The sequence below is a fragment of the Nelumbo lutea genome, chromosome 3 (genome assembly GCF_056320005.1).
Source record: "Nelumbo lutea isolate HS-2025 chromosome 3, American lotus-T2T, whole genome shotgun sequence".
Lineage (NCBI taxonomy): Eukaryota > Viridiplantae > Streptophyta > Magnoliopsida > Proteales > Nelumbonaceae > Nelumbo > Nelumbo lutea.
Genome location: NC_142686.1, coordinates 63,795,089 through 63,867,177, shown reverse-complemented (window position 1 = coordinate 63,867,177; position 72,089 = coordinate 63,795,089). Strand labels below are relative to the sequence as shown.

Genomic DNA, 72,089 nt, shown 5'->3' with positions numbered 1-72,089 from the left:
TATATACTTCGTTTAATGAATGTATCAACTGAAAACAGAGATTTTATTAAATCGTATTAATGGTTGTCGCACTTGGGGTGTAAATCAAATCTTTGAATACAAGTCAAACTCTTTGGATATCAAAACAAAATAAACACTTTTAACTCCTCGATGTTGAAAAGTTCACCAACCGACTGTTCATCTACAACACAAAATCATATCAAAATGGGTAGTTGCAGGATCATGCCATTAAAGAGAAGAATGTAGGGTTGCAAAACAATCTAGCTAGTAAGGCAGTGATTGTGTGGGTGGATAATTAAGGACATGTTTGGATCAATTCTCATTTGAAATTCTAAAATGGACAGGTAAAAATAGGCGAAAAAATATTGCTATGAACCACACACTTTTTCCTGAAAATGAATTTCTGTTACTGACAAGAGTCTTATGTTGCTCATTTTTTATTCTTCAGAAAAAAACCGCAGTCTGGTCTCTGTTCATGTTTATAGTCCGCCGGTAAACATAAATGGTGGTAGTTTCTTCAAGGGCATAATTATTTTTTATGTTATATAATCTATGACAAGAATTTTATAATCAAACGCTCTAATACTATTCATTCTTATATAGAATAACGAGCAAGAATTGAAAAAAAAAAAAAAAAAAAAAAAAAAAAAAGAATGAGGCATACAAATTGGTGAAAAAGAGAATATATTTTTCCAACCGAAAGGTTTTGGGTTGATCAAGACAAATTGGTCTTTCCTGAAACGTCAACATTAATCGGTCATTATATCGATAAACCCATAAAAAGTTTTAAAAGTGGTTCTTATAATTTGTTTACAATGTAAATGCTTGCATCAACCTCTTGATTACAGTATTGATGAGAAATTAGTTGTGGCAATTGCAGGAGGGAACAGCAGTGGCACGAGAAGCCATTCGAGTCATTCTCTATCAGAGCAGCCTAGAGCACAAGTTACAGTTGTGGGCAAACAACAAGGACAATCTGAACAAAGAATTTCCTCTCCTCCTGTGGGGTTAATCCAAGCTGTGGACCAACCAACCCATCATATTACGAAGGTGGTTTCCTCAAATGCAGCCCCACCCAGCCCCAAGAAACCTGAGGAAGAACCCATCTCAGGAAAAGAGCCCCTTCCCACTAACAAACCCATTTCAACTTCTGCTAACCCACCTCCTCCTCATCCATTGAAGGAAGCAAGGGTCGATGTCAAGAGGCCCCCCAAGCTTCCCCAGCCTCCTCAAGCCTCACCCATGCCGCACATGCCCTGTGTGTCCACGACAGGGAATGGCCCAAATGGAAAAACCATTACTGGGTTCTTGTACAGATACACAAAAACTGAAGTTAGTATCATCTGTGTATGTCATGGAACTTCATTTTCACCAGTCGAGTTTGTGAAGCATGCAGGGGGAATGGATGTCTCCCACCCCTTGAGGCACATAATTGTGGTTCCCCCTTCTGTCTAGTAATCAGATAGCTGAAGTATTACGGTTTGGTTTTTCTCTTTTTCAGCTTCTTGATCTTGTACCATTTTATTGGGGACTGGTTGTTAGAGAAAGGGAAGAGAGAGCTTGTCTTACTTTGGTGTTGTCACTAAACTTGGAGTCAATGAGTGCTTTGTATAGTAAAAATGTTAAATGATCTCATCCATGCAAATGCTGGAGGAGTTATTTTTTTCCTCTGTTTACACTAACAATTTGTAACCTTGGATCAGATGTTCTTGGGAATTACATGCAAATCTGTCGTCTTATACTCTTTGGTTCTGGGGTCAGGAAAGAACTAATAATTTAGAAGGATACTGAGTTTCTACTCATAGCTGGAGATGGAAGAAAAATAAAATCGAGTGGAGACAGTGTACAGGCTTGGCACAGAGCCCATTGCCACGGAGCACGGAGCACAGACCAGTGTACAGGCTTGGCACCCATAATTTGACATATATCTTATGCTTCCAGAATTTAAATTGTAGACTCAACCTTAAATGGGTGCCGACCGGAAATATGGTTGTACAGAAAGCCTTCACAATCTGTAGAGTTGAGCTTCTTTCTGTCCATTTAAATGCAGTTAATTGGAATTGCCATACAATATTATTGAGCTGTAGGAGTGATGGGCGGCCTTGCAGGTTGATTTTCACTTAAGGCGAGTATAGTACGAATACATACAAAATAATACAAAATACAAGGTTTTACGCTGTACATATTTGTATTTGTTTACTCATAAACAAGAGGGGAATCCCTAATCGGGGATTAATAGGAATCCCTGTTGGGATGTTGGGGATGGGGTTGAGGTCCCTGATTCCGAAATTTTTATAATTTAAAATATTATTTATAATTTAAATTTTTTATTTATTTTAAGTAAATTTGTTTTTCAAAAAAATACTATTATCCAAAATAATTTTAGGGATTCAGGTCTCCACGAGGAACCCATTCACATTGGGGATCGGGGATGAAGGATAAATTTTATCCTCGTTGGGGATTAGTGACAGGGATGGGATGGGTTAATTTCAGAATTGGGGGTGGGGACGGGGAATATGATCCCCGCCGCGAACCCACTCCATTTACATTCCTATCACCAACTTTATATTTGGGATTTTTAGTTTTCCATAATTCCTGAACTTTGCAAAAGGCAAATTTTGGCCTTAATGCTCAGTGTGGAAAGAGTATAAATGCAAATATATACAGTATAAATACATATAAAATACATTGTTTTATACTTCACATATTTTTATATTTGGGATTTTACTTTATTCTGTTTCATGTCTTAATTTTGCTTCATTTACATTGCCAGGTTTTGCATCAATGCAAATTTATCTGCATTGCAACCAAACATATCCTAAGGAATTTAAAGGGTTATTTTCAACCTTATATTTTGGAGAAAAGGCCAACCGTAGACGATGTTGACAAATCCATTAGACAACCTTGTCTGACATTTTGGAAAAGGCCACTTTTGACCTTGAAAATGAGCCTACTTAATAAAGTTAATTAAGTAAATTACTTCAAGGTCTAATTAAATGACCCTAAAGTATTTAAATTATTTAATTAAGTTAATAATTAAATTAAATAAATTATACTAATTAAGATAATTAAGTAAGTTTAGCAATTAAATTAGTTAGTTAAATTGATTAAGGAGGCAAAGTTAATTAGATTAATAAAAATAAAAAATAAAAAATATAATATAATATAATTAAAATAAAAAATAAAATAAAAATATAATTAGAATGGATCAACCCATGACATTTTAAAAGTAAAAAGTATAATATAATTAAAATAAAAAATAATTCAAAAACTGTTTACTAGATCGAACAATTTAGTAGTTTAATCATCCAGGACAACAATTTGTTAACCAAGTCAATGTTTTTTCAAAAAAAAAAAAAAATTGGGCCAAGTATAAAATGGAATTGGACAACTGACTAGTTCTTGGTATAAAATAAAACTAGACAATTGATCAATTCTTAGGTCGAATAGTTTGAAAGATCAAATTTTTTAACTTGGTGAACAAACTATTGACCCAAATGATTGAACCGCTAAACTATTCGATCCAATAAATGATTTTTGGGTGATTTTTTATTTTTCAAAACGTCATACAGTGATCCATTTGCACCAAATAATCAAGCCGCTAAACGTCATGGTTTTAGGGTCATTTTTTATTTTATTACATTTGTTTAATTAATTTTGTTTCCTTAATTAATTTAATTTATTCATTTAATTGATTAATTTACTTAATTATCTTAAGTAGTATAATTTATTTAATTTAATTAAATAAATTGAATACTTTAGTGTCAATTAATTAATTAATTGAGTAAATTAAAACTTAATTATACTTTATGGTCATTTAATTAGATCCTGAAGTAATTTACTTTATTAACTTTATTAAATTGACCCATTTTAAAGCTTTAGGTGTCAAAAGTGGTCTTTTTCAAACTGTAGCAGTGCCACATAACATTGTCTAACGAATCTCTCAAAGCTATTTTAAACATTGTTTGTTTTTTCCTACAGTTGGCCTTTTCTCAAAGTTTGGGGTTGAAAATGGCTCTTTAAATTATTTAGGATCGAAATTGGCCTTTTAACAAAGTTCAAGGGTTGTCAAAGCCAAAAATATATGTTATTTTTTCAATAAGTACTAAGCCCAATGGTAAAGTTAGTTTCATTTACCCGGGTAAAATTTATCCATCTCTCGGGTGGATAAATAACTTTGTCACCTAAAGGAAAAATTTATAAAACATAATAGAACAAATTTGTCCATTTTAACATTGGCTTTTTATGAGTAAAAAAATCGTATTATTTAACTAGGAATCAAAAGAACATGGGTAATTGAATTTACCTGGGTAAGTATTACCTTGTAAACATTTACCTGGGTAAGTGACCAATTTATAAACGAACAAGGCCCAAAATCGTTTTAATCCAAATAGCAACTCCATATATTAAAAGGCATGGATTAAACCAAACTCGAATGAGAGAGGCACGGCGTTAGGGACACATCTCTCATTTCAATAGATGTGAGCCCCACCTACCCTTAGGTGGCGACTCAATATCCATTATCCATATTTTTTCGTCTTCCCTACGAGTCGGATAGCCACAAATGGCGACTCAGCTAAGGATTTTCTAAGAGGACCAAACTCAAAAATCGAGTTCCAAGGATATTTAATTAATTTTGGGCCTACACACATGTTCACACACATCACTCATATTGCATTGCATTTTGTTCTTTCGATTCGACTATAGGCGGTCCCAGGTATGATTATTTAGGAATAACAGTCCTAGAAAGAGGAGGACCCTTCTCTCTTACCTCCGATATATCCAACCACCTTTTGAATAAGGTTGGTGGCTCTGGATAAACGAGGTGAGGCCTCAACAACGTACCCAAGACTTGTCTTGAGGTATATGGGCAGCCCAGCCTCACCAGGATTCCCCTACACCCATTAGGATCCTATAGAAACAAACCCAAGCCCTTGCATGTAGAGCCCTAGAAACTACCCTTAGGAGTCCCAACTAGGCATTTTAGTGCATTGATACTTATTTGCATTTATCTTTTACTTGCACTTAGTTCTTGTTGTCTTGCATCTCTCTTTTTGTTGCATTTGTATTATTGTTTTTCTCATTGCTTAAGCAAGCGGGTAGGAGCAATTGCGGGCCCACTTAGGTACAATTCTTCCTTTTCTTTCAAACAAAAGCCTGCACAACCAAAACCCATGGTTACAACCCAAGGTCAACCTAACCCAAGTATGGACTTCTCCCAATACATAAGGGTTATTGAACAAATGTGGCAGAACCAAATGGATAAATTCCAAACTCAAATAGATCTCTGTTCAAGAGTCAAGTCAGACAACTCCGACCCAGTGACCAAGCCCAAACCAACCAGGGGCAAAGCATTCAGGCCCAACCATCATGGGCCACATCTATACCATTCCAACCCAACCAGGTGCAATATGGCCAAGCCCAAACTTGATGGTCCCCATTCTTGTCAATTTAGCCAAACCAAGGTCAAATCACTCAAGCCCAACCATTATGGGCCACATCTATGCTAGTCCAGTATGGACTTCTCCCAATATAATGCAGTCATGCTCACCATCATGGACCTCAATTCAACCAAACCAGGGCCAATACATCCAAGACCAAACTTCATAGGTCACATCTACACTAGTCCAGCCCAACCAAGGGCAATACAGTCAAGCCCAACCATCATGGGCCACATCTATGCCAATCCATCACAACCAAGGAATAGTCCAGCCTAGCCAATGGCAATATAGTTAAGCCCAACCTTCACAGGTCCCACCTATGCCAATTCAGCCCATTCAAGGCCCTCCAAGGCAAGCCCAATCATCTTGGGCCACAATCCCAATACAAACCATCCAAGGGTATGCTTACCTGACCCAACCCTCACCAATGCCAGTCTAGTCAAGCCAAGCCCAATTCAATAAAGCCCAAGTCTCAATGCAAGGGGCAACAATGGCCCATCCAATCCAGACCCAAACACCCTAGTCCTCTTTTCCAATACATCCATCAGCCCAAAATTCCATGCAAGGGGCAACATTCTTTCTTGTGACCCCAATTGCCCCAGGGTTGGACCAACGGTTAACCACATAGAGCAAAGGCTAAGCAAGTTGCAAGGCAAAAACCTAGACTTAGCAGACCTTGACTTGACTACTGGATATAGGCTACCTCCAGGATTTAACTGGCCTAACATAGATAAATATGATGGGACAAGATGCCCAAGGGCCCATATCAGAATGTATTAGCAAATACTAAGGCCCACGGGCTTAACTAATGAGCTTCTAGCCCAATCATTCTTAAGGAGCCTAACTAGACCTACCATAACTTGGTTAATGAACAACGACCCTAGCCTAGTGAAGTCTTGGCCAAGTCTAGTTGACGCATTTGTAAATCACTACTCGTATAACATAGACATTCTATTGTCAAGGCATAAACTATAATTGGTCAAGCAAGGACCACAAGAATCATTCATAGACTTCATAACTAGGTGAAGGGCCTAGGCATCCCAAGTCCTTAAAAGGCCTAGTGAGGAGGACCAAATTTCAATGCCTTAAAGAGCTTGGACAAAAAATATGCTAGCAGGTTGACTCTGACTTATTATCCTAGTTTTCAAGCCCTAGTTTGTGCAAATTGCCAAGTGGAAGATTCTCTGATAGCCAATAATGCATTAACTATTGGGGTATCACCAGCAACCAACATCTCATCTGACAATGAGCACATCATAGATGTTGAATCATTAGAAATCAAGATAGACCAACTAGGGAATGAGCTTCAAACTCAAGCAGCAATCTATAGTGCATCAACACCAAAGAGTCAACCTCAACAAGCAATCTATGAGGATAAGTCAACCCAGGCCGTAGAAGACGAGCATCAAGTCAATCCTCAAGGCCCAAAAAAAGAGCAACATGCCCTACCAAGTCATCAGGTCAGCACCTTGCAATAAAAGAGTCAACCATTTGATCCCAGCAAGTACATTAGGCATATCCAATCTATGAAGGTGTTAACAACAACCAAGGAAGATGAGGATTTTGATCCAACAAAACTCAAGTCGATTAAGAGGTCAGGAGAAGAACCCCCCAAAATGGTAACACACATTATCACTGTGATGCAGCAGAAAACTGAAGAAGATCAACCGTTCGATCCAACTCAATTCATCAAGCCCATAAAGCTGATAGATATCAGCGAACCAGTTCAAAAAGAAGAACATAATATGCAAACCAACCAACTAGACTTAGAATAAGATTCTATTACCTTAATTCAAGTGATTCCCACAAACCAGAAGCAAGAAAATATTAGTACAAGTCTTGACCAAGGGGATAGTTCTACCCTAGATTCTCAACATGCCACATTTGAATTTGCCATAGGAGATTGGCATGGTATGAAGCAAGACATAGAAATTTGGAATACTACAAGGCAACTAGAGCAAGACTCAAATTGGGTCGATCAGGACCTCATCATTGAATCAGAAGGTTGGCATGGTGCATGGCAAGAAAAGCTAGAGCCGAAGCAAGCCAACCTAGAAACCATCTCAAACACAGACATAGAAGATTGGCATGACACAGGGCAAGTAAATTAAGAGCCTCAACAGAACAATCTGGAGCCTAGCCTCATCATAGAAATAAAAGAATGGAAAGGAAAAACACAAGGCAATAGAAGCCAAAATTGGATTGACCAAGACCCCACCATTGGCAAAGTATCAGAAGGTAGGAAACATCAAGAGCAGGTCAACCATGACCCTAATCATCCTAACTTGGGGGTTACTGACGACTTAAGTCTAGAAATGCAACATGGGACCCATCAGGATGTAGAACAGGCTAGTCATGATTTATATTGGTCTAATCTTAAGCCCATCTATGGCCTAGAAGTAGAAAAAATGACCATGAATCTCCTACAGAAAATTAAGCAAATCAAGCTTCTTCTAGGATGGACCGAATCAAATCTTGTCAACAAGACGGACATCGAGGTATAACTCTTGGATCATCCACAATGTATGCCTCTTGACCCACCATGGGTAATTCCTAAGTCCATCATTGATCAAGACCCAAGTCTAAGGCCACAAAACTCTTTACAACTACCTAAGCAAGGATATTGGCTTCCTGACCCATCTCTGGGTAATTTTTCACTAGGCATTGATGCACTATGGGATAGTCATAAGCCCACATTCGACTTTGGCATGAGCCAAGGGCCTCATAATTTTTCACAATCACTCAATTCACTCGATCCACCATGGGATAGTCATGAGCCCACATTTGACTTTGGCCCTAGTCTAGGGCCTCACAATTTATCACAACAATTTGACTCATTGGATCCATTGTGGGTTTGACTTAAGCCTACATTTGTCCTTGGCTCAATTAAAGGACCTCACAAATTTTTCAGAATTGCTTGACCCACCATGGGCTAATCTTCAGCCCATCTCAGGCATACGCCCAAATCTAGGGCCATACAACTTCTAGCTACATCAGAATTTTAAATAAAACTCCCTTTGTTCAAGCATGAAGCGGTTTGACCAAGGACCTGTTACTGACTTAGGCCCATGTTTGGTGCCTTCACACGTTTTGTAGGATGAAAACACTACCAATCAAATAAAACATCATGATCCAACTAGATTAGTGTCACCCAATACATTAACATTCTCAATCAAACAAAATACAAAGTCATGCATGATCCCCTTTTTCTAGTGGTTGCTTCTTAGCTTTATTTTTTAAAAAGGGGATAGCTTTTCTTAGCATTGTTTTTTAAAAAGAAAACAAAAAAAAAATCAAATATTTTCTTAAAAACCCAAAAAAAAAGTTTCATAATACAAAAAAATAAAAAAAAAATCAAAATAAAAAAAAAACTCAAAAACCAAAATATCAAAAACTTCAAAAATCCAAAAAAGAGTTTTCATTTATCTATTTCCAAAAAAGAAATTGAGATTTCATTGTCTCTAGAAGCAAGGTTTGAGAAAAGGAATTCATTGGCACTGAAGCACATTGAGAAGGATTTGACCTATTGACATGCAAAGCTAAATTGCATACTCAAGATCAAATGGATCCAAGAAATGTTGAAGTATATGACTCTCTACCACGGAAAGTTGGCCAAGTGTTGGAATCATGATAAGAACAAAAGTGCATCATCATCGATCACCATTAGCACACTCATCATCTGATCAACACTTGGTATTAACGTCAATCATCAGTCTGGACCACAACATGGCAAGTCACTAGCATGAGAAGGCACCATGATCCGCGTCATGCCAAGGCATTTGATCAGAATGACATATCAACATCGTGAGATCCTCAACGTGATAAGTCAGCTTATCAACACTCAGTGTAACTCCTCAACATGACATCTTAATAGAGCCATATCCAATAAGTGCTAAGCTTGTCATCAATTCAAGTATGAATGGACTTCCTAAGCTTAAAGTGCTTAGAAAAATGAAAAAAAAAAGAAAAAAAAAAGAAAAGGAAAAAAGAGCAAAAAAAAAAAGAAAAAATGGAAGATGTCCTATTCAACTCTTCCCAACTCTTTTGAGACTAGGGGAAAAGTAGATGATTAAGGTTCACCAAAAGAGAGACCACCTTTGGCCAATTGTCACCCCCACTGAGCCACCTTTGTTCACACATTCGCCATTTTGCAACCTATTATTGGACCTTAGCCCTTCCTTAATGAACCATAAAATTTGACCTCTAAATCCTTTGCTCAAGTGAATAGTTCATCTTCTCAGTCTCTTTAAGCAACAAAAAAAAAAAAAGAAAAAAAAGAAAGAAAAAAAAAATCAAGTGAGACAAGGATTCTTTGAATTAACCACCTGTGTCTTAGGCAAGGGGCAATGAAAACCTCGAGGGATCCACAAAAGATGAGATCATCTTTGGCCCACCACTTACCCTAAGCCACCCATGATCACATTTTAATCCCTTGAAAGCCACTTTGGACCTAGCCTTTCCTTTCGAAAACCTCAACCCTTTTTTAAAAAAATAAAAAATAAAAACCCTAAAAATATTCAAAAATATTTTTCTTCTTACCCTTTTAACTTCCCTAGGGTCCTTTTGGAGAATACTCACCCACCTCCATCCAAACTAGGGGCAACATGGTCATGAGAACAAAAGTTTAGTTTTGACAAAAATTCTATGAAGAAAGCAAAAAAAATCAAAGAAAGAGAAGAAAAATCCCATGACAAGTTAAGTAAAAAATGCAATCTATCATGTCTGCAACTATCTAGTTATTCAAATGAGGTGATACATGGTGTGTCCAGAAGCACGTCGTTAAACACTTCAGAACACCAATTTAAACATTTATAATTTTATTCCGATTCTCAAACAACTACTAACGTAGTAAATGGGTGAGAACGGGTCGTATCCACAGGGAAGCGAGGGAAAAATTAATATTTTCTTAGATCCGGACAAGATAACACAAAGGGGAGTTGCATAAATATAAAATTAATTAATTAAAAAATGAAATTCATTAAAATCAAATTCAAACAGTACAGAGAATAACAAATGCATAAAAATAAATAAATAACAGAAATAAATAAATAAAAGAAACAAAATAAAAATGTCTGAAAATCCGATCAGAGGTAGTAGTTTCCGGATCATTCCTTTCACCCTCGAACTTCTCGAGCTAGGCCTTCCGTCTTACCTAGCCGAATTTCAGATCTACAGAAAAGAAATAAAACACAAACTAAATCTAATAAAAATAAATTTGCAAGAAGGAAAAAATTAACTGAAAATTAAAGAATAGAAAGTAATTCTAAAACTGAATAAAAAATGGTTGGAATTCAAATCCAAAGGTGGTAGTAGTGGTGTTGGAGAACTGCAAGCAGGAACCCCTCCTCTTGCCTGGGCGTCCTCCTCTTCTTCTACCCTTGAACATCTCAAGATCAGCATTCCTTCTTACCTGGGTGAATTGATCAACCCCTTCTACAGGGCCCCTAGGACCCTTTTTATAGAGAATGGTGGACACAACTAGGAATATGGAGAAAGATGGGGGCAACCGCTAGGTTTTAACAAAGTTAGGGACTCCCTAGGGTTTCTAATAGATGGTTAGGATGGTTTTGAGGTAATCCTATGGCTGAAAATAAAATGAGAGGGGGCCCAATACTATGTAGGGTTGATATTTTGGCGCCCAGAAATGGAGGGTGTAGATTAGAACATCTCGAGTTGAAGGGTTAAGATTAAAAGAATAGGTGGCACCCTACATTGAATGGTTGGGGTATAAGATGGAGGGAGTGGCTGAGATTTGGAGGTAAGGGGCTAAATGATGAGGATTAGTAGTTAGGTGGTGCCCTAGGGTTTAAAAACTACAAAAAGAATGTCGTAGAATGGATGGTGGAGATTAGAAGAAGTGAATTGTGGAGATTGCACAGCTAGGGGCGGCTAGGGTTTGCTAAGGAGGAAAAGAATGGGTTAAAAAGGCTCCCTAAGGTTTGCTAAGGAGAGGGGGCATGGTAATACAGTAGGATGGGCGCCAACTGGGTTTAGTAGATAGGAGGTGCCCTCTTGTTCTCAGTTCTTTACAAAAACACCCCTCTCTCAGCTGGTCTTCACACCTACTTCCCAAAAAACTGCACTTTAGCCTAAGTTTTCTACATAATTTGCAGAGAAACCCTCAGATGTCACATAATTGATTTTAACTGAGAAAACGTTACACTTTGACAATTCTAAGGCCAAAAATACCCCTAAATTGATGCCCTTAAGGAATCAAAATGTAGGGTTATCAATACAATGCACTCATAACCTCTCAATAGGCTCCTAGGTGCCACTTTCAGTTTGAGCCTTTTATCCCTTCCTTTCTTCACCCAAGCCCTGAGCCACATTTCGTCATAAGGAAAAGTCGTCATCGATCCCCTGGGCAATAAAAGCCTCAAGTCAAAGGAAATAATTGGTACTATTCTAAGAAATTCCCTTTCTAAAAAAAATAATAATAATATTGCCCTACAATTGTCAACAAGAAGGTGACCCTTGAACATTTACACCACATTGTCCTGTTCACAAACCTATAAACCATCAAAGGAACCTTATGCCCTCTATCCCTCCTTTTCCAAACCTAAATGCAAAACCACATTTTATCCCAAACAAAGTCCTATCTAAATCTTAAGAAGCTGCCAAGCACCTATTATTAGAATTGATTTCTTCAAGAACTACGCTAGCTTGATCCCACAATTGGTACATAGGCAGTCTAGACCCTTGTTCTAGATGCAGCCATTCCAAAGGAATGACATCTCCCTAGCCGGCTGAGTTGAAAACCCAAAAGGGAAACTCAGACAAAAGATAGGATACTAAAAAACAAAAAGAATAAGCAAAAAAAAAAGGAAAAATAAGCCTACTAGATGAACACCTGAAAGGGCATTCAAGCAAAATCAAAGAATAAATAGCATGAGCAATGAAGCCCGTATCCCTTTAAGATGAATTTACAAGCTACACATATATGAGGATAAAGGAAATTCAAGCCAAGGGCATTACTTATGTTGAGCCTTGCTACAAGCTACACATATATCTGAGTGATATGTGTATCTTGAAGAAAAGGCTAAGCTTCTAAGTCAATAGTTTTGGATCAATTCTTTGTGTGCAACGTGCTATTAATAGTTCAATAACCATAGTGGTGCTTTTGAGACAAGAAAGTCCTAACAAAAAAAAAATGTTCCCCAAGAACAAAAAGAAAATGTTTTCAATAAGTCATGCATTCACATTTCTCTAAAAAAAAACGTGTTCTCAGCATACCATGTAGTCCATTACCACCATCTACTCCATCATACATCTTCAAAGCATATCAGCTATGATAAACAACATCAGCTATCAAGCATCAGCACAAGTAAGCACCAGGTATGCAATCCTCAACTCAAGCATCTTCTCACTTGCATTGCACTACATCCATTACGGGAGCCCTGACTTCCATACGCCCCTAATCTTCATATTAGGTGGTTGACCCAACTCCCAACATTATAGAATATTTTGAACTTCAAAGCCAAATGGCCAAAGAGCCATACATATTGACTTGCCCATGTCAAACATGCATGGCTCAAGTGTAAGAACTTGCTGGATGTCTTTCAATTGTACTTAACAAGGAAATATGTTGGAACAACTTTCCCACTCTCAATAGTTTTCTACTAAAAGTGTTTTTATCATTAACAAATGTCATATTTCCTTTTTCATCATCTATTTACCAAATCATGCATCGCAAAAAATCTCAAGGAATTGGCCAGCGAGAGATTCCAAAATTCCTCTATTGCATGGGCAATTGTAGTCCTATACAACCACACAAATGCTGAGGGTGAGAGATTCCACTTCAAAAACCCCTTTGGGAAGATCCAGGGATTGGCCTGCATAAGCAATCCTTTTATCAACAGCTGAATGAGTGCTAGACAACTATGGGAACATACCATAGGAGGAGATTTCAGGGGAACCATTTTCAATCAAAACCAATCATCAGCACTTTTGTCATGAAAAAGTTTTTCAAGCAACATTATTTTGAAGCAGGATAATCATTTCATCGCATTTCAGCTTAAACATGGGTTGTCTCCTCAAGCTTTGTTGTTCAGATTACCATCCTCTAACAAAGAGGGGCAATCTGTAGACACCACATTTTTGTGCTCTTCAATCTTTCTGTAGCACTTTAAGCTTTAAGGAATTGGTCAGAACTGATTCCGATCATCTGATCAGGATCATCTTTGGTTCTGAACCCTATGCCTCATGAAACCTGAAATCCAACCTTTTAGATGGATGGATCTTGAAATTCTCAGTCCAACGGTACCAATATAGTCCAATTCCGACACCGTTAATCCCTCCATCTTGAGACCCGAATCTAGACTCGATCCGGGCCCTCCGTTTGGAATCCTCTTCACAAGAACTTCGAGCCTAGGGCATCCCATGACCAAAATTTCCTCTTAGCCTCTAAAAGCATCTTAAAAATCCAAGATTTTACCATCTAGGAGCCTCCAATCAATCAAGCCGATCACCTGATGAGTATATATAACCACTCATAATCAGTATATATAACCACTCAAAACATTCTCATATGGTTGGGAAAAGTAATCGAAAAATTCAATCATGCCAGATGTACGTGTGATTGGTGCAGCAAGGTCAGATCGATCGATTGAGGAATTCAGCATTACAGAACATAACCGCATCAACCTATTCTACATGGTTCGCTACTAAATCACGCTTCAGATTAAGTCCTCCACTTAATCCACTTAATTTTCATTATTTCGATACTAGTGGTTTTTCTTAACATTTCTTATTTTCTTTTATTACATCGCATTTCAACATAGACTTATCATGTCTCTACATATCACTTCGTGCTTTTATTTTTCCAGCATTCTAGGTTCCATCATTTGATCTTTCATTTCTACCTTATCTTACAATTACTCTCCATTCATTTTCAAATATTTTCATAGTTTAAGGAATCCGTCCATGCATTTACCTTATCTTTCACCCAACTCATTTTGTTTTCTTGCATTTATATCCCTAGTTCACACACATACAAGTTTCTATTTGTTTTCATTTGTCCCCTTTTGACCACCAACCTAATACTATATTTTTGTATGATTAGTCTTTAATTAAGTCCCTCTCTAAGTGTCAAGTCTCGTTAATTCCTCTAATCAGTCCTATATCATCTTCTCAACCATTCTCAATTCATTTGGTCACTCAAATGAATTAATCAAAATCATTCGACTTGCATATACGTTTTTCCTACATCTTGCCATTCATCTTCTCTCTAGAATTAATTCTCTTGATTACTTGTGGCTTTAAAGTTTAGTAGAATACATCACTTATGGTTTCATTAGTTTTTGTTTCTTTTTTTTTTTTTCCTTTGCAAATAATTAGTTTTATTTCTTGGCTCATGTAACCTCCACTCACTTGTTTTAATGACAGGTGATTGCACGTTTTAGCTAGTTATTGGATAATTCTCTCTTCATTTGATGTTGTCATTTCTTTAGTTTATTTCTCTTAATAGTTTGAATGTTGTTCCTCTGTTATTATTAAAGTGTTCTTTTTGCCCAAAATTACTAAATATTCTTTGGAATATTGGTGAAGTAGAGGCCGGTTTAACCGGGCATGTGTGGGATTCCTAATGCCATCTCATACCATACCTTGGTCCCTGGACCCTATGAATCTCATCCCTATTGAGTAACGAGTCACCAAAAAAATAAAATGTTTTACTTGCAAAAATTCTAGGTTTCCTAAATTCCCAAATTCCCAAAAATTCATGTGGCAACTCCATGTCCATAATCCATATTTTTCTGTCACCCCTACGGGTCGGGTAGCCACAGGTTGTAAACCAATCAGAATCCACTCACATATTCAAATTCAAATCAAATATTATCCTTGGATTCATTACCCATTCAAGTGTTGAGTCACAATTCTAATATGGGCAATATATGGTTATAAAATTCTTTCTTTCTTGAGGGAGGGGGAAAGAGAGAAATAGATTCCAAATGTTCTCCTCTTACATAAATATTTGGTTGGTAAAGAAAACAGGGTGGCGTGCAATATGTTTACTTGATTACAATATGGCAAAGAATTTGATGAATACAAGTTTAAGAGACATACAGGGATATGCTTGTGAAAGAAAAACTCAAATAGAATACATCAATAAAACTAAACCAAAGGTCTAAATGGATATAAATACAGGGCATATACTAATTTCACCAATACAAACCAACACAGCCAGATAAAGTGCTACCCAAAGAAATCCATACGTGATTCATTCAATCACCTATATACGTGACTGAACTAAGGAGGCCAAAGCATAAATATAAGAAGCTAAGAACGCTGTAACTCTGATTTGATGATTAGTCTTCCTACAGAAAAGAAGCCATCAACGAAAGGGAGAGAGAGAGAGAGGGAGGGAGGGACGGAGAGATAGAGAGAGAAACTAAGTGAAACTTACTGATATACAGATCACAGATGGTCGTCTCTCTCAGACTGGTTTTAGGTTGATGCTTTGTTGTAGCCTACAAGCCCGTAACTGCCAAAAAAGAAAGGTATTCATTTATCTGAAAATATTGAGAGGGAGGTAGGGAGAGAGAGAGAAACTTATTGAGTTTGAATCTTTTGATTACAGATGGTCGTGCTCTGCTACAGCCTGCAACGACAAAACCCTTCGAGAGTGTTAAACTAGCTTTTGGTCTTTTTGTTTCCCCGCTTTCCCCTTAACCCCTTTGTTTTGAGTTTTAAGATTTTAATTAAGCGTTCTAGATTTTGTTTGGGCATGTTAACACACGTGTGTGGGTCTATCGGCCTTGTGGTAGTGTGTGTGGGTAAAAATATATAATATTTATTATTTTATAATATATATAAATAAACGAGCCCAGCTCGTGAGCTTTCGATCCAAATATTTCACCGGTTGAATTCGAGTTTGAATAACCAATCATGCCTATCATGAGATTTGAGTTCGATTTGAAATTGGTTAGCTTTGAGCTCGAACGGGGCCTAATTGAACTTGAGGCAGAATAGTTTGATTGATTGCAGCCCTAATCTTGACTGACCCTTTCCTAGCAATTGCAACATGTGATCCATCAGTTATGAAAACTCTATCACTACTAGAACAAAGGTAGTATGAGGAGAAGATGGTGGAAATATTGGTCATATGTTATGAGGCTCCTGATTCTGTAATCCAGGGAGGTTCCCCCTTACATGTAGTGGATGCATAATTTGCGATGCCATGTGAGTTAACTGTATGTGCAAATCAAGTAGAATGACTACCTCCTAATACACCTGCCCCTTGTTGTCCACTTGATAATGAGCTAGAACTAGTTGTATCCCTCTGACTCAAAAACTACCTATATCTCTCCAATTTGACCCTTACTGCAGATACTACAATAGATTCTAGAGAAGGTATAGTAGGTGGTCTTGATAAATCACCAGTCACTTCCATATTCACATTTCCCTTCTTGTTTCTAAGCCGATTTGGTATAAGGTGTGTAGGTAAAGTTTTTAACAGGTATCTCTAGTATGCTTGCGTTTCTTATAGTAGTCACAAATCAAGTCCTTCTTGTCCTCCTTCCTCAGTTCATTTCCACCCTCCCCACTCGACTTAGGCTTCACTATGCTAATTAACCATAGCTGGCTACTCAAGGCATGGGTTTCTCATCATCACATTCCTCTCTCTCCTCTTCAAACATGAAGGCATATGCCTAAGAGAGAGTAACATTGTCTCCAAAAAGAATTCGTGCAATGTAATATTCAGGATTAAGTATTGCCAAAAACTCAAATACCTTATTCTTCTCTACCAGTTTGTAATAAGTTGTTGCATCTTTGCAACTTTCCCAAACCATATTCACCAAATAATCTATCTCCAGACATAAGGTTTTGAGTGTTGAAAAATAAAATGCAACAGAATTATCTCCTTACCCAGTAGCAATCGACTGGTTTCTCATTTGGTAGGCTCTAGCAACATTCTCAATTTGTGAATAAATTTCTGCTACTCTATCTCAAATCTCCTTAGTTGTTTTAGCCCATAAAAAAAATCTTATATGGGGTAACATGGAATTGCACAACCAAGTCATCATCATGTAGTTTTCTTGTACCCACCCAGAGTAGTTAGTCTCAGGTTTCTTCTCTTACTAATGACATAACCCAATTTTCTATGAGCTCTAATGGCCACCTTTGCAGCTTGTGACAATTATAAATAGTTTTTACCATCTAACTTGATTGTAATGATGGTCCCAGCCTTGAAGAGATCACCAGCACCTCCTTCACCTAGTCCCATTTCACTTATAGATTTGTTTTCAACTCCACAACCCTCCATAATTCCTAGAACATATTAGGAGAACAATTTGAGATGAAAAGAAAGAGTTTTATATCCTTTAGAAACCTCAAACACCTTCCCGGTACCCTGGAAGCCCCTTCCACCAAAGATTTCCTTCTCTATGAGAGTGAGAAAAGGAAGAGAAGAGGTTGTCACTCCCTCCAGAGGCTTCCAAAAATATTGAACTTGAACAACCCTATTCAAAAAACCTTTAGAAATCCTAAAAAGCAAAGCGCCACTTCCTAGGTTAAAATTGAGGAGTCCTACTAAATCAGGTTTCTTTCCTTTTATCCACTTCTTCCTGATTTTGGTGATAAACCCTAGACATGCTACAAGGGATTGCAAATCCATCAAAAAATCCAAAAAAACTGGGCCTACTTGAAGTCCTCAATCAACACTTTACCTCATTATGCAGTCAATCAATCTAGGGTACATGATGGAACAATTCAAACAATCCCAAAACTTGCTGATACCATGTAGAAAAGTGCAAAAATTTTATTTTGATATAAAATCCGTGAAAGAGAGAGAAATAAAGAAAAAGAAGGTTTGTGCAAAGAAGAGAAGAGGAGAGAAGTTGAATAGAATGGGGAGAAGTCAAAAAATCAAGTCTGGTCGGCCCTTTCATTAGCTTATATACTCATAAATAAAAGTGAATACAAGGACAAGTATGCCCTTAGTAAGTCGGCTACTTGTAAAAACTACATAAACACTCAATTTGGAGCCTATATCAACCTAGAAGCTTAACATAGGCCAAAGCCAAATAGGCTTCAGACCAAGCCCATTTCACCCTATCATCCAACTAATCCTTAACCCCAAACCCATAGCAACCTAGACCAAAGCCAAATGGACTTATTCCTAAGCCCATCTCCAATCCAAGCCAAGACTTTACCCCATTTCAATCCCAATTCGACCTAGGCCACATAGGCCAAGCATGAGCCAAAATTCAAGTCTAATTCCAAGCCCAATTCATCCAAGGCCATATAGGCCATGTATAGCCCAAGTCCAAGCCCATTCTAGTTTAGAACCAAGCTCCACTCTAACTTAAGGCCTAACTTAGTCCAATCCCAAGTGGACTTAGGCCCAAACCTATCCTATCCTAGAAGCCAACTTAGGCTAAACCCAGGCAAGCCTAAACCTAAGTCCGTTCAAGCCTAAGGCCCACCCTTATCCTAAATCCCGACAAGATTAGATCCAAGCCCATTCCAACCTACCACCCAAACAAGCCTAAACCTAAGCCCATCCTAAGCTAGGGTTCAACTTAACCCAAAATCCAAACAAGTTTAGATCCAAGCCCATTTCAACCTAGAATCCAAACAAGCCTATACCCAAGCCCATCTTAACCAAAGGCCCAACTTAGTCTCAAACCCATCCAAGCCTAAGGCAACCTATTCCCAAATCCAAGAACCCAAGCAACCTTAGACCCAAGCCTACCCTAACTTAGAACCTAATTTGATCCAAGCCTAGGTAGACTTAGACCCACCTTATCCTAACCCATAACCAAATGTGGACCAACACTAAGTAAACTTAGGCTCAACCTCCCCATAACCTAAAATCAAACATAGGTAGGGATGGCAATTTTTACCCTACCCAATGGGTACCCACCCCTACCCTCCCCGATTGGGCGGATTTTTTCTTAAATGATGGGTTTTGGGGCAGGTACAGGTTTGGGATTCTACAACCCATATAGGTACCGGTAGGGCATGGTATTAGGCCAAACCCAACCCTCTCCGACCTGCATATTGTTGTAAAGCATATAAACTTTATGTATTGGTGTTGAATTTAATAATATTTTGAATTTTATGTGAATGATAATTGATAGTTTATGTCTTTTTTACATGTCTTAATCAAATAATTAGAAATCTTTATGTTTATTTTTGTTGTTTCACTTATTTATTGCTTATATATGACAAGAAATAATAGGAAATATGCAGGTTTTAAACCCAACCCACCCCTACCATTGAACACGGGGAGGGTAGGGTCAGGGAGGGTTTTGTAGTTTCACATATGGGGAGGGTTTGGATTCTCAAAATCCAACCCGCTATGGGTTTTTGAGTGGGCACGAGTTGAGAGGTTTAAGGAGGTGGGTAGGGTCTTGAATTTACAAAACCCTCCCCCAACCTGCCCCGCTTCCATCCCTAAACATAGGCCAAGCTAAGTTAAAACTAATTAGGCTTAAGCCTAATTCCATGCCAACATAGAGACAAACTCAATCTAAGATCAAATTGATGTAAGTTAAAACTAATTAGGCTTAAGCCTAATTCCATGCCAACATAGAGACAAACTCAATCTAAGATCAAATTGATGTAGACCTAGACCCATGACCTAGATCTATGATTTAGACCCATGAGCCATATCCATGACCTAAGACCTAGGACCGATGACCCATATCCTAGATCCAAGACCTAATATCCATGACCCATGAACTATACCCATGATCCATGACCTATATCCATAACCCAAGACCTAGGACCTATGACACATGACCTGACCCATGACTTATGACCAATGACCCATGACCTATTAGGCCACCTCAACCCAATTATAGGATCCCCTTCTTCCCCAACCCCGTAGGATTGGGGGTGGGGAATAAGGTCCTCACCCACACTAACCCCGATTATATATATTAAATATTATTCATATTAGATATATATTATTATATATATGGTATTATTTATATTATTTATATATATATATATATTAAAATGTATTTAAAATAGTATTTATATTTTAAAATTGTTATTTATTAAGTATTATTTTTCAAAAAATACTATTAACTAAAAAATTTCAGAGATTCAGGTCCCCATGGGGAACTCGTCCCCACTGGGGATCAAGGATGGGGATTTATCCCCAATGGCAGTTGGGGTTGAGGATGGGGATTTATTCTAAAATTGTGGGCCGGAGACAAGGAATATGATCCCTACCCCAAACCCATCCCATTGCCATTCCTACTTCTTCCAATAATAACCCTAAACAATAAACATTGAGTGCTTGATATGAATGTTGCTATGAGTTGTTTGTGAATATATTGGTTGCTCTTGATTTGATATTTGTGATTTCACTTATTGCTTGCTTTTCTATGCATTACATCATCTTAGATTATTAGAAACCCTTGTCCTATAGGTGAGGACCTATACAAGTAGGCCACTGGGACCAATGTACCCTATGGACGCTTGGAAAGCGTCAAACCAACCACCAACCTAAGAAGCTCACGTGTCAAGTGGGTGGAGGTTTGAAGGTTGGCAATAATGTTGGAACCTTATATCTAGGTGTCACCCCCCCCCCCCCCAACTTCATGCATGACATCCTACATGTCCACCCTAGCTAAGTGTATACTACCTTGATTTGGTTTTATTTGATTGCATGCTTTTTTTTCCTTCTTTTTTCCCTTTTAGAAGGGCCCAAGTTAAAAGTAATAAATGTAAAAAAAAACAAAAACAAATATAAAAAAGCAAAGAAATGGAGGATAAATAAAAATAAAATGGCAAAGGAATTCTCTAAGAAGAAAAGAAAAGTACAAAGCATTTAGAAAATAATAACCAAGAGGGAATATTAACCAAAAATTAAAAAAGAGAATAACAATGAAAATAAAAATAAATCAAAAGAAAATAAAAAATTTAAAAACTCAAAAAATGTAAACAAAATAAAGAACCTTTCAAAAAAATAATAACAATAAAATCAATAAGTGGTATAAATAAAAAATCAAAATGAAAATAAAGACGCTTTCATCAAATGTGATTTACCAATGTTCACTTTAACTAAATACATAAATCAAAATCTTTTGAGTCTAGCATGCACTTAACCCTAATTGGCTTTAGGGCCCATTAGAAGCCCATGACCCTTCTTAATCAAATTAGAATTTGTTCATCACCAACCATTCAAGACTACAAACTTGCAACAATTAATCTTAACAAAGACATCTCACCTTTCACCTAGTCCAAACATTTCAACCTCTAGTCCAAATCAATTCCTCCCACGTAGCCCACCTAACCTAAGTTCTCTCCAAGCCCTTTTGAATTGAGCCTCATGGGCCTACAAAGGCCAACCTCAAACAAGCAGCCCGCATCTTAGGGGATCAAATCCAACCCAAAATTAGCCTACATGTCCTACTTGGAGACCCAGTCCAAATTGGCCTGTCAACAGCACCAATAGCCTGAACCTTAATCAGCCAATCATGATTCTCTAATATCCGACCCAACACACTTAAGACCTGAAACAATTTAACCCCAATCACACCATTGAAACTTAACTCACTCAACCCTATTAAGCTTATTAGGATTCAAGAGAACCCAAAATCAGTCCATCCAATCCTCTTGAACCTCTTAGAGCAAATCAGACTCACCCAAACCAAACCCATTTAACCAACTTAAACTTGACTTAACCAGCCCTTCAGATCTATCATCCTAAACCAAACCCAACTTAGTTGAACCAATTAGAACCAACTCCATACAAGGCTAGCCTACCCTCCCACGCCTTAGAGCCCACCTGAATAGGCCCAATTCATGTAAGCTTCCCACAACACAAAATCAACCTTAAGCAATCAAACTCACCCTCAACCTAAAATCTACCATCTAACCACCTCATTACACCTAGTTCCAAGATGCATGCAAGACTTATTAAAAGTATCAAAATATAAAAAGTCCAAAAATCCAAAAAAAGAAGGGGGCAAAAGAAAAATATATCAAACAATAAAATAAAGAAATAAATGTAAAGATCTTTTATTCACACTCTGAGTCTACAACATCTTTAGGAGAGATGGAATCTAGATTGAAAGAATTTGCGCCTTCCACAAGAACCAAGACTTCAGACTTGGAGAAGGATACTGCAAATCAGCACTTAGTGGTGAAGAATGAGCCACATCAATCTTCTAGTGCACAAGAATTGCAAGGAATCTTGCGAGAGATAAAGGAAGACCTTACACAATCTAGGCCCTAGCACAAAGAGGTTTCGACTTCCATAAGTTATGCCATTACCCAGGACTCTATCTCCCCTTTGGTGTTAAGGTGCCTCAACTACATAAGTATAATGGCAAAGGTTGTCCTAGATTGCACATCCTTCTCTACTACACGGACCTATTTCGACTTGGTTCAGATGAGTGATTTCTGGCCTAGTTGTTCCCTCAAAGTCTAGAAGGAGTTGCCCTTATTTGGTATGTCCATCTCAATTTGGAGAATAGAAGGGCATGGTCAAAACTAGAAGATTACTTCATCAAGTGCTTCGATCTCCATCTGGCACTAACACTTAGTGACTTAGGAAATCTCATTGAGGCACCAAAAGAAAGTTTTGTTGAATACATACATTGATGGAATATGGCAACCATCAAAGTAAAGGATCCTATAACTAAGCCTGGGTCAATCATGGTCTTCCTCAAAACACTCAAGGAGCCTTTCTACTCTTTGATGATAGGGAAAACATTTGAGAACTTTCATTAGGTGCTCCAAGCTAGAGCCTGGACTAAGGAAGGAATCAAGCATGAAAGAATTTGCAAAAGGTTCAAGTTTTTAGGTCTATCAAATTTTGTTGATCAAGGTCAAGTTGCAATGGTACAACAATCTTCAACCTCCACTCAGAAGTGTCCAACTTCACCTATGCACCCTCAAAGGTGAAAGAGACAGTACCTTACTTCACTCTCCATGTTGCTATCGCATGTTTTCACCCACCTCATTCAGAAAGGACACTTGGCACCTCTACACCTGAGGCCGATTCCATATCCACCACCATGATGTTTACAATCCAACTCTTTCTACAACTACCATTAGAGTCCAAGGCACTCCACAGATTATTGCACTACACTGTGACTTGTTGTTTAAAATCTCATTGATGTAGGGATATATCAGCCATGATGTTGTTGACAAGCAAGCTAGGTTTTGTCTTTGAGTTAAAAAATAAAAAAGAATAAAAGAATAAAAAGAAAAAATAATTTATTAAAAAATGTTATCAATCAAAATGTTAGAACTATGATTAGCCTGATCCCTTTCAGAGAGGTACGTAGGCAACTTGAGTAATGGCGCTTGAGTCTAATTCAAATAAAAAAGTGCAAAAAATAATAAAAAGTAAAAAGAAGGAAAAAAATTCAAGTAAAGCACTAAGCTATTCATTTTTCTCTGTCAATTAGGAAAGTTAGCCACTTGTCAAATGGTCCTGAAAGTCATCCCTTCCCATTTAAGTCACCTCTCCTCTTTTGCCAAACACACTTCATCAATAAGGCCTAGTTGATATTACCTATTTTGTCTTTCCTATTGATTCATGCAAACTATTGTATCACTCTTTTGAATGAATGAAAGCGATCGCTTCATCGCTTCTTTCTTATTCTAGTGTCTCTTAGCTCTGATACTTACTCGTGATAGGTCAATAGGTTTAATTAGGCTATGATAATCCTAGATGAGAAAAAAGTGTCTACTCCTTTCAGGGTGGTAGTACAATTGAAGCCCTGACTAGACCACGAACTTGTGATAAGTCCCAGGGGTATGCCTTTGTAAAATATTTGCCATAATCATGGATTCACATATGAAGGGGGTAACCCTATAGTGCCAAAATTGCCATTGAAAGCGTTGAACCTCTACCAACATCACCCCCAATGAACCAAATAGGGGTAACCACAAGTATAGATTTGGTGAAAGGAAATCCATTCCAAGATAACACAAAGTGAGGCATCATTAAATCCTAGTACCCTACCAACTGATCAAAAGAAAGGGCTAGAGGCCATCTTTGACCATTCAATTTTCTAGTTGTCCCCACCATCTCTCCTAATGCTAGTCAGCCCGTCGAGGCAATTAATCAGACCTTTCCTTTGGTTAACCAACCCAAATTCATTAAGATGCACTTTTCAATAGCTAGGAAAATAATTCAAGAAAAAAAAAGAAAGAAAAGAAAGCGTGAGACATATTAATGAAAGACACAGAGAGCACATTCCATTGTGACTACGAAGAGAGATAAAAAGGAAAGGAGGTGAGAGTGTATCTTCTCGTAAGGACTTAGGTATCAATTTAATCAATGATTAAGCAATTTTTGGCCTATTTACCCTACACTTCTGAACCTTATCCTATGTCAGGTTTCACCCACTCAATAAGTCCTCCCTAATGTTTGAGAAATCAGCGTTTGGTATCGAACAAAACTTTTTGGCTAGTAACGATTGAACCCAGTTAAGAAAAGCACATCAGAAACTTTGATTCCTCTAATTGGGTTTAACCCACGACCATTTCCATCAACCATGTTAGTTTGCCAACTCAAATTGGGGTAGCCCTCCACCAAAGTATCACTTTCATCTGCCATATCTGCTTGCCCAAGTAAATTGGGGTAGATCCTTTATCGAAGCACCTTTCCTATCAATCATGTCCATCCTTTAATCCAAACTAGGGTACACCCTTGTCACTGAAGCATCATTTCTATCGACCCTATCAATCTACCCATCAAAACTAGGGTACCTTTGACTTAAATGGTTTTTAGATTAACGGTTTAACATCTCAAAAGCTTACACCTAAAGTTTTCAAAGTTCATTGGCACCTTTCAGAAAGGGTTTAGTCACTCATATCACATCCAGACTCAATATATCCCCAGTGGGCTTAACTGCTCCATCATGACTCGGTATTGATGGCATTCCCACCATTTATGCTCTTGTCAATTACTTTTGGCTAGTTATTTCTTTGTTCGACCTTGAGGTCAAGAAAAAAAAAAAAAAAAGGAAGAGAAGAAAAAGCACAAAAAAGAGAAGAAGAATAGAAAATAAAGAAAATGAAAAAAAAAATATCCTTTATAACTTTTCAAGCACAAAGATAAAGTTTTCAATCATCCATCACTGTCTCAAAATGAGGGTTTCGACCACCCAAGTTTCAGGTGTCAATCACAAAAGAAAAAGTTTTCCAAAGTCCATCTGGGAACTTAGCCACATTGAGAAAGTTTTATTCAAGCATAGATTTCAAAGACCCCTTGGGTACTCAGCCATACTAAGAAAAGTTTTGTTTGATTTAGATTTCACTTAGGTAAGACCACTCAGATAGCACAAATCTAATTTCAGCACAGTTGATCATTTTCCAAAGTCACCTTGGGCACTCATCCATGTTGATAAAAGTTTTATTTGACTTAGAGATTTCACTCAAGAAATTTCACTCATATAGCACATTTAATTTCAACACAATTGATCATTTTCCAATGTCCCCCTAGGCACTCAGCCACACTGGGAAAGCTTTATTCAAGCATAGATACCAAAGTCCCCCTGGGCACTCAGCCATGTTAAAAAAAGTTTTACTTAGATTCCACTCACACAATTTCGCTCAAATAACACAAGTTTAATTTTAGCATAATTGTTCACCAAAGTCCCTTGTGGCAATAAATCCCCTTACGGCATCAAAGTCCCACATGGCATTAAAGTTACTTCACATAGATTTTACTAAAATAACATACGTTTAATTTTAGTAGAATCGATCACCAAAGTCCCTCGTGGCATCAAAGTCTCTCACGATATTAAAGTCCTTCATGACATTAAAGTTACTTCACACAAATTTTACTTAGATTTCACAAATTTCATTTCAACATAATCAATTACCAAAGTACTTGTAGCATTGAAGTTCCTTGTGGCATTAAATTTACTTAGAAAAATTCCATTCAGCTCAGATTTTGTTCATCCTAGATTTTACTTAGTGTAGATTTCATTTAGCAAAAAATTCATTTTAATATAATCGATTACCAAAGTCCCCCACAAAATTAAATACCCTTATGGCAACAAAGTCCCTTGCGGCATTAAATTCCCCAATGGCACTAAAGTCGTTCATCACCAATTTTTGTTTAACACATATTTTGTTAGCTCAAATTTTACTCTTCACAAAGTTTTGTTTACATAGTTTGTTGCTTAACATTGACTTTATTCAGCTCAAACATTTCTACTCAGATAGCACATATTTCTTTTAACTCAGATGTCACTCAACTTAGATTTCATTCGGAATATATTTGATTCAGTACAGATTTCACTCAGCATATTATCGATCATTTTGGCAAAGTCCCAATGGGCACTTAGTTGTGTTTCTTCTAACACAGATACTTTTTTAGCACATACAATTTATTCAACACTAATGTTTTTTTAGCACAGACAACTTCATTTAGTTGTTTGCGCTAAATAAAGCTTAACACTGACTTCATTCAACTCAAACATTTCCACTCAAATAGCATAGATTTCTTTTAACTCAGATGCCACTCAACTAAGATTTCATTCGAAATATATTTAATTCAATTTCACTCAGCATATTAACGATCATTTTGGCAAAGTCCTAATGGGCACTTAGTTGTATTTCTTCTAGTGCAGATACATTTTCGGCACAGACAATTTATTTAATACTAATGTTTTTTAGCAAAGATAACTTCATTCATCATACAAAAGGGTGACTTGACCCTGTCAAAACCAATATCATCCAAAATAGTGACTCGGCCCTGTTAAGCTCTTGCGTCCTTTACATCAAGCATTCAAACATGATACTACAATACATCAAGTGGAAATAAACTTGGGCCCCTTAAGTTTTCTCATGTTTTCAAAGTGTTTTACATGTACTCGTGTGTGCTTTGTTCCATTCCCTATAGACAAACCATTCCATAGGGGCTAGACAGGTGCACAACAATAAAGTTAACCTTTGATCAATATAACCTTTGAAATCTTGTCTCATAGTCTCTCGCAAATATCTTCTTATCCTTCTTTTTGTCTTTGTTGTTTCGTACCTTGTAACCTTGCAACAAAGAGGGCTCATTGTCAATACCCAATTTTTGCTTGGTCCCCTCTCCAATCCACTTCTCATGCTCTAGACGCCCAATCATACCCCACCAATCTCTTTAGAACATGTAAAAATCCTAGGAAAGCAAACCTCGGCTCAAATACCCTTAAATTCACTATTAAATCTGGAATATTCCTTTCCAACAATCACAATTGTGCCACATCATCCTGCCTTTCAAATGATTAAACCCCACCACATTAAGCAAAACCTTTAAACAACCAATCACACCAAATTTCAGCCTTAATCAGGTACACTCATATTTAATTATCACTCTGGGAGTTGTAATCTATGGACTCCTTATCAGGTACACTCGTATTTAATTTGGGTTTCATATCTAGTTAAGTTTAGTGCAAGTTCGACCTAGAAAATTCAAATTTTTAAATACCAAGAAATTGGTTCCGATCGACCTAGAAAATTCAAAATTTTAAATACCAAGAAATTGGTTCCGAGATTGGACTAAAATATCTTTATAAAATCAGCCAACAACTATAACATGTTTGGCCATGCTTATTTAGAATTCCAATCCATCTAACAGGGCTTGGGTCTTTCTTATTTATACTATGCTTAGGAGGATTTCCAAATTAGAGAATTTCTAATCAAGTTGGAAACCATATTTGTTAACTCCTAGTAAGACTATAACTTTCCAACTCTATATAAGATAGAGTAGGAGAGAGTCTTGTGAGATTTTATCACATATTTTCCTATATCTAAACCCTAATTTGACCAAAATTGAAAGGGAAGAGTTTTCTCTCTTTTCTATCTGAGTTTTTTCTAGAAAAAACACAATATGTTCAATTCATTAACAACTACACACAAAGATCTTTGGAGTGCACATCAATTCACATCAAGTTGCTAGACTAAGTTCATGGATTTAAACTATGACATCTTCAATTTAAGGACTTGATTTGGACCTGAGTTTTGGGTGTGAACCAAGATTTTGGGAGTTAAATTTTTGGCATCCATATCAGGTACAATTTTAATTCAATTTGGACATCAAATTTGATAGTCTAAACCTAGATTGGTAAAAGATTTAAAATTTACACCTATAAACCCAACAAGTTTGACCTTTTTGGGCTCAAATCAGTCCACACAACAGTGGCATCAAAACATATGGTTCTGATCTAGGATTAGAATTGATCCAAATTGGTTCTTGGTTCAAATCAGCTAGAATATGGCTAGGCCATTTGAGTTGTTTTCTACTTGTGTTTAAGAATCCGATTCTCATAACTTGGGGCATATGATCTGAATAATTTTATTTTATTTTTATTACTATTTAATGTTATTTTTTTATGATTCAATGGTTGAATGGCTAGAATTTGGTGGTGATCATATTCTTTGTTTATCCAAGATGAAAACACATTAGGCTGATTTCCTATGTTGTTCATTGTATGTAATTAACTTTTGTTTTTCCTTTTAGGGAAATTGTATTAGGTTTTTCCTAATGTAAGCATTAAAAATTAAGATTTTCTTTTGTTTTCCATTGGGAAACTAGTAGAAATATTAGCTTCAATAAGGATTCAAGTTCGATGAATATATGGTGGAGACCAAGATCAATGCAAAAAAAAGGGTTTTTCTTTTCACACCAACTTTAATCATCACACTCAAGCCCCATGTTAGCATGATTTGATTATGTTTTTTACATTATTTTGTTGTTTTTTTAATCATCAAAATATTGTTGGAATTATTTAGATTATAAACATTAAATTGGAATGTGAATGGAAGCACCAAACCCTAAGTTGATTTGACCTAGGATATGCCCAATTGTTGGGTCGATTATGGGGTTCATGGCTGGACCGTTAATAGTCCATGAACATCAATGTTTAGTGATTAAAAATAATAATTAATTCAGGGGTTTGATGAGCTAATCCATAGACCAATTCAGTTCATGCTCTAAAACCCAACAAGTTAGGTAAAGCATAATTAGCCCAGTTGGCTTTGTATAGAATTATGGGCCATGCTTTTTGTACCTAAGCCCATATTTAAATTAGGGTTTAATTGATGAAAACATTGATGGTGTGTTTTCCTAAATGTATTTGGGCTTTTAAAGCCTTGTTTGTTTATTCACTTGTATAGGATATTTGTTTGCTATGTGTTTGTGAAATTGCCACAAATGGGCCATAAGTGCTTGGCCCATGTCTAGATTTGAGTGGTTCTTTACGCCCATCATGGTTGAATGCATATGATTACCATGTGCCTTGCAAATCACTAAATGATCCCCTTGATAGTTGGTGCCTCACTTGATTCCTCTCCAAAGAGGGGAACTCTATGACAACCCTAATCTATAGAACCTACATAAATTTGACGTTAAGAGAGTTAGTGAGAACCACTTTGGTAAGACCTAAAAGCTAATCTTAAGGGTTTTTAATTGGTTTCCTCACATATAATATAAGTGCATAAGATAAGGATTAACATATGATACGATCTTTGAAGGTTTTACATCATTAGTAAGAAGATGGGTTGAAGTGGTAAGCAGAGACACACCAATGCACCACAAAATTAGGCTATTTGCATGCTTGATTGCAAATAGTAATTGGATCACATGATAAGTGAGCTTTGTATGAATCCATGATAAGTTGATAACAAAGGTGCTCATATCTAAGGACTTAAATAATTTTCTTGTGAATAAATTTCGTTCTTTCCCAAAATGAAAATAAGAGAAAGAACTTAGATAAGAAGGAAACAAGGATGATAAATAGAACAAAGGTGAAAAAAGAGTTAGGCCCCATATACCACCCTTCCCTACCCCACAAGGCAAACTAAGATGTTAATATACAAGCATACACAATGACCTTTGGGGCTTTGGCTGCCAATTCAAATCAAATCTGGCTATCCCACCCCTTGTTATAGAGTCATATGAACAAAATATAAACAAGATTATTTTACCATATCAAATACATATAATGAGCAAAGAAAATCACAAGTGGTAAATGAAAAGTCTAATTTACTAAAAACAATGGATTGGATTTTTGTTGAGTTCACCAAAATGGACTATAAATAACTTTTACACTCCCGTCCCTCATATTTTCTTGTCGACCTCGTTATCTTGCAAAATAAAGACATTGGATAAATTTAGTAGTTAATATACAGTCAATATTTTGAAAACTAGACTAGGTGTTGAACCTTTTTTTTTTTTTTGTATTACACATGGATATAATGTTGATGGGATATGTGAGAGAACTCTAATAGGTAGGTTGATGGGAGGTTTTGATAAACATAGTTAAGCTTTTATTTATCTTTCAAATGGAGGAGATGGAACTGGATTTGCCATTTTTTTGGATAATGGATGATGGAGAAGGTGTATATGTTAATATCATACTTTTTTGTTTGTTTTTTGTTTGAATATTTTGTGTAAAGAATGATATACATCTTCTATGGGACAAATTGTGAATGGAAGGATGTACAAGAAAAAACCCGAATAGTAGAAGATATTGAATATTTTGTGTAAAGAAGGATATACATCTTCTATAGGATAGTTGTGAATGAAAGGACATACAAGAGAGATTCTTAGAGTGGAAGATATGTGATGTTGAACGAGAGAAATTCAAACACTTTGGTGAATATGTGATAAACAAATGATGTTTTTTTCATTTTACAGAAGAGGAAATGTGATTTTTAGTTTTTTTGGTTTTAACTTCAATATGTGATTTTTAGTTTTTATCTTTTTTTGGCAGCCAAGACTTACTAGTGATAACTGGTTTTCTTTCCTATTGAATTGCAGATTTATGTGTTTTTTGATTTTTTTTGTTGGCATCCAAGACTTATTAGTGATAACTAGTTTTCTCTCTTGATGAATTCTAGATTTAACTTTTTTTTTTTTTTTTGTAGCCAAGACTTGCCAGTGATAACTAGTGTTAACTAGAGATATCAGTGCAAAACTCCAATTGGTTTTCTACACTGACGAATACCAATTTTAACTATTTTTTTTAGTGCAAAACTCCTAATAAATACCAACTTTTAACTGGATTTTTGTAGTCAAACTCATGTTGAATACTAGTGTTTAACTAGATTCTTGGTGCAGTCAAAATTCTTGATGAAATCCAGTTTTAATTGTTTTTTGTTTTTTTTTTTGCAGTGCAAACTCACGATGAATACTAGTTTTTAACTAGAATTTTATAGGGTCAAAACTCTTGATGAAAACTAGAATTACTGGATTTTTTCTGTCAAAACTCCTGATGAATTCTAGATGTTTAACTGGATATTTATCAGACAAAACTCTTGATGAATTCCACTTTTTAACTAGAGTTTTGTTGCAGTCATGACTCCTGGTGAAATCCAGATCTTTAATTGGATTTTTATTAGACAAAACTCTTGATGAATGACACTTTTTAACTTGATTTTTGTTGTAGTCATGACTCCTGGTGAAATCTAGATCTTTAACTGGATTTTTTTTTTTGCAATAAAAAAAGTCTAATGAATCTAGGGAGACTACAGGTTAGCTCAATTTCTAAATGAATATAGGGAGATTATAGGTTGGAGTTTTTTATTGGCATCAATGATAGAATGGTGAGCAACTTCTAAGTTCCTACACATTCTATGATCATTCAAATGAGGGTTCTTGTTAATTGGGATCTTGAAAGGGTAGACTGGATAAGGACCTAACATTTGGCAATTATAGAAAAGAGTTGCCATTCTAAGACTCAAAGCCAAATTGTAAGCCCAAGATTTTATCATTGCAATTAGATTGGACCACATTGTATGCATTAAGGTGTAAATTAGGGTGAACAATAAGGGATGTTTTTTAGTAATTCGATAGGATGTTAGTAGGTTGCATCACACTATGGAATTATTCTTTCCCTCATCTTCCATTAAATTTAACATTAATAACCTGATGGGATGTTAATAGATTAAGGTGAACAAAGGTTTTTACTTTTACCATTTGTTGGCAAGGTGAATTTCTAACATTTTTTCCCTTTTAAATATTGAACATGATAGAACCACTTGACCACATGCAAAAATCATCTACCAAATGTTATTTTGCATCTCAATTTGCTTAGTCCATTAATTAATTTGGAGCACTATCTACTTGTTTTACTGTTAATGTCTTCTTTTTTTGGTGGTAGTGAAAGGTTTTAGGACCTCATCAGATTGCATCTGAGAAAGATCCTGATTGTGAACTCTTCATTAGAAGAAATCTCAATTTCTAGAATGTGAACTCTTCATTACCCCATAATAAGGTCCCCATCATCAACTTCAATGTAGCCATTCCCATACAGTAAGGGTTCATTAACAACCAAACTCTTCACATGACCAAAACAAAATAGAGGTACAGATAATCTTATATCTTGTACATGTACATTCCAATAAAGGCAACAATGAACACAATAAGTAAGACTCTCATGGTCTTCAATCCTTCAACAACTGCATGTTGGGAGGACTCCATAGCCTTAATACGATGGTCCAAATCAACTACCAATTCCTTAAGCTCTCCGATATGGTTTTCTAGGTAAACCGTTGTTGAGATGTCTTCATTATAAAAGTTCATGGGAACTGCCAACTGAAAAGATTGCATGGTGGAGGTACATTTCCCTAAACACATTCAAATGCAATGCAATGGAGGCCAACATCCCTTCATGCACTAAATATCAACAACATTAGTAAACTTATTTGCTTGCATAACTAATTGGAAAGTTGTAGAAAATCTTATTCGGGTTATAGTCTGTTTTTGAAACTCGAATCACAACCCCCCTACCACATTTACAATTGTACCTAGCATGTTGACCAGCACTTGACTAAGAAGAAGACATCCGTTTGAGTCCACCTTCTTCATTCGGTTGCAGTTGCTCATTGCACAAGGGAGCTTAAATAGGGGAGCCTTCTTTGTCTGATTGTTGATCATTGCATAGGGGATCTTGAATAGGAGATCCTTCGTCGTCCAATTGAAGTTGCTCATTGCACAGTGGAGCTCGAACAGGGGAGCCTTCTTCGTTTGGTTGTTGCTCGTTGCATAGAGGAGTTTGAGCTGAAAAACCCTTTTCTCCCTTTCTTTTAAATCCTTGAGGGAAATGGGTAAAATGGTCCAAAAAATATTATAAAGGGTAATTTTGCCATTTTGAAAATATTTAATGCGCATTTGATGTCATGTGACTGTATTGATGGAAAGGGACCTCATAGACACAATTTGAAAATTCAGGTACTACCGAAACAGGTTTTGAAGTTCTGAGTTGACAACAAATTTTCGCTAAAAAATTGGTTGTGCATTTCCTAGTAACAAATGAATGGGTATGTTTTTAATCCTTACTAATAAAATGGTTTTGTTCATTGTCATGAAAGAAAAAAAAAAAAAAAAAAGAAAATATAATGATTGAATGAGTCATGATGAAAGAAGAGAAATTGATTTGTCTTTCCAAGAATTTGGTATGGTACAGGATCTTAGACTCTGCATGGTTTTCACAAGGATAGCAGCCCAACTAATATTGGTTTGGAATAAATTAGGGAATAGGGAGACAAATGAAGGGTACAAGTACAACAAGTCAGAAAGGGCTCTCTTGACATTTCTTGGAAGTTCAATATATAAGAAAGTCTGCTTCGTTTCCGCACTATTGAATTAAATAGGGATAGGGGTACTACCGGGTTTTTGATAAATCTTTTATGGTACACATGATCATTTTCCAACAGCAATTAACGATAGTTTGAACCGGGGTAGTTTTTGTCTTATTAGGGAGGTTTTAGTATTAAGGTGAAATGTCAAAGGAGGTTTATGTCTTTTAACTTATTATTTTTTTAAATTTCTCTTTTTTTAAATAAAATAAACTATCTTTTAAAAATAATTTTAATTTAAAAATTTTAAGATTTCAGTCCTCGATCGATAGGGAATCAGCGGTCTCCATGACCATGAGAGAGTTGAGAAACCAGGGATTTGAGGGTAATTTTCATCCTCAATCGGCAATAGTGATTGGAATCGGCCATACAATTCATAAACTCTATTACAGAGATTCGGAGAGCAAAACCCCAATCAAAACAATAATATTTTCTTCACAATTTTATTTCCAATAACACAAATTAAACACAAACCATGAAACCAAACATCCCCCCATGCTGTCAGCACAAAGGAAATAAAAAGGAAATTGAAAAATAAATAAAATAAAGAGTCCCCTCTTTCTCGGCTTCTCTCTCCCTTTCTCGCGCCTCTCTCAGATCCGAAAGCCAAAAACCCTAGAAAGCGCGAAAGGGGCGAAGTAAGAGAAGACGAACAGGTAAGCTTCGTTTTCCGATCGATTTCAACTCTCTGGTTTTGAATCCACCTATATACCTATCGATCTCTGTATTTAGTTCCTTGAATTTTCTGCTCTGCGGTTGATCTTAAGCCGCCGATAGAGCTTTCTGTTGCCGAGCATAAAATATTTCTTCTGTTACTTCTGTTGATGAAGGCAGTAATTGGGCTTGTCAGGGTATTGCTTTTCGAGCTCGATTACTAATGGCATCGCAGCAACCTGCCGGATCTTGCCCTACTGCCCAAGTGGTATATATCTAAACTGATATCTTGTTTACTGTATTGTTAAGTTCGTTTATCCCCTCTCCTCGAAAATGAGTTTCTTTCTTTCAGGTTGGGAACGCGTTCGTTCACCAATACTATCACATCATGCATCAATCTCCAGATCTTGTTTATCGCTTCTACCAGGATAGCAGTAAGCTCGGCCGCCCCGAATCCGATGGTTCCATGAGTATTGTAACAACCATGCAAGTAAGGGTTCTTCTTCTTCTTCTTTTCTTATTCTCCTCGGTTACTGTTATTTTTGTTTTCCTAGTTGGTTGTGGAAGAAAAGCAAGAACATAGAATGCAGAAGCAGAGGTATTTGGTGACCCAGATCAGTGCCATGGTTTGTATTGATTCCCGTTGTGATTTGTCTGTTGCGGTATGTTATTCTTCTCAGGCTATCAATGAGAAGATACTTTCTCTGGATTATAGCAAATATAGGGCAGAAATAAAGACGGTGGATGCGCAGGATTCATTCAATGGGGGAGTCATTGTCCTTGTGACAGGGTATTTGACTGGGGAGGACAATGTGAGGAGGAACTTTACCCAATCATTCTTCCTTGCTCCCCAAGACAAGGGCTACTTTGTGTTGAATGACATATTTAGGTACATGGAAGAGGTTCAACATCATGATGGGAACCAGGGTTTGCCTAATGGCGTTGCTGCACCTCTTACTCCAGAGCAGAGTACGTGATCCTTGAGCTTTATATGTTTTGACAGGTAAAACTTTCATTGTTCTATTTGATATTGAGGTTTCTTGGTTCTGCAGATACTCCTCCAGTGCAAGAGCATCCGGAACAATCATTTCCAGAAGAAGACGTCAATGTGGAGGAGGTTTATAATCCTTCTGACAACGAGGAAGGTTCAGTGGTGGAAGAAGAGGCACCTGTTGCTGAGGTTGTTGATGAAGTTCCAATTGAGTCACAGATGATTACTGAGCCTTGCTCTGCAGTCCAAGAAGAAGTGCCTAAGAAGTCATATGCATCAATTGTAGGTTCTTCCTTCCTTCATTCTGAGGAAGTATCTATTATATTGTTCTGTTTTTCACTTCCCTAGGTCCTAACTGTATTTCTAAGGGTTCGTTTCTGATAAAATCTAGTGTTATAGACATATATTACTCTATATTACAATATATTGAATTATATGTCTTTTGAGTCATTATTTTCATTTCAGACCACATTTTCTTTGATCTTCCATTAGCTCCTTTAGATCCTTCGACTCACACCAATTCACAAGCCATTGGTTGTCTATACACATTACCAAACCATTTCAGTCAAAATTTCCTCATCTTGTTACACTAATTCGATGTACTCCTAAATCCGGTTTTTATGTTCAGTCACTTTTAATCCATCTCTTCTGTGCTCAATTTTTGTCCTGTCCTTTCTAGCATTGCTACTAGTGCCAGCGAAATCATTCTTTTAACATGTCGTTTGTTGATTGCCCAAAATGATGCCCAATATAGCAATGCTGATTGCTGCTCTTGTAACTGTCTTATGGAAATTTTCTTTTAGTGTCATTGCTATATGGCCAGCCACATAGCTTATTAGATACACCCCTTCACTTCAACCACCTTGCTCTATTTCTAATAGGTGATGTTTACATGTATGCAATTAGCTAGGGACTAGTTGTATGGGATGACGAATTGGAACTGCTGATCTTGCTGACAAGGCCCATCTGTTCTTGTCTATACATCTGTTTGAGTCTTCGATTGTTGAAGCAGATATTATAATTGCAGGTGAAGGTTATGAAAGAGAGTGCAATGCCTCTATCAGTTCCAACACCTCCTGCTGCAAGACCAGCACCTGCAAACCAAGAACGACAAGTGGTCCCACCTCAGTCTACAGTTCCATCAAATGAGGCACCAATTTCCAACCCAAATGCCATTGAAAATGGCAGTCATCAAGAAGGAGAAGGTATGTCAGTTCTGTCTGTTATAATTTTAATCTCACATTTACAGGCAGTGGAGTTTTTTCTTTTAACTTTGAGGGTTATACAACTGGTTCTTGTAGGTGATGGTCACTCAATTTATATAAGAAACCTTCCATTAAATGCTACATCTGCTCAGCTTGAGGAAGAGTTTAAGAGGTTTGGACCTATCAAGATCAATGGTGTTCAAGTTAGAAGCAATAAGGTTCTTTCTGCTTCAGTCACCTAGGTGTTTATTTTGTTGTTTTTTGTTTTGTCTCTAGTTCTCTACTAAATAATTTGTTTTACTTGTTTGCAGCAACAAGCATTTTGTTTTGGTTTTGTAGAATTTGAGGTGTCAAGTTCTGTGCAGAGTGCAATAGAGGTATTCTGCATGTTCTGTTCTAGTTGAATATCATTTTATTGGTGTTTTCTTTTGCTGTCAGCATGTTAATGAAACTGATGGTTTATGGTTATCCATTATCATTTCATCATTTAGTGAATTTCTGATTTTCAGTTACATGTTCTCTTCTGTTTTTCTGTGTGCATGTATCTCATTGTTTCTCTCACCAGTCACTAGAAAGAACCCCAGTTGACTATATTTCCTTTGTTGAGAAAATTATTATTTGAGTCTGCATGTTATATTTCTCTGCTAAGTTTGAAATTGTCAATTAATGTTAATTCTCTTTTTGTTTGTTGTATTCCTGTTTCTGTTTAACCTTTGGGTGTATTACTTAATGGCCCTCTCTATTTGGACGGATGGGCCCTCTCTCTCTCTAATTCTTTCCCCTCCCATCTTTAATTGTTTGCATGGTGGTTCTACCTATGCCAAATTCTATGTACTGCAGCCATATTATCTTTCCTCTCCCATCTAAACCTTGTCCCAACTATAAGGCATTGGTTACATAAATACTGTTCATTCTATTGTATTCAGTATTATATCCATTGTTAAACTATGGGCCCTTTAATCTTTTCTCATTACTTCAATAGTGAGACATAAAGACAACCAAATAAAACTATAAAGTAACTTATCAAAAAAGGAACTATAAGATAAGTATGTGGTTCACTAAGTCAACTAGGCAAGTTAGGCTAACTAGTGGTTAAGTAATTGATGCTTTGTTACCCTAGGCAACCACATCATGTGTAATTGGGTATTGAGTCTATTGACCAACTAGTAACTAGTTAGTGATGCAGTTGCTATGGCTTTCAACTGGCTAGATGGTTGACTAATTCATGCTTTGGTAACACTGCTTGATAGTATAACCTGTTCTTTAGAAGTGAACTTTGGCTATTGGTTGGGAGTGTCACAGCTAAACAAACTAAATGGCTAACCAATATGTGATTATGAGTAAGGTTAGCTGAAAAGTTGCAGGTTGAGGACAAATGCAACTCCTAACATAAAGTCAAAAAGAACCATCCATTAAGGAACTTGGGGGCATTATTTGGAGCGTATTATAACTTTGTAATATAAGGAACTGATATGGTTGTGATCCTGTACCGGAGGTTAGGACAACTAAGCATTGACTAGGCTGAATAGTTGATTAATGATTAGTCAACCTAGTCGGTCCCGAAGGTTAGGACAACTAAGCACTGACTAGTCAGCAAGTTGACTAGAGAGGCGAAAATGACTAGAAATTGTATTACTACATTGATAAAACTGCTGTCTGCCTGTATGCATCCATGTCTATCTGTGTGTGTGCATGCTGGGGGAAGAAGGATGAGTATATAATGAGGAGTCCCCATCCACTTGTGAAGAGGAAGTGAGTGTTATAGTCTCTCTTTTATGGTATTGTTTCACTAGGGAAATAGGGTAGGATACATATAGCTATTCGCTTTCATTACATTGTTGTGGATTGCGCTGTGAAGTACAACAGAGCTCCAAATATTTGTAATTTGCAGTCTGAGGCATGGTACTTCCATTTTTCTGTGGCATACTAAAGTTTGATTTTCATTTTTGTGAATGACTCATTAAAATGATATGATGCTTAAAGTGCATCTACACTACCTTTATGGTGATTCATGATTGATATTGGAGGAAAGTCATGCAAATAACCCATTAGCAAATATTTATTGCTCTTTTACTTTAAAAAGAGATTTGATAAAATGAGGATTGGCTGATATGCACCTGATGTCTGAGGTTGCATTGATGCCATTGCTAAGATGGTGCTTTTGTTGTGTATGTGTGGATTAAAACAATTGTTTTCTCTATTGTGTGTGTTCATGTGTGGCTAGTTTTATTAGTCATTTTAAATGTGACTTTTTGCTTATCATCGTTAATTTGCATAGATAGGTAATTCTTGGTTCCTGGACCGCAGTTGAATGTTACAACACTGTTGGATGCTATGGTATTGGTACACTACGCTACCTAACCTTGGTAGATGAAATATGATATGAAAAATCATTACCCATTGTTGGTCTCAGCTATCTAGGGTCTTGGTAGGGGTGAACTGGATATGGACCTAAGCTTTATCATTCTTTTGCACAAGTGGCTGCTCTCAGGCTCAAACCCACGTTTTCATGCTTGTCAGTCTGAGATTTGATGATTGCACCATGTGATGGCCCCTAAATATTGTCATTATATTGTCGTTGAAATTTACCCACTCAAATACTGAATTTCTTGTAACTGGTGTTCTTTAGTTGGATGAAACTTAAACAATAATATGCTTAACTGTATTGTTTTGTATTTGTCTGATGCACCATATTATTACAAATGTAGTTGATGCTACATTTGCCTTTTCTGTTTTGTTTTTTTATGTTTTTTATGGAAGTATGAGGGTTGAATCTATTCATTATTTTCTTCCCAAAGAGTTGCATTGCTTTCATTAACATTATTCTGATAGGGAGATTAGAAGATATGAAACACTTAATTAAGATATAAAATGTTACTTGATAGTCTTCTCTCACTTTCTTATGCAAATGGGAACCTGGCTTTTGCATGCTTTAATGTTGAACTCAAGTTTGAGTCCTTCCCTGCTTGCCGCCTTAACTAAAATTTCAACGTTTCTGTCTGAACTAAGCTTATTTTTATTTTATTTTAGGCATCACCCATTATGATTGGTGGTCGACAAGCTTTTGTTGAGGAAAAGCGGGCTTCAAGCTCTCGAGGTAACATATATATATACATAATTCAACTCCAATTGTTATCAAGATTCTCAGGCGACATAAAGTTTGTTTGACCTCTGGAAAGAGCTGCCTTTCATTGTCATTACCTTACGTAGGTCCAGGCCTCGTTCATTTTTCTGGTAAATAGGGCAGTAAGTTGGTCAGGGGAAGTTGACCAACTTACCTGCATTGTCAATTGGTATAGTGGGTCCCACGGTAAATAAGTATTCCTGGGTATATCAGTTACCTGGGTAAGCATTACCCTTGGCCAACTTAGGTAAGCAACTTACCTGTTGCATTTGTCAATTTGGTACTCTCTCCTCTCTCTCTTTCTACACTTGCCAGGGTAAGTGCACTTTGACTTGCCCAGGCCAGTAAAATGAATGGGGCCTTAAACTAGGGGATCAGGGGTCAGAGGTTGAGAGCTGTAGTACAGAATGGAAGTTGTGCTCTATTGGAGCAGAAGAGGTGCTCTTTTAAAATGAATAAAAACCCTCTAGATTAAATTTCATGGGGAAGCTTAATCAGGATAACATTTCATAATATGCTGGTAAAGGGGTGTTTTTGTATTTATGCCCAGCCCGGTGCATTTATGAAATTGCCTGTTGGTTGTTTCTTATCCCTGTGATTGGCTGCTATAAGGACTTTTCTTTGCAAAGCATGCCACTAAGGATCTGAATTCATTTAAGGTAATAGTTCTAGCAATCTAGCTATCCTTTAGCCAACCATACCTTGGATTTTCTTTCTCTGGGAGAGGTTGGGTGCGTTCTGATGGTTCACAGTTCATGCTCATGCCACCGCTTTGATGCATTTCCCACTCAAGGGGGAGAGGACGTGCATCTCGTTTTCCAAATGGATATTTGCTGAAGAAAATAAGCTTTTTTGATAGGCCTAATTAATCTTTATCCACTTTATTTACATGAGAAAATGCTTCTGTTGCTGCAGTAAATAATAATAGGGGTCGATTTCCACCTGGGAGGGGAAATGGATTCAGGAATGATGGAGCAAGAGGACGTGGAAACTATGGTGGTGGTAGGGGTTTTGGCCGGAATGATTTCAACAACAGGAATGAGTTCATCAGGAATGGTGGTGGCAGCAGGGGAGGATCTTCAAGTCGTGGAGCTGATGGTGGTGGATATGGCAGCCGCATGAACCGTGCCGGTGGTTTAGCTGTTAATGGAATGTCCAAGTCTGTGGCTCCAAGGGTGCCTGCTACTGCTTGAGGTACTGGAAGTAAGAAGGTATTTGTTGGGCAGTTAAACTTTATTAATGGAGATTGACTTGATATCAAGTACATTTGCAACATTGTTTTCTTCCAGCAGTGGGAGTTAGAAGAGGTACTTTTTGTTAGATCTTTCTTATAGGCCTTTCTTTTAGCTTTTCATTTTTTCCTCCCTTTTTATGCCATTTTGGGCATAGGCGGCAGTAGGTAAATGGTACATGACTAGTTGCTAGTGCTTGTGTAGCTATTTTCTGCAATTTTGTAGCATCTACATTCTTTTTGTGGAAGATTTAAATCTGGTTTAAGGTTCAGGCTTTTCTTCAAGTATTGAACCAGGGTAACCAATGGATAGACTGTATTAATGCTTATTTCCTCGTGTTATCTGAGGGATGAAATGTCGAAATATGGCAAAATATAATGCTTTGTGGGGGCTCCATAACTAATCGGGCCTCTTGATGCACAAACTTTAAGCAAACACAGCCTATGACATTTCCAATTGAGCCAAGTTATGGTTAATTTATAAATCATTGGGTTTTTACAGTTATTGGGGTAATTAGGTTACAATTATTGAGGTTAAGTGGTATTAGGTAACAATTTAAATATTATTTTTAAATAAAAATTAAATGGACTCTAAATTAACAAAAATAATTAGTTTAATTATGATTATTAGGTCAGTTAGGTTAATTAGGCTTACTAAGGTTAACTAAATTAATTACAATTTATAAAGGTTGTGAAGATGGTGAAGATTAGTAATTTCATTACTCATTTGTAATTAAATTAAAGCTGTGTTTGGAAACGATAGTGTAAATGCAAATATGTAGAGTGTAAAACTGTTCATATAAATTGTAAAATTGGGTTAGATTTGCACTGATAAATTTATATTCTTATCAAACAGACTTTTAGCTGTAATGAATGCAAATATGAATTTCACTAAAACATATGTTTTTTTTGGGTAAAATATAAAACCTCCCCTATGGTAAAAATCTCCCCTCTTTTTTAAAAATTCAACAAATACCTCCCTTCGATCATTGACCAAGACAGAAAACGTTAAACGGATAATTGCTTTTTTCAAAATACCTATTTTATCCTTTTTGCGAGCACTGTTTATCTTCTTCCTCACGATGCACGTACACCGATCATCGGACTCATGCCAAGTTTGCGGCTGATGTCAATCACCAAGTCAAGTTTTGCTCGATGACGATAATTGTGTTTAGATGGAGCTTCCTCGCTATCAAAGAAAGCGAGATGTATTCCGCGTCTTTATAACCTTTGCTGACAAGAAAAGCTTCAGGATTGCCTTTGCACAGACAACTCATCGCAAGGAGCTTGGGTTTCGTTCCAGCTTCGAGGCTGAACCGGAAGGGCGATCGAAACTCAACAAACCTGAGCTTTGTGACATAATCCAGCTGCTTTGAATCCCCTGGAATTGCTTGTACCAATCGGAATGGTCTTGCCCCTGTTTCCTCAAGATGAGAATAATAGAATGACCACAACAACTGTATGTGATCCCTACAAAGGAAATTCCGGTGAATCCGACGTCCATCTGGAAACTGACCCGGAGCTCCTCCACCTCCCTCCTTCAGAAAATAACATAGGGATCCAGCCCTCTCTCTCTCTCTCTCGGGATTTCTACATACCGGGTTAAGAGTATTATGTTCCTTGAAGGTTTCTTCGAGAAAGGCTGATCGTCCTTTGGAGAGTCTCAGCTTCTTCCAAGTTAGACCGTTCTCCTCGTCATTGGTTCTGGACGCTCTCTCCACCTCAACTTCATTTCCCGAAGCTTCTGTGTCTCTCTTGTTGCCTCCATTACCGCCTCTATAAATGGAAAAATCCATCTGAAATGAAGAAACAGTATTGTTGGGAGGAGAAACTGCAGCCCTAGCATCAGCATCCTTTGCCGTGGGCAACCAATTGACGTCGAACCCTCTCACCGTTGCCCCTAGGTGACCCGATGAACCCGCCTCAGACTTACCTGCGACGGCCCAAAACCCATCAAGACAAATAATACATGAAGACGCCTAACAGAACAAATATAACAAAACAAAAGTGGAGATATCGGTGGATGCTTGGCCGCATTGGGTATTACCATTTTCAGTTGGCCATGGAAAGCATAGCTGCGAAGAAGGCGGGTTACGAGGGACGGGACCAAGAGGGAGAAGATCAAGTTGAATAGGCGGATCGGTAAAATCATTTTTCTCCACTTCATCTGCATCCCTTAAAGCAGAATCCCGTTCATCAGCTTCTAGTTTCTCGTCCTCTCTACTGTTAACAATCCCAAGTCCTATGCCCATGCAAAACCCCTTTGGCGCTAACCTTATGACTCTTGTCCGCAAAAACGAAGGCGTTGGAGGCGTCTCGCAAGCTCAAACCCAACTCCATCTCTCTCTTGGACAGACCAAGAAGAAACCCTCCGCCACCGTTCTTCATCGGTTAGCTATTTCAGTACTCATTTTACTAAAGGGTAAAATGGGCATTTGGAAAAAAAATTATGTATAGATAAATGTTTTCCGTCTGAGCTATTTCTGTGTTTACTGAAAAGCTCTATCTGGATAAGATGTATGTGGAATACGCCTAAAGGATATTGGATCATAACAACAACAAAAACATCGAATTCAAAGGCCAGAGTTGGTTTAGTAACTCATCCCTCCATCACTCTGATGGAAGCAGATGAAACAGCAGAGGAAGCAGAAAGTGAAGCCAGAAGAAAACGAAGACATGTTTATTGGGTTAGGTGAGGAGAAAGATAAATGGATGAATCACTACTCAACCTCACATAGAATCTTATTGGATGGTGAAGGAGACTTTTCCTTCTCTTTTGTTTGGCTAAAGCTTTCGGTTCTGTAACCAACATGGTCGCTACATCTCTATATAATGAAGATTCGCTAGAGTGTAAATATAGTTATGCCATTGGGAATGTGATAAAGCTAGAAGAGATGGGTTGTGTTGTTGTCCTGTATAGAATTGACGCAACCAAGATGAGCCACCATTTCTTTCTTAGGACACAGAGATTTGATCGAATCGTCTACAACTTCCCTCACGTGGGGTTTCTCTACCCCAAAGCTAGTTACTGCCAGATAGAATTGAACAAGAAGCTGGTGAAGGGGTTTATGGAAAACGCCAAGGTGCTCAAGGGAAAAGGGGGAAATGCATGTGACCCAATAAGACCACAAATCCCTACAAAAATGGGATGTTGTTAAGAAAGCAGAGAAAAGAGGCCTGTTCTACAAGTTGTATGACCAGCATGGGAGAGGTGATTCCCCTTCAGGTTATGTAGCCGAGACTTGATTTCATTTACCCACTTACCTTCTTTAAGACCACTTGTAGAATTTTTGTAGGGATTTGGATCAATGGTAAGATAAGGGATTTGGATCAGTAGATAAGATAAGATAAGGATTTGGTCTACATCTGCTTCACCCCCAAGAAATGTAAGATCTTCTCACAGTCTCTCCTTAATGCATTTTTATGAATTAGGAATAATCTGCTTGAGAGTAGTAACTTCTGATTCATTGCGTTGTCTAAAAAATTAGGACAGCATCAGCGAGCATCAAATGGCTTAGTTTAAGCCCACCACTAGCTACCCTGTCTGACACCATACAATGATTGAGAATCAAGTTCTGAAGTTAACATGTGAGATAGACCATCCATGGACAATATGAACAGTTAGGGGATATGGGACATCCTTTTCGGAAACCCCACTGAAGAGAAAAGGGGTAAGGGAGGGGTAGCCATTAACAAAAATAGAGGAGCATGTGGATATACAACATTCAATCAACTTAATATATTTAGAAGGAAACCCATTGTGAACATCCCAGATGATTTGGGGCTCACTTCATGGCTGAATTTTAATGGAGCCGCCACCAATCTATTGGAAAACATGGGAGTGATGGGCCTCCCAAGAAACAAGGACTCTTGTGCCCAAAAGACATTTCTAGGGATCCGATGGGAGGGAGAGGGAGGGTATTGGGCACCCCTCTCCCTTGATTTATGTGTGATTCCAATGCCCCTTAATTCTTAAAGAAAATCCTTCTATTTGCATCAAAGGACAGCACAAAAATGAATTGCAAAAAATGTAGATTGGTTCCCATGGGTCTTTAGAAAATCTAAAGAGATTTTCTACAAGTGACATCCCTTTTGGAATCCCTAGAGAGGAGCAAAACAATTGGGAGATCTCCCAATCTTTTTTTGTCCTCTCATAAGTCTCTTACTAGTGCATGTCTCTTGAGAACCAACCTCCAATACTACATTCCATTAGTACAAGAAAGATAAATTTATCCAAAGAAATCAAGTAATTCTTGCACAAGGAAAAACAAGAAAAGAAAAAAAAAAGAACATATACATACTAGAGAAATGAAGATAATCAAAAACCACCTAGTAGGAAGCAATTTGGAATGGAAAATGCTAAACTATGGCTAAATTCATATGTGAAGACAAGTTAGTCCTACCTTCTCTCCCTATGATTAGAACAAGCTAGAAAAAAAAAGAGAGATCAATATATCCTATCAAATCCGAAATCATACAAGCTACTTTCATGCATTCCAAAAGAATTATGATAAACACACCAAAATGCAGCCCATATCAGTTAGGCCTTGGATTTTTGCTATGCAAACATAGAAAAACACAAGAAATAACAAAAAAACGGGGCTGCATTAGAGAGGTTGTAAACACATTCCTCTTGTGGCCTTCTTCCAAGATACTAGGAGCTGTTATGAGATGTTTTTGATGACTGGACAGATTGAGAATAGTGGGGGTGCCTCTCAAAACCTTGATAACAATGGAAACACGAAAAATGTGAGGAAGAACCTAAGGGGATGGCGCCATAACTTTGGAACCAAACTTTCTTGGCTACTCTTTCTTCTTCTCCTCTTGACTCTTCTTTCTTCATGTAGGTATAGTGTTTTCTTTAACCCTCAGAAAACATCAAACACTAAATTAACACCACGAGGTTGTATGCGAACAGCCTACAGTCAAATTTTCTGTTGCGATGAACCCGCGATGCACCACAAGTCATGCAATGAATTCATAGTGCGCATCGCAGAAACTGCGATAAACCCGCAGTCCACCGCACGCTCTCAGTGGGCCCACTTGTAGCCCGAGCCAAAGGAAACCATGGCCAAATCCACAACAGGGCCCCACACCTATTCGGACATGCGATAAACCCATGGCCAATTAAAGAACCACACCCATATGACACCTATGCGCGTAACTCCAAAGGAACAAATGTGGCATGGCGCCATGTGTGGTTAACAAGATATCACCCACCAGGCGATGACATCACGGGTACCACATCAATTTAGTAGGGCGCACAAGAGGCGGTAGCACACGTGAGTAGTGAAGGCTCTTGAGTGAAAGAAAAGCTGATCCTCAAGAAGATCCCCATGAGACATGTGGCAAAGCCCCAGTGGTGCACCCAATGATTGACAACAAACACAATATTCTCTTTCCTAACAGGAGACGAGCATCTTTATCTCCTACTTTTTAGGATCTCGGGATCTCCCCCCATAAATAGAGATCCTCCATGTATTGAAACTTACTCAGCACTCGAGCACCCTTTGCGTTGAACTCTTTACCCTACCTAGCATCCTAGCTCGTGAAACTAATTTCCCTACTTCCCGATCTTTCTCTGTCTTTCAAAGAGACCATTCCCCATCCAAGCCTTACCCTACCTACAATAGAATCTTTGGTTCCATCTTTGATCACAGAAAATGACCTCACGAAGAATCAACCTTACCTCCATCCCTGAAGAGTAGAACAACATCTTGGAGAACACCAACCCGGGGGTGGACGACCAGCCTGAGATGGAAACGCCTATCCAGGCCGACATTAAAATACTTTCGAATAAAGTATACGAGTTCAAGGCGCTCTTCGAAAACAGATTCAGAAATCTCGAGCAGAGTTAGGAGGAAAGAGGAGCACCCTCTAGATCCTGCTCAAACGTTCGACCCAAGCTGAACAAACCCCCGCTGCCACTCTTGCCAGTGTCCCCAACCCTAGCCGCCACTCCACCAACCTATCCACCAGTCTCACACCTTCCTTGCACTGACCCGATAGAAGAGACCCCCCTCAGTCGAGATGAGCTGAGGGAATACGTTCAAGGACTAGTAGTTGAAAGCTACAACCAAGCCTAGGATTCGACTATCCTACAAAAGTCGTATTCTGACCGCATCCTGCATAAGCCCTACCCTACTGGGTATACTCCTCCTTAACAATGGCCACAGTACGACAGACAAAGGGGTAGCCCACAAGAGCACATCAACAAGTTTGAAGACACCCTAGGTTCCTTCGCTCTGGACGGGGACCTCAAAGTACATGAGTTTTCAAAGTCTTTGATTGGCCAACGTACACATGGTTTGTAAGTCTTACCCTTGGAAGCATTGATTCATGGAGTGAACTGGCCAAAATGTGTTAGATAGTGTATGCCCTTAGCTCTTATCAGAATGGTGTCTAATATGACATTTAATGTAAATGAATAAAGTACAAATTTGATTCATATTATTATGGTGTGTTTTTGTGTAATACCCTTAAACTGGACCCATATAAGACTCGTGTTAGTTTAGAATCTTCACAGCCATTGGATAGATCTAAGTAGATTTATCCTGCCAAGGCTGACACTGATGTGCCGCCAAGTTGGTTGGGGTGGCCTATCTCAGCTGCTAGGGTGAGACATGAGGTACATGCAGTGTGGGTTTTCTTAAAATCCTGAACCGGACCAAAATTCCAGTATTACCCTGGACCTTGGATATAGATGGGAAAACTGGAATGTTACACCTGACCCCTAGACTCGATTATGATACTACACTAGGTGTCGGATTGGGATGCCTTTGATGTGCCAATCAGTGAGATTTTTAGAGGGGGTCAAAACCTGGGTATGTTGGGATAGTCTGAGAATTCATCTGAGTGGGTGATCATAGTGATAGGATCAGCCCCTTTGTCGGACAAAGTGAATGATTGGGGATGTACTCTCTTTAATGGAAACCAAAACTGCCGGCAGTTGATTTCAACTGTCGAAATTTGTTTTGCAAAATATATTTATATATAGATATACATACACACACAATATATATATATATATATATATATTATGGTTTCAAAATGTTTGCAAAAGGTTTTAATTCCTGGGATCCATGTGAGTAGAGAGTGCAACACTGTACCTTGCAGCTAAGGGAGATGTCCTCTCTTGTCAGGCAGTGTTTGATCATTATGGGCTGAGAGGTTAAGTGTAAGACCATTGAGGGTAATACTTGATGGGCTAATCTTGCATCTGCCCATAGTCCTTGGATTTTTATAAGGTGGCTTGACCCAAGGACCATTTAGTGTAAATGTTGGGCCCATTAAGAGCCCATGGTGATGGACTCAGGGGTTCAGTGTCTCCTATAGTGAATTCAACCAGGCCTTGTAACAAAGCCTGGGTTGAACCCATGTGGCTGATGTGCAGATCAATGCTTGTGTCCCATGCCATACAAGGATAACCAACTGGGCAGCAAATTGAGAGGTTAAGTGATCACATAGACTTAATGGGCCTAAAGCCCAATTCGAACTGGCTTAATAAGATTAATTAAACAATGACGATTCTACTATTTGGATCAGCTGATAGGATAAGAGATTATCCCTATTCACTCAAAGAGTTCAGTCCAAATAAAGATTTGGATAAGGAAACTCCTAATTAGACTAGGAAGGCTGATCTTTATCTATAGATAAGATAAAAGATTATCCTTATCTCTTAAAGAGAGTCTAAATCCAAATAAAAGATTTGGATTAGGAAACTCCTAATGGGATTATGAGATCCTCTCTTTAAGGCTATAAATAGGAGAGCAGGGCGAACCTACAGGATATACAAACACAACAGATGGTCTACTGATTTAAGAGAGAAGACAATATACGGTTCGACTGCTCTTGCTGCCCTACCTAGTTTGATCTCCATTAGTGGAGTGATCAAGAACAATTCTTGATATTGCCTTTTACTACAAAAGGCAATCTGATCCTGTCACTATAATCGTGTCATCTTCGGTGGAAGCAATCTTTGGTCTTCTCCTTGGGTGTGAACACCTTCAATGGGGGTTTACTATTACTCCATGTCAGGTATATCCCTCTACTCCCTTTTGGTTTAAGATCTGGTCCGATTTGGTTTCAAGATTGATCATTGAAAATGCAGTTTTCTAAAATAGGGAATGCGATTCCCACATGGGAGAGAGAGAAATTTTTGAAAATTTGCCCAACCTTCCTATAGGGTTCGGTCATCCATATGATGGATCTCTCATCCCTTCAGTGGTATCGGAGCTAGGTTCAAATCTTGAACTAAATTAAAATAGATCCGGATCTGCGCAAATGGGCAGAAGGCGTTCTACCCGATTTGCGCAGTTAACGTTTTCTGGAAAATCGGTTCCCAGTTTTTGGGCGATTAATCTGAAATTATATCTTTATTAATCTGATTAATATTTAAAACTGTTCTGTATATTTTTCTTGAATGTTGGGCTGTTTGTATGGTGGAGATCGAATTCTTTAATGGCGCAAGAAAACTACGCACCTACTATTCTTTTCATTCTTGGTTTGTAATTAATTTTTTTTTAATTTTTTAGATGGAATGTATAGGAATTCAATTCTGATGTAATATTAATAGAGAATAGGTTTTCTATTTTTATTTCATTCGAAGATGAAGTAGATTGCGCAAAGGAGAGATTTTTGCAGATATGGGTTCGACCATCTGCGGTTTGTAGTTTTGGAAACTTCATACTACGATCTAATTTTGTTTTGCAAGGTAGAAATCCTACGAACTACTGGTTCTTGATTGTCTTGTATCAGTTATTTAATTTTAGATCATCATTCTTGAATTAAAAATCAAACCCTATACCCAATTGAACCAAATTGGACCAAACTGGTTGGACCGAATCTGTGGTTTGATGGGGGCTGTTCTCAGCCCTGAATTTCATATATGGGTCCAAGAGTTGATGATTAATTGCAAGATGCAATTCATCCCACATCTGTAAAACCTAGTTTTAATCTATTAAAACTGCTTTAGCCCAATTCAGCATAAAAGCTATATGGGTTGAACTGCTCTTTGCATTTCATCCCATATACCTAGATAATATTAGTAATATTATGAAAATATATGGGCTTTAATTATGGGTTTTACAGTTATTTAATTGATTGGATCAATTATGGATTTCATGCATGTGATGTATGGATGTGTGATGTGCTACGTTCATGGGCCATAAGTACTTGACCCATGCTGATTCGATAGTGGCTCTTACGCACACCATGGCTGAATGCACATCATTGCCATGGTGTCCTTAAGATCATCGGATGATCTCCCTTCATGGTGGGCCCCACACCAGCTTCCTTTCCAAGAGGAACCATACGGAACCCTAGCCGTTTAGGGCCCATCTAAATCTGGCTTTATGAAAGCCAGTGGGAGCCACTTTGGTTTGACCTTAATTAAACTAGGGCGTAATATTTCGTTCCCTCCACTGAAATATGAGTGCATGTGATAGAGAGATTCATGTGATGAACTCTTTAAAGGCCTTCTATCATTAACATGAAGATGGGTCATTCATTAATGAGGAGATGCACCATAAAATTAGGCTATCCATTTGCTGCTGGATCTATTGGATTGTTTCATAAGATGGTAGGGGCGTCATAGACCGATGTGGGAGGGGTCTATCCTAAAATGGAAGACTCTCTCACGGTACCTTGGCGTTCACGAATATGATGGGTGAGCATTCACTTGACAGAAATGTTTAACTTAAAATGACAATGAACCTTGTCTGACAGAGGCCAAAGGGAAAGTTCATAAAATGAGTGGATATGATCCTTCAAAGAGAGGTGGTGGGGTTATGTAGCTGAAACAGTTGGCTCCATGCACCCTATGTGATTTCCCACATTTCCAGAGACATAATTCACATTCTTCGTCACTGAGATAAGAGGGAAATCTCAGAGATGAATAAATGGAAACGAAACATAGATTAAAAGCCATATCTATGTAGATAACATGAATCAAATAAGGTTGTGGACTACTATTTGTTTTGCCCTTTATCAGAAATGGAAAACGGTCAATTCGCTAAACTATTGGACGACAACAAGCTTAAGGGCCCAAATTACACTGACAGGTATCGTAACCTTATGCTGGTCCTAATGTTCGAGAAATTGGACAATGTAGCCAAGAACCCTGCTTCGGAACATCCGGGTGATAGGGCTTCTAAGGCCTGCAAGAGGGACTATCAAGATTGGGAGGAGAAAAATTCTCTTGCCTGGTTCTATATCATAGCCTCTTTAGATAATCAGATACAACGACAATTCGATCAGATCGAATTGTCCAATGATATCTTGGATAGTCTAAGGACAATGTATGAGGAGCAGAATTGTTCTACTCGTCAGAAGGTCCTGAAATAGTTCATGACCGCACAAATGTCCAAGAACCAGCTAGTTCATGACCATTGTCTTAAGATGATGGGTTGCATTATTGAACTGGAGGCTCTTGGATCTAGGCTAGATCATGTCACCAAGGTCAATGCCATCCTGAACTATTTGCCTCCTTCCTTCAATCAGTTCATCATGAACTATAACATGAACAAACTAAATGTTAGTACCCAGGAACTCAACAATATGTTGCAGAGGGTTGAGGAACTAATAAAGAAGGATGAACCCATTGCCATGCTTGTTGATGGTGGAAAATCGGGCAAGCCCAAAAGGCAAAGGAAGGACAAAGCATCAGATGCTTGTCATTTCTGCAAGAAGGTTGGCCACTAGAAGAGGAACAGTCCTCAGTACCTGGAGATGAAGAAACAATGTAGTTTTGAATCATTTGTCACAGAAATCAATATGTTGGTAAATTCTGCTTCCTGGTGTATTGGCTCCGGGGCTTCTACTCATACATGTAATACATTGCAGAGGTTCAGGACATGCAGAAGAATGAGTGACGGAGAGGTGATTCTTTACTTAGTGATTTCTGCAAATTTTGCAGCTACAACCATAGGGACTATAGAATTGTATTTCAGAGAATGATCAATTACATTAAAAGATTGTCTTTATGTATCCAATTTGAGAAGAAATTTGATTTCTGTTTCAAAACTGTGTACAGATGGATATTTTGTTCTCTTTAGTAATATGATTATTTTCAAAAGAAATAACAAATTCCTCAGATACGGAGAACTTGAGAATGGTAAAGGATGGTCCTTTAGATTTTTTAACTATGGAAGATCTTCCAACTTGTGAACCTTGCCTTCAGGGTAAAATGATGAAACAACCATTTAACGGTAAGCCTGAAAGATCAACAAACACACTTGACCTTATACATACTGATGTATGTGGTCTCATGAATGTTAGGACACATAACCAGCATGTTTATTTCATAACCTTTACCGATGATCACTCTCGGTATGGTTACATATACCTAATGAGACATAAGTCTGAATCTTTTGAAAAGTTCAAAGAATTCAGACAAGAAGTCGATAAACAGTTAGGGAGAGAAATTAAGACCCTTCGATCAGATCGAGGTGGCGAGTATCTCTCTGACGAATTCAATGACTACTTAAATGCCAATGGGATAGTATCACAACTAGCTCCTCCTGCTACACCATAGCTAAATGGTGTGTCAGAAAGGAGGAACCAGACTTTATTGTATATGGTCCGATCACTTCTTGTACACTCAGAGCTACCCACATCCTTTTGGGGCTACGCATTAGAGACTGCGATATACGTGATGAACCAGGTTCCAACCAAATCCGTTCTGAAGACTCCCTATGAGCTTTGGATTGGTAAGAAACCAAGCGTTAGACACTTAAAGATTTGCAGTTCTCCGACACATGTTAAAAGAATGAGTGCTAACAAATTAGAATCCAAGAACAGCCGTTGCCTATTTGCAAGTTATCCAAAAGGCTTTATAGGGTATTTGTTCTATGACCTAGGAAAATAGAAGGTATTCTATAGTTGAAATGCCAATTTCTTGGAAGATGACTACATCTTGGACAATCATCATCAAGAAGTGGTTCTTGATGAGGAGAGCTCAGGGGTAGTGGGAGATGTCCCACAAGCTCTAGTTAATAACCAACCTAGGAGATCTACCTGGGATTCTAGGCCTCTAGTTCGTTACGGCTATGACCAAAAACGTTACTTGGTGGAAGCCACGACCAGTGAGGAGGACCCCATGACTTATACGGAAGCTATGCTGGACATAGATTCCTTGAAGTGGGTAGATGCCATGAGAGCAGAGATGAACAAAATGGAGACCACTAGAGTCTGAACTCTAATAGATCTGCCCCTTGGGGTAAAAGCAATTGGTTGCAAATGGATCTATAAGAGGAAGAAGGGCCCCAATGGTAAGATTGAGACCTAGAAGGCTCGTCTTGTGGCCAAAGAGTACACTCAGAAAGAAGGAATCGATTATGAGGAAACCTTTTCGTCTGTGGCCATGCTTAACTCCATTAGGATCCTGCTAGCTATAGCAGCATACCATGACTATGAGATTTGGCAAATGAATGTCAAAATTACATTCCTAAATGGAGATTGACTTTGAGGTTTCATAGCTGCAGGTCAGGAACACATGGTATGTAAACTCAATCGATCCATATATGGACTTAAGAAAGCTTCTAGGAGTTGGAACATCCGGTTTGACTCTACCATCAAACAGATTGACTTTGAGTAAAATCTGGATGAACCCTGTGTTTATAGGAAAACCAGTGGGGATAAGGTTATGTTCTTGGTTCTATATGTAGATGACATTCTACTCATTGGGAATGATATAGAAATGTTAACTATGATGAAAGTATGGCTTTCACAACAATTCTCCATGAAAGATCTTGAAGAAGCCTCCTACATATTGGGTCTTTGACTCTAAGAAAGGAAATATTCCTTTTAGGCATGGAGTCACTCTCTCCAGGGGTATGTCTCCCAAGACTCCCGAAGAGATTGAGGGCATGAAAGAGGTTCCCTATGCCTCAGTCGTAGGGAGCATCATGTATGCCATGCTGTGCACTTTTTCCTAACATTTCTTAGGTAGTGAGTGTGCTAAACAGATACCAATCTAACATAGGGCAAGAAAATTGGACCACCGTGAAAAACATACTAAAATACCTTCGAAGGACAAAAGAGTTTTATCTGGTATTTGATGGTAGTTTACTACAGATCCAGGAGTATACTGATGCCGATTTCCAATCAGATCCAAATGATAGAAAGTCTACATTTGGTTATATCTTTACGATAGGATCGTGTGCTGTTTGCTGGAAAAGCAACAAATAAGGGTCCACGGCAGATTCCACAACCGAAGCCGAATACATTGCTACAAGTGAAGCTGCCAAAGAAACCGTATGGGTGAAGAAGTTCATTCAAAAATTATGAGTAGTTCTATCTAGCGCATTACCCATTCCATTGTTGTGTGACAACACTGGAGCTATTGCTCAGGCTAAGGAGCCACGAGCCCACTCTAAGTCAAACCACATCGAGAGGAAGTAGCATGTACTATGGGAGATAGTTGGAAGAGGGGACGTCTTGATTCAGAAGGTAGCCTTAGCGGAAAATGTAGTAGACCCATTGACTAAGCCACTGACACAGAAAATGTTTGACAAACATGTGGAAAGCATGGGAATCCGGCTTATACCCGATTAGACCTAAGTGCAAGTGGGAGCTGTTAGACAGTGTATGCCCTTAGCTCCAATAAGAATGATGTACATTATGACATTTAATGTAATGAATAAAGTACATATTTGATTCATGTTATTATGGTGTGTTTTTGTGTAATACCCTTAAACTAGACACATATGAAACTCGCATTAGTTTAGAATCTTCATAGCCGTTGGATAGATCTGGGGAGATTTATCCTACCAAGGCTGACACTGATGTGCTGCCAAGTTGATTGGGGTGGCTTGTCTTAGCTGCCAGGGTGAGACCTGAGGTACATGCAGTGTGAGTTTTTTTGAAACCCTGAACCTGATCAAAATTCCAATATTGCCTTAGATCTTGGAGATAGATGGGCAAAACTGGAATGTTACACCTGACCCCTAGACTCGATTATGATACTACACTAAGTTTCGGATTGGGCTGTCTTTGATGTGCCAATCAGTGAGATCCTTAGAGGGGGTCAAAACTTGGGTATGTTGGGACAGTCCGAGAATTCATCTAAGTGGGTGATCACGGTGACAGGATCAACCCCTTTGTCAAACAAAGTGAATGATCGGGGATGCACTCTCTCTAATGGAAATCAAAACTGCCGGTAGTTGATTTCAACTGTTGAAATTTGTTTTGCAAAATATATTTATATAAAGATATACAATATATATATATTATGGTTTCAAAATATTTACAAAAGGTTTTTATACCCGGGATCCATGTGAGTAGAGAGTGCACCACTGTACCTTGCAGCCGAGGGAGAGGTCCTCTCTTGTCGGATAGTGTTTGATCATTATGGGATGAGAGGTTAATTGTAAGACCATTGAGGGTAATACTTGATGGGCTAATCTTGCATCTGCCCACAGAACCCATGGTGATGGACTCAGGGGTTCAGTGTCTCCTACAGTGAATTCGGCCAGGCCTTGTAACAAAGGCTGGGCTGAACCCATGTGGCTGATGTGTATATTAATGTTTGGGTCCCACGCCATACAAGGATAACCAACTGGGCAGCAGATTGAGAGGTTAAGTGAGCACATAGACTTAATGGGCCTAAAGCCCAATTTGATATGGCTTAATAAGATTAATTAAATAATGGTGGTTCTAGGATTTGGATCAGCTGATAGGATAAGGGATTATCCCTATTTACTCAAAAAGTCTAGATCCAAATAAAGGTTTGGATAAGGAAACTCCTAATTAGATTAGAAAGGCTGATCTTTATCTGTAAGTAAGATGAGGGATTATCCTTATCTCTTAAAGAGAGTCCAGATCCAAATAAAAGATTTGGATTAGGAAATTCCTAATGGGATTAGGAGAGCATGGCGAACTTACAGGATATACAAAAACAACAAATGGTCCACTGATTTAAGAGAGAAGACAATATATAGTTTGACTGCTTCTGTCTTCTACTCTTGTTCCTGCTCTTGCTGCCCTACCTAGTTCGATCTCCACTAGTGGAGTGATCAAGAACAGTTCTAGATATTGCCTTTTACTGGAAAAGGCAACCTGAAGTCGTGCTCACCAGCCCTCCATCATATTCTTGTTGAAGAATTCGGTTCTTGTTGAAGAACCATCCTTTTGATTCTGCTTCACCTCACACCGTGTAATCTTCGGTGGAAGCAGTCTTTGGTCTTTGCCTTGGGCATGTATGCCTTCATTGGGGGTTTACTATTACTCCATATCAGGTATATCCCTCTATTCCCTTTTGGTTTCAGATTTGGTCCGGTTTGATTTCAATATTGATCATTGAAAATGCAGTTTCTAAAATAGGGAATGCGATTCCCACATGGGAGAGAGAAATTTTTGAAATTTTGCCCAACCTTCTTACAGTGTTCGGCCATCCATATGATGGATCTCTCATCCCTTTAAAAATTTTCTATCAAAATGGTTCACCCTGGAGAGAAAACTAATGATGGCCGGTCTGAGGAGCGTGGAGCAAGGATTGGGAGAAGACCTCTTGGCCTATGTTAGGAGGTTCTAGAAGCTAACGCACTCCATCTTCGACGAACATGCTACAGAGAAGAGTTTCGTTGAGCAGTGCATACAGGGCATGCACCCCAATTATAGGATTGGCATCGAGAACATAGAAGTAGAGACGTTTAGCCAACTTTGGAGGTTTGCGGAGAGGACAACACACACTGTCAAAGACACCTCCCCATACATTTGACCGGAAGCGTCAGAGCAACGGAGGAGCCAGATAGGGGCTGTACCAGCACAACAATTCCCCAGGAAGAAGAAGTGTCCCCCCCTCCCCTGCACAAGGGAGGAGGTGACTAGGATAATGAATAAGCTAGTCGAGGACAGGGTTATCAACCTACCGCCACTACTAGCAGGAGTAGACTCGGAGAAGGACATGCGCGGCGGGAGATGGTGTAATTTCACTAATTGCCGCACCATGACTTGATGGATTGTGTGACCTTGAGGAGATTATTTCTACAAAAAGTAAAGCTTGATGAGTTTGCCAAGAGAGACCCGACACACGTAGAAACCACCCCCTCCCAACCATACCCAAGGAGGAAGTATCAATGTGGTAGGAGCAGCTAGTCAATACCAGTTCGATGCCCTAATTGAAAAGATAGAGTAGAGCCAAGAGCTACAATAGTTCTTCACCAAACAAGGGGCAAACACGACAACACAGAAGCTGGCCATCAGAGCGCTGGCAGAAGTCTTCAGGCATCCACTACAACCTTCCAACCACGACTGTAGTAGTGTAGTGTTCATAACGAATGGCATGTTAGCCGTTGACCCCCACCACAATAGACCACTGTACATCATGAAAAAAATAAGCGGGTTTGAAATGAGAAGATAAATGGTCAATCTAGGAAGAACTGCCAACCTCATCTCCATCCATACGTTAGAATTGATGAATGCCCGAAAAGAAGATATCCAAGGATTTCCGTTAGAGGTGACAGACTTCAATGGGAATACATCCATCACATAGGGATCCATTGAACTAGAAATAGCAATCGACCAGTTCAGTATCATGCAGGAGTTCCAAGTGATCCCAGGGAGGACCTCTTACCATGCCATCTTGGGACACTCGCTAATGCATGCCTTGGCCCTTGTCCCTTCAACACACCACTAGTGCATCAAAGGGACGAAACTACCATCTACTTTGTGTAATCCTTTGCTAATACACATACATATTATCTCTCTTCTGCCAAAAAGTCATCATAATCATCTAACAAAGAGCTCTAAGTAATGTTTCAACCAACATTATTTCATCGCACCATTCTCGCAAACCGATGTTGTTACAGTAATACCATCGGACAACAAGCTAATCTCTAAGCATGATGCAAAGGTACGACGTTCATTTAAGTCATAAATATACCAAACCGAAAACCCAACAAACACACGCATATAAAGATAACACGAACAATGACAAGAATTGAAGGAAGATGCCTTAGAGCATTGTGATGAAGTCTGGGCACACCCCAGGTGCATGATGGATTCCGTTGACATGGTGGATGAACTGTTAGAAGAAATCAACCTAGCGGCCAATGGAACAGAGAAGAGACCACTATACATATCGGCCAAAATAGTAGTTGAGGACAAAGAAAAACTTATCGCACTACTAAGAGGTAAGGATCTCTCCTTACCAAAAAACTTTTAAACCCAGTAAACTAGTCTAATATGAGTACCTTCACAGAGTTTCAGGACGTGTTCGCCTGGTCATATGACCAAATGCTGGGACTAGACCTAGATCTCGTCAGACATTCACTGTGCATAGATCCCAAGCACCGGCCAATAAAGTAGCCACAAAGGATTTTTAAGCCAAAAATAACCTTGAAGATTCAAGAAGTAGAACAACTCCTGCAAGTAGGTTTCATCAAGCCTATAGCACACCCCCAGTGGCTAGCCAATATAGTACCTGAAGGGAAGGGAGATCCATCATATGGATGGCCGAACCTTGTAGGGAAGTTGGGCAAAATTTCAAAAATTTTCTTTTTCCCTTTCGGGAATCCTATTCCCTAATTTAGAAAACTACATTTTCAAGGTTTGTTCTTAAAACAAACCGGACCAGATCTAAAATCAAAAGGGTGCAAATAAGGATATACCTAATATGGAATAACAATAACTTCCAATGTAAGTGTTCACGCCCAAAGAGGTGACCAAAAAACACCTCCATTGAAGATGACATAGCTTATGGTGAGGCAGGATTAGCAAGGTGGTTCTTCATCAAGAACCCTAATTCTTCAGCAAGAATCGTGCAAGGGGCTGGTGAGCACGACCTTAGATTGTTTCTTCTAGAAAGAAACAATATCAAGAACTATTCTTGATCAGATCAGAAGGTGAAAATCGAATTGGGTAGGGGCAGCAAGAACTAGAGGAGAATTCTACAGAATGCTGAGGGTATAAAACTAGTGAATTCGCCCCTATTTATAGCCTTCTTTGGATCAACTTCCTAATCCAATTAAGAAGGACTTTCTTAATCCAAATCTGATAGTTGGATTTGGACTCTTAAGTGGACATGACATATCTTATCCTCTTGCTGATCCTAATCAGCTTATAAACCAAATTCGCCCCATTTAATTCACTTAAGCCAAATTCGAAATGGGCTTTAGGCATTTTGTGAAACCAGTTTGGATCTCGGGAATTAAAACATTTTGCAAACATTTTGTGAAACCATAATATATATGTATATCTCTATATAAATATATTTTGTAGAAACAAATCTCAACAATTTGAAATCAATTGCCAACAATTTAGGTTTCGATAAGAGAGAGTGCATTCCCCGATTATTCACTTTGTCCGACAAAGGAGCTGATTCTGTCACTATGATCACCAATTAAGGTGAATTCTTGGACTGTCCCAACATACCCAGGTTTTGACCCCCTCTAAGGATCTCACTGATTGGCATATCAAAGACAGACCAACCCAACACCTAGTGCAGTACCATAATCGAGTCTAGGGGTCAGGTGTAACATTCTAGTTTTGCCCATCTATCTCCAAGGTCCAGGGAAATACTGGAATTTGGTCCAGTTCAGGGTTTCAATAAAACCCACACTGGATGTGCCTCAGGTCTCACCTTGGTAGTTGAGACAAGCCACCCCAACCCACTTGGTGGCACCTCAGTGTCAGCCTTGGTAGGATAAATCTCCCCATATCTATCCAACGGGTGTGAATAGTCTAAACTAACACGAGTCTCATAAGTGTCCAGTTTAAGGGTACACAGAAACACTAACATGAATCAAATATGTACTTTATCCATTTACAATAAATGTCATAATGTACATCAAGCTGCTTGGAGCTAAGGGCATACACTATCTAACAGTACTAGTAAAGAAGAATAACAAACAACTCAAGTTAGTATTCCCCACCTAGTCATTTAGCAATAGTACACCTCTCAAAAACTAACCTCACCTTATCGCAGGTGTTGTGTTGACTTTAGAGATATAAACAAGGCCTGTCCAAAGGATGAGTCCTCTACCCAATATGGAGGTGTTGATAGATTCGACTGCAGGACATGAGCTCTTCTCCTTCCTAGATGCCTACAGTGGGTACAACCAGATATTTATGGATCCTGCTAACGCACACCACACAACCTTTAGTACACTGATAGGGAATTTTTATTACAAGATGATGCCCTTCGGCCTAAAGAATGCTGGAGCCACATACTAGAGAGCGATGACCAGTGTCTTCCATGACATGATGCACAAAGAAATTGAATGTTATGTGGACTATATAGTAGTCAAAGCAAAGAAGAAGGAGGACCACTCTGAAGTCCTAAGGAAAGTATTCACTCGACGCAGGGCTTTCAAGATAAGGTTAAACCCATTGAAATGTGCATTTGGAGTGTAGTCAGGCAAGTTCTTAGGTTATAGAGGGGACCAAATAGGGATATATCCGGATGAGAGAAAGATCAAAGCCATCTAAATCTCCCACCTCCAGCTAACGAATCTCAACTGAAAACTTTCTTAGAAAATGTTTCATACCTAAGGAGGTTCACTCCTAGGAATAGCAACGGGGCGGGTTTGGGGCGGGGAGTACATTCCCCATCCCCGACCCTGACCCCCAAATCACCCCCATCCCCGTCCCCAATTCCCGACGGGGAAAGGAATCCCCCCTCCAACCCCAACTCCGACGGGGATGAATTCCCTGTCGAAGACCCGAATCCCCAAAACTAAGAGAGAGAGAGAGAGGACTGTTGGGACTTAGGAGAGTTTATGTCGATGATGACTGATCAGAGAGTGTCCGAAGAGTGACAGCGACAGCGACAATGACAACGATGATGATAAAGGTTGGCGGTCTGCGAATCGGGGACGAAGACGAAGTCTCTTCCTCAGTTCTCTGGCCTCTCCTCCGTTCGATGTCCGACGGGCGAGTAGGCAGTGGCAACAGTCAGCGACGGCGGTTGGCGGTTGGTTGTCAGTGAATCGATGACAAAGACAAAGCTAGGGTTTATTGGTTTTGTGTTTCAGTTGCCTCTCTTGAGTCTTCTCTATCGAAGATAGAAGAATGAAGACTGGTAATTGGTTTAGTCGATGGTTAAGGGTTTTCAAGCTTTTCAATTTTTCATGATTTCTTTGAATTATGCTTTAGACTTTTAGTTTTTACTATTTTATAAATAAATTAATAATTATTATACTTATATAATATATAATATTATATTATATATAATATATAATATTATATTATATATAATATATAATATTAATCGGGGACGAGTTGTGGTGGGGATTGCCTTCCCCGTCCCCGTCCCCATCCCCGACCGGGGATTCATGGGTAGCCCCATCCTCGACCCCGACCCTGCCAAGGTACTTCCCATCCCCGACCCCATCGGGTCGGGGAGCCCAGGTACTCGTCGGGGACGGGGAAAATTGCCACCCCTATTCATTCCTGGCCTCGCGCATGCAGTGCTACCACTAATGAAGTTAGTCAAGAAGTCTGTCGAGTTCAAATGGACCCAGGAGCATTAGCAAACCTTTGAGTAATCAAAAGCAACCCTTGCTAGGGCCACAACCATGTCGCCACCCAAGGTCAGGCGAGAATTTAGGATATACATCGCAATAGGCTCAGAGGCCATAGGATGCCTATTGGCGTAGGAGGATGATGATAAAGTGGAACTCCCAATATACTTTGCTAGTAGGACCTCAAACCAACTGACAAAAATTACTCCCACATGGAACAACAGTGTCTAGCACTGGTTTTCTTTACACAAAAGTCCAGGCACTACATCCTAGGCCAAAAAGTCAGGCTCATCGCACGAATGACCCAATCAAGTTCTTCATGGACAGGCCTCCCCTCTCCGGTAGACTTATCAAGTGGATGATGTAGCTCAATGAGTATACAATAGAATACACCCAGCCAAGGGCTATCAAGTGTCAAGCAACAACAAATCTATTGGCCACCTTCCCCTCAAGTGGTGATTTCCCTATATCAAATGAAGTACCCGGAGACATACCCATGATCACTGTGGCCAAAAGTAGTGAGTGGGTCCTGCCTTCGACAGGAGTAGCACTAGCACCTTGGACGGTGCTGGGGTTGCCCTAACCTAGCTGAATATGAATCCCTAGTCCTAGGTCTGATCAAAGTGACAGAAGCCGATGCAAAGAAGATAAAAGTGATCAGTGATGCTAAATTAGTGATTGGCCAGCTTGATGGAAGAACAACAGTAAAGGAGGTGACAATTCTACCATATATGACCCTGATCTAGAGGTTAGTCCATAACCTGGACATAGATTTCAAACACCAAAATAGAGCAAAAAAGAGGTTCGCTGATGCACTGGCTACCTTAGGTCCAAGATACTAGCCAACACAAAGCTAATAGAGATCACCATCTAGTCGGTCGACAAGCAATCAACTGTCACATTGAAGGATTGGGTAGAAAAGGAGGAAGAAATAATGACGGATGATTGGAGGTATGAAATAATCCAAAAACTAAAGAGTCAGAACATAAGGAGGCAGGACAACAAGTTGATCGCAAAGTTCCAACTAGTGAACGGGATACTGTATCATAGAGAGTCGGACGGAGTAAGGACAAGATGCCTAGGAAAAGTGGAGGCTGAAGTAGTCTTGAACGAATTACATAAAATCCATTGTGGGGACATCACAAGCACCCTATTCTGGAAACTACAAAGGTTAAGGTATTACTGGCCTGCGATGAAGTGGGACTCCATAATGGTACAACGGGCATGCGATAAATGCATCCCACAAGTAGACGGAAGAGAATGCCTAATGATTTGTGAGGAAGATTGGAGGAAAATGTACATAAACTACCTGAAAGACCACACATTGCCCATTGATACCACACTGAGGAGGAGGTTATTATCTTAGGCCAGGCAGTTCTACCTACAAGATGAAATGCTATACAGAAAGTCACACATAGGGAGGCCTTTGGGATGCCTGGCTAGTGATGAAATCGAAGAAATACTAGAGGCAGCCCATAGCTCCGAACCAACAGCCCATCAAGGACAACTAGCGCTGTACAATCACATCCTACACTTAGGTTTCTTCTGGCCAACCATAATGGAGGATACATGGTGTGTTCGGAAGTGCGTCGTTAAATACTCTGGAACACCAGTTTAAACATTTATAATTTTTACCATTTCTCAAACAACTACTAACGCAGTAAAGTGATGAGAATGGGTCATATCCACAAGGAAGCGAGGGAAAAATTAATATGTACTCAAATCTGGACAAGAGAACACAAGAGGGAATTGCAGAAATATAAAAATTAATTAATTAAATTGGAAAAAATAGAATTTGAACAGTACTGAAAGTTGAAAGTGAAAAAACATAAATAAATAAATGAATGAAATGAAATAAAAATCTGTAATTCGATCAGAGGTAGCAGTCTCTGGATCTCTCTTTTGACCCTCGAACTTATTGAGCTAGGCCTTCCATCTTACCTGGCCAAATTCCATATCTGTAGAAAAGAAAACGAAGATCAATCGGCATGAAATAAATCATAGAAAGGAAATAACAAAACTGGAATTGAAAGAACATAAATTAAAACTAAAATAAAGTAAAAGTGGTTGGGATCCGATTCCAGAGGTGGAAGTAGTGGTGTTGGTGAGCTGCAAGTAGGAACCCCTCCTCTTCCCTGAGCGTCCTCCTCTTCCTCTACCCTTGAACTTCTCAAGACCAGCCTTCCATCTTACTTGGGGATAGAATCCAACCCTTTCTCAGGAGCTCTTGGGTCCTTTTTATAGAGAAGGGTGGATACAACAGGGATTAGAGAGAAAGAAGGGGCGGCAGTTGGATTTTAGCAAAAGTATGAGTGCCCTAGGGTTTAGAATGAAGGGTTAGGATGGTTCTAGGGTGATTCTAAGGCTGAAAAGAAAAGGAGAGGTCACCCAATATTATGTAAGGCTAAGATTTAATGACTAAAGGCTGAATGGTGAAGATTAGAAGTTAGGTGGCTCCCTAGGGTTAGAATGCTAAAAAGATAGTGCTTTAGAATGGATGGTGGAGATTAGAAGGGATGGAAGGTGAGGATTTAGCAGTTAGGGGCGGCTAGGGTTTGTTAAGGATGAAAAGAATGAGTTAGAAGGTGCCCTAGGATTTGCTAAGGAGAGGGGAGCATGCTAATATAGTAGGAGGGGCGCCAAACTAGATTTAGTAGATTGAAAGCGCCCTCCTATTCTCAGTTTTTCACAAAAACACCCCCTCTCTAAGCTAGACTTCACACTAGCTTCCCAAAAATTGTAATTCAACAATTATACATTCCCAGTTTTGCATAGAATTTGCACAGAGACCCTCAGATGTCACAACATTGAAATTAATTGGGAAAAGGACAAAATTTGACTACTCCAAGGCCGAAAATACCCGTGAATTGATGCCCTGAAGGCATCAAAATGCAGAGTTATCAATACACAAAGACATGTCCGCCAATAATCTCCACCCAATCATCTCACCCTGGCCATTCCATACTTGGGGGGGTAGACCTCATAGGCAAGATACATCCCCCTTCCAGAGGGTACTGCTTCATCATAGTGGCCACAGATTATTTCACCAAGTGGGCAGAGGCCATACCCTTGTGAAGAATCTGTGCAGAAAATGTAGCCAACTTCCTAAGATAGAACATAATTCATAGATTCAGAGTCCCAATGTGCATACTGACAGACAACGGCCTATCCATCAAAAATCAAGAAGTCTGTCACCTCCTAGGGCAATACAGTGCAAGATTAGGAACATCAACAACCTATTACCCATAAGGAAATGGACAAGTAGAAGCCACAAACAAGACCCTACTAAGGATGTTGAGTAAAACAATGGCCTATAATCAAAAGGATTAGGCAGAAAAGTTGTTAGAAACCCTTTCGGCCTATTGCGCCATTATTAGGAAGAGCATTTAGGCAACACCCTACTCATTGGTATATGGTCAAGAAGCAATACTACCAGGAGAAATATGGTTTGTCTCCGCCCAAGTAGCCTTTGCGATGGGTAAGAAGGTCAAACTAGAAGACATGGACCACTTACTCATAGACAAGCTTGAGGTCATAGATGAAGTCAAAAACATGGCTTTGCAAAAGCAGACAAAATATAAACAAGCCCTAGGCACAAACTTCAAGAAATTTTGAGATCCAGAAACTTCAAAGAAGGAGATAAGGTACTCAAAACGGCGATAAATGTTAGGTAGGGAAGTCTGCAGGAAAATTCGCCCCAACATGGGAAGAGCCATATGTGATGAAAGAAGCCCATGCATCAGACTATTATGTATTGAAGACTGTAGATACTGAAGAAGAGAATGAAACAATCAATGGCTATTGGTTGAAACCTTACTTCGAGTAATTCTATACTTCTGCAATTTCATTACTGCATGTACTCATTTCATGAGTAAATGCAAAGTGTTTCAATATCTTTGCTTTCTTATTGTACTCTACTTTTGAATAATTGTGACCAATTAGTACATGTATCAACAACTCGCATTTTTTCGATAAAGTTTCTTTTATAGTTCTGGTTGCGATAACGTCTATATGCATCCCAATGATTTGAATACTATAATCTATGTACAAACTTTTAGATATGCTTCCCATATTTGCTCACACCTCCTGGCAACCCCAAGATGTTACTCATTCCCCGGTAACCCTGGGAAGGCCCTTGCAACCCCAGGAGCATTCATTCCCTAGAAACCCCAGTAAGGCCTTGGCTACCCTAGGTGCATTCATTCCCCGACAACCCCAGAAAGGCCTTGGCAACTCTAGGCGCATTCATTCCCTGGAAACTCTAGGAAGGCCCTGATAACCCGAGGTGCATTCATTCCCTAGCAACCCCGGGAAGGCCCTAGCAACCCCAAGGCTCGCTAATATCACCTGGAAACCCCAGGCTTGCACTTACATCCCCTGGCAACCCCAAGCTTGCACTTAGATCCCCTGACAACCCTAGACACACCCACACCCCCAGGCAACCCTTGGGGGCTTTGTCGACATCAAGTACGATTCCTATTCAATTTATAAATGTGAATAGTTTGTCTAACTTACAAATTTAACAGTTCAAAGGGGTGGACAAACTCCACCCATCCCGCACAAGTGACAACAACACTAATTCTGGCAATCGGTACATCACTCCCATAGGAAGGCTTACATAGCCCTCTCATATGCTAACCAAATTCTTACCCCAAAAGGCAACAAAGGTCTGATGCACATAACCAATCTTTAGGGTTAGCCGTTTCCCAAACAGGGCTGCGATGAAACCCTAACTCCTACTAACTATTTATACTATGACCGAACCCCAACTATATAGCCCGTGGAGGGCCCTCGTTGACCTCAGACATGACAACCCTCGATCCGGACATGGGTGGCAAAACTGCAATGCAACTCAATTTCCTTTTTCAAATATGAACCTTAATACTCACCTTACAGCAGACTATGTATTGGTTTTCTCGCACTTGATAACGTTGTGATATTGGGACAACTCCTCTCTATGAACATGTTAAATATTTCCTAATTTTATCGCACATGATAGTACCTCATGCAGTGGAATAACACTGCTTGATCTGTGATAAAGTTTATTATGCCAGTACTAATATTAGCGAACGTTCTCATCTTTCAGCCACTCGCGCTGAGCCTCCGAGATAAGGGACACGCGCGGTATCATTTTCATTAGTACGCGATTAGTGACTGACTACAAGCACAATGGTGCATGTTTGCAACAGAATGCACAGAATGCACAGAATGCACAAAATGCACAAGCACAACGCGCTGAGCCTCCACAATACTCATAAGTACTTATTTGCAACAGAATGCACAAAATGCGTAACTTTGGACAGTTTGACTACCATTTGACATTCGCACTAAAATAGATAAGTACAAAGTCCCACATACAAAGTGACTTTCAAAGAAAACCACACCACAAACAACTCAGACTATTTCTCATAAACACATGCAATAAAGTTTTATTTGCGATAAAGAATCTCTCCGGTAAGCCGTATGAAAGGCTCTCCAAAGGGAGCTCCAATACAAAGGATAGACATGATCACGATGAGACAAGTACTTTTACCTACGCATAGTCATAACAGAGATAAAGTAACTAAGACACAACCACAAAACAGCGAAAGGCAAATTCAGCAAAAATTGGTTTACACTTCACTAGCACTTTCTTTACAACTATGACTTTACATTCATGCCCATCGCGATAATGGACTCCAACTCCTGGCCGCACCCCTTGAAGCTCTTAAGATCTTCTGGCTTTAACTACCTTACGCACATCCTTCAGAATAGTATAGAATGTGACACATGTAGACCAGACTTCCAAAATGCATAGCCAGCATCACAACCGAGGCGAAAGATCAGGAAAGCTCTTCAGCAGGCATGTTCATTATACGATCCATCAAAGTGGCAATGGTGTTCAACGCAGGCCCGATAATCATTGGATGAAAATTCGCCAACGATAGCCACCCATGCTGTACAGCTGTCGAAGCGAACTTGGCCACCAAACCGGAAACAGAGTATTTCTCACCCTTACAGCCACCTTGAACCTCCATAGGATCCTCAGTTCAATAACCCAAAGGAGGGATATCATGCTTGTCGCAATACTCCCTCAATTCCCGATAAATCTGGGCAAACTCCTCCTCTTAAGTTACCTCTTCCGGCTGGAAAACAATCCCGGGTTCTGTGCCCTCGTCTTCCTACTGAGCCTCCAAGCACTCGGAGACAGCAACTCCCTCAATTGGTGCGTCCGGCTCGACGGGAGCACTAACTTCTGGCACCTCGGGAACTTTGGCTCCGCTAGCCGCAGGCGGGGCTGGAACCTCCTCGCAATGCACCGCAACTTCAGAAGTGACCTGAAGAATAAAGTCAACTTACTAGACCAGCCTCCCTACGAAGAGCTGTTGGAACCTCCATGTCCAACCGAACTCCATTGCTCTCCACAGACTGCGAAAATGACAAACCAGACCTCATTCATATTTACTTGCGATAAAGGGGACCCAAAAGAAAGACAGAAATCAACAGAAGGATTCATATACCAAAGGACTATCCATAGGACCTCACTTCAGACGAGGGGGAGCCTTCCTCTTCAGCTTCCCACTTGGAAAGCGAATGATGGCACCCCCAGAAGAGAACGCCACCACTATCAAACCCACTAGCTCCATGGCCGGGGCAGTCTTCTCCATAGATGCTGACGCCATAGAATCCTGACCACCCTCAACATGGGCCACTCGCGCATGCGATAAAGTTGCAACCGAATCCACAGAAGCCGGTGCAGTTGAAGGCTGGAAGGAGAGCGCCACCCTCGTCGATCTATCTCTCTTCGCAACACGGGGACAACCGCTTTCCCCTCCTCCAAAACTGGGGGCCTCCTCTCGCGTTTAGCTCCCACCTTCTTCGATGATCGTAGTACAGTGAAGGATGGAATGGCTCCCCGGTTTGCGGCATGGCCCACCGAAGGAGCTAAAGAATGACGGAGCTAGGGGTCCTCCTAACCAACTCCTGGAAACCCCCGAATAACACACAGAGATAAGAAAAATGAAGTGCCCAACAACCCTGTTCCCTTGACAACCCCGCAACTAGAAGACGCAAAGAACCTGGAAAAGCACAACCATGGCGTCAAACCCAGAAGATGTCCTCCCCCGCAGACTACAAAAACTGACTACCTAGATCATCATACCCGAAGTGACGCATCACCCGGTTTGGGCGGTAGGCAGCCAATTACGCTTCACCTATGCGATCAAGATAAGCCACCACCCTAGGCCATGTCACCAGTCGTGCGATACCCGTAGCAGGATTATCTATATCGACCACGCACTGCTGATCGCCGTCACTGGAACAAACATGCTGATGCAAAACGGAATGGTATTGCGAACAGGTCGAAATACGACCTTCATACAAAACCATCCAGTGAAGCCAACCTCATGTTGATCTCAGCCATCTTAAAACTTCTATGCTGGGCAGCTTGAAGCCAACGTTTTCCTCTACAAACATAAAAAACCTTCTCCTAGACCTCTTCCCCCCCCCCCCGTAGAGTGGCAATGGGGACCCGCATGCGTGCAACAGGGCATGGAGTGACTCTGAGATTGAAGCGCTCACACAAGAACATGCAGAGAAATGGCACACACACATAACTGATACGCCTCTTGCAGGTCGGGTCCACTAATTGATGGATAGTGCCATCCAGTTGCTCGTAGAGATACCCTAAGAACATCGAGGCTAAAGTAAGCTGATGGCCAATCGTGACAAGGACAGCAAGAGGAACCAAAAAAATGCATAGGTCGTAGTCGGGAGGACCAGGAGAAAGAAACCGGGAAGAAACATAAAGAACGAAGCCAGCGAGATGGCAGACTATCTGCCTCCCTCACCATTACATCCCACACACCATGAGACTCGAACCAGAACTCCAACCAGTGATCGAAAGGCATCTTCCCCCAAGAGGTGGTCCGATCCACCTGCGCCTTGAACGCTGCGATCTCGTGAAGAAACTCGTCACAGAGTTCCCAATAGTCCGTAGGAATAGACTCGATATGATGAAGGTGCTGGGCAGATATGGCACCCCCAACAGGTTAGGCCAACAGGGATACTACATCCTTGATCGTAACAGTGAACTCCCCAAAACCCCCAACGAATGTGTGGGTACGACAACACTAGTGCTCCAACAAATGACTCACATACTTTGCACCCTCACAACCAGAAAGACCCATGTAACAACCTACGAACCTAAGCAAACCAGAATCCTGCAACATTCGGCAGTACATAGGTTTTCAAGAATGTATTCCGCCCAAGCATATAGCTATTGGGGGATTTCACACTATTAGTCCTAGACTCCTGACATTTGTAGGACATAGACTGGTCCGATCACACAAACATAGAAACTCAATCCCGCGGATGGGATCGAATATACCCTCTACACCCCACGAAACTGGGACCGGAGACCAAAATCCCTATTCCCCTTCAGCTGCTATAGCTGCCTCTCATTCCAGTAAAAACTCTATCGTATCCACCTCCCTAACGAAGTCGTAAAAGGGACACTCAACCCCCTTCTCTCTCTTCTTCTGGCTAGGAGTCAAGACTAACAAATAATAAGAATGACAAAAAACACGAAACGAAGAAGAAATAACAAGAGACACAAAGGGTAGAACGACCACAATCTCCTTACATGATTATAAAGCTTTCGTCACGCATGCGGAACGACAAACGGTGCCGGAGAAAATGAACGGATGCCAAGACAAAACTCGAAAGGATGCTCAGCAAAAAAGCAACCCATGTAATTTACATAAACACCCTCCAAAAGGCGGGGCAGAATGGTGTATTAATTCAAATATAATGCCACATCAACAACCATAATCTTAAAACATATCGGGTAACAAAACATCGCTGCACGAGTAGTTAGGCCTCATTAATTGTGGTCTAATTAACAGTAAAATCGCTAATCATGACCGCCACATGGGCAGACAGCAACGGTCGTCCCAACTTCCATCGGCAACATAACACACCAACAGTTACGTCAACCACCATTGACAGAGGGGCTTCACCCCTAACAAGTCATCAATAATAACACCCTCCGCTGACCCCTTTCTTGTTGAAAAGAGTTAGGGGGCTCGACATTTCAACAAACACCCCTTCGCAAATGACTAGGTGAGTTAAACTATACAAATTGGATATGAGTATGACCATTAGCAAAGGGAGTTGGTTAGAAACCATTTCTTTTTCTCTTTCCAATGTCTTTCGCTAATTATCTTTCTATCAATGGTCAAGGGAGTTGGAACACACAAATAGAGCATGACACCATTGACAAAAAACAAATTAACAAAAGACAGGGGGACTAACTTGTAGAATGTAAGAAACTACCATTGCGGACACAAGACATGCATGATCTATACGAAGCTACAAAATAGGGAAAATCCCCAGACCCAACACACAAGCGAACCAACTACAAAACCCAAAAATGAGAAGGCAAGTTCTTATCAACAAGCTCCCACTTACTGACAAGCAGGGGGCTAATGTAGGTATATAGTGCTCGCTCAGACCCTTAGAGAACATCAAACACTAAATTAACACCACGAGGTTGCATGTGAATAGCCTACAATCAACTTTTCTATTGCGAAGAACCTACGATGCACCACAAGTCTTGCGATGAACTCACAACGCACATCGCAGAAACCGCAATAAACCCACGGTCCAACTCACGTCCTCGATGAGCCCACTTGTAGTCTGAGCCAAAGCAAACCATGGCCAAACCTGTAACAGGGCCCCACACCTGTTCGAACATGCGATAAACACATGACCCGTTAAAGAACCGCACCCAAACGACACTTACGCGCATAACTCCAAAGGAACAAACGTGGCATGGCACCACGTGTGGCTACTCGCCAGACGATGATGTCACGAGCGCCATGTCAATTTAAGTAGGGCGCATAAGAGGCGGTTGCACACGTAAGTAGTGAGGGCTCCTAAGTGAAAGGAAAAGCGATCCTCAGGAAGTTCCCCATGAGACACGTGGCAAAGCCCTAGTGGTGCGGCCAATGATTGATAGCAAACACAATATTCCCTTTCCTAAGAAGAGACAAACATCTTTATCTCCTACCTTTTAGAATCTCGGGATCTCCACCTTAAATAGAGATCCTCCTCATATTGAAACATACTCAGCACTCGAGCACCCTTTGCTTTGGACTTTTTACCCTACCCAACATCTTAGCCCATGAAACCAATCTCCCTACTTCCCGGTCTTTCTTTGTCTATCAAAAAGACCATTACCCATCAAAGTCTTACCCTACCCACACTTTCAATGAACTAAGAATTGGGAGAGTTCTTTTTTGTTGTTTTCTTACTAACAAAACCAAAAATAAAAAGAGAATGGGATGGGAGAAGAGAATAGGAAGAGAGGTTTCGGTTTTGAGTTTTGGAGGGCTAAGAGGAAGGAGAGGGAGAGAGGAGAAGAAGGGATTTCGGTTCTTGAGAGCTTC

General features: G+C 39.3%; 2 protein-coding genes, 1 long non-coding RNA gene and 2 pseudogenes across 6 annotated transcripts in view; 3 read left to right on the top strand and 2 right to left on the bottom strand.

Moving 5' to 3' along the window:
- The window catches only part of LOC148865329 (uncharacterized), a 3,072-nt gene extending 1,333 nt beyond the window's left edge, over positions 1 to 1,739 (top strand). The window contains exon 2 of the mRNA XM_088981703.1: positions 881 to 1,739. Coding sequence (XP_088837829.1) covers positions 881 to 1,455 — 575 coding nt within the window. The 3' untranslated portion in view covers positions 1,456 to 1,739. The remainder of the gene's footprint in view (positions 1 to 880) is intronic.
- A 32,534-nt stretch (positions 1,740 to 34,273) lies between these two features.
- Positions 34,274 to 41,482, top strand: LOC148865328 (nuclear transport factor 2-like). 3 transcript variants are annotated; one of them, XM_088975708.1, is made up of 10 exons: positions 34,274 to 34,648; positions 34,843 to 34,914; positions 34,999 to 35,136; positions 35,327 to 35,615; positions 35,699 to 35,919; positions 36,665 to 36,842; positions 36,939 to 37,060; positions 37,154 to 37,219; positions 39,873 to 39,939; positions 40,882 to 41,482. In XM_088975708.1, exons 2-10 carry the CDS (start codon positions 34,870 to 34,872, stop codon positions 41,157 to 41,159), a joined length of 1,404 nt encoding a protein of 467 aa, XP_088831834.1. In that variant the 5' UTR covers positions 34,274 to 34,648; positions 34,843 to 34,869; the 3' UTR covers positions 41,160 to 41,482. The 3 variants fall into 3 exon arrangements, with proteins under 3 accessions (XP_088831834.1, XP_088831836.1, XP_088831835.1); XM_088975710.1 differs by having other exon boundaries at positions 34,277 to 34,648; positions 34,827 to 34,914; XM_088975709.1 differs by having other exon boundaries at positions 34,465 to 34,648; positions 34,823 to 34,914.
- A 562-nt stretch (positions 41,483 to 42,044) lies between these two features.
- Positions 42,045 to 43,713, bottom strand: LOC148865327 (uncharacterized; annotated as a pseudogene). The gene is made up of 2 exons (XR_016110405.1): positions 43,245 to 43,713; positions 42,045 to 43,130 (listed from the first exon to the last, which is right to left on the bottom strand). The product of XR_016110405.1 is annotated as an uncharacterized LOC148865327 (transcript).
- A 102-nt stretch (positions 43,714 to 43,815) lies between these two features.
- LOC148865326 (uncharacterized protein At4g26485 pseudogene) lies at positions 43,816 to 44,581 on the top strand (annotated as a pseudogene).
- Positions 44,582 to 67,040: 22,459 nt separating this feature from the next.
- On the bottom strand, positions 67,041 to 69,977 carry LOC148865325 (uncharacterized). Its single transcript, XR_016110423.1, has 2 exons — positions 68,160 to 69,977; positions 67,041 to 68,067 (listed from the first exon to the last, which is right to left on the bottom strand). It is a non-coding gene; the product is annotated as an uncharacterized LOC148865325 (long non-coding RNA).
- Between the last annotated feature and the right edge of the window lie 2,112 nt (positions 69,978 to 72,089).

Excerpts from the sequence above, each read along its gene's own strand:
- LOC148865328 (XM_088975708.1), top strand. The coding sequence starts at position 34,870 with ATGGCATCGCAGCAACCTGCCGGATCTTGCCCTACTGCCCAAGTG. Across the intron at positions 35,616-35,698 it reads ACCTCTTACTCCAGAGCAGA|ATACTCCTCCAGTGCAAGAG; the intron begins GTACGTGATCCT and ends TTGGTTCTGCAG. Across the intron at positions 35,920-36,664 it reads AGAAGTCATATGCATCAATT|GTGAAGGTTATGAAAGAGAG; the intron begins GTAGGTTCTTCC and ends TTATAATTGCAG.